Source organism: Zea mays, chromosome 8 (assembly GCF_902167145.1).
Source record: "Zea mays cultivar B73 chromosome 8, Zm-B73-REFERENCE-NAM-5.0, whole genome shotgun sequence".
In the NCBI taxonomy this organism is placed as follows: domain Eukaryota; kingdom Viridiplantae; phylum Streptophyta; class Magnoliopsida; order Poales; family Poaceae; genus Zea; species Zea mays.
The window spans coordinates 178,307,845-178,369,003 of NC_050103.1; the positions used below are offsets into that span (position 1 = coordinate 178,307,845).

At 48.1% G+C, this 61,159-nt stretch overlaps 7 protein-coding genes across 9 annotated transcripts; 2 read left to right on the plus strand and 5 right to left on the minus strand.

Annotated features, from left to right (window-relative positions):
* Positions 1-896: 896 nt before the first annotated feature.
* LOC100216733 (uncharacterized) lies at positions 897-2,996 on the minus strand. Its single transcript, NM_001143138.1, has 3 exons — positions 2,664-2,996; positions 1,810-2,573; positions 897-1,696 (listed from the first exon to the last, which is right to left on the minus strand). The coding sequence occupies exons 1-3, from the start codon at positions 2,947-2,949 to the stop codon at positions 1,361-1,363; spliced, it is 1,386 nt and encodes a 461-aa protein (NP_001136610.1). The 5' UTR covers positions 2,950-2,996; the 3' UTR covers positions 897-1,360.
* Positions 2,997-3,916: 920 nt separating this feature from the next.
* Positions 3,917-6,055, plus strand: LOC100283335 (partner of Nob1). Its single transcript, NM_001156236.1, is given in 3 exon segments — positions 3,917-4,044; positions 4,148-4,413; positions 5,398-6,055. Coding segments are annotated over 2 exon segments (663 nt in total). The 5' UTR covers positions 3,917-4,044; positions 4,148-4,173; the 3' UTR covers positions 5,821-6,055.
* A 2,977-nt stretch (positions 6,056-9,032) lies between these two features.
* On the minus strand, positions 9,033-10,192 carry LOC100284694 (early nodulin-like protein 3). The gene is made up of 2 exons (NM_001397569.1): positions 9,840-10,192; positions 9,033-9,697 (listed from the first exon to the last, which is right to left on the minus strand). The coding sequence occupies exons 1-2, from the start codon at positions 10,039-10,041 to the stop codon at positions 9,273-9,275; spliced, it is 627 nt and encodes a 208-aa protein (NP_001384498.1). The 5' UTR covers positions 10,042-10,192; the 3' UTR covers positions 9,033-9,272.
* A 1,412-nt stretch (positions 10,193-11,604) lies between these two features.
* On the minus strand, positions 11,605-13,569 carry LOC103636584 (salicylic acid-binding protein 2). The gene is made up of 3 exons (XM_008658936.3): positions 13,162-13,569; positions 12,778-12,912; positions 11,605-12,104 (listed from the first exon to the last, which is right to left on the minus strand). The coding sequence occupies exons 1-3, from the start codon at positions 13,483-13,485 to the stop codon at positions 11,826-11,828; spliced, it is 738 nt and encodes a 245-aa protein (XP_008657158.1). The 5' UTR covers positions 13,486-13,569; the 3' UTR covers positions 11,605-11,825.
* A 4,286-nt stretch (positions 13,570-17,855) lies between these two features.
* LOC100278859 (uncharacterized) lies at positions 17,856-27,945 on the minus strand. Of its 3 annotated transcripts, none has more exons than XM_035961407.1 (5): positions 27,820-27,945; positions 27,284-27,666; positions 27,081-27,156; positions 23,182-23,347; positions 17,856-18,247 (listed from the first exon to the last, which is right to left on the minus strand). In XM_035961407.1, exons 2-5 carry the CDS (start codon positions 27,383-27,385, stop codon positions 18,166-18,168), a joined length of 426 nt encoding a protein of 141 aa, XP_035817300.1. In that variant the 5' UTR covers positions 27,386-27,666; positions 27,820-27,945; the 3' UTR covers positions 17,856-18,165. The 3 variants fall into 3 exon arrangements, with proteins under 3 accessions (XP_035817300.1, XP_020397632.1, NP_001145470.1); XM_020542043.2 differs by adding an exon at positions 22,544-22,605 and having other exon boundaries at positions 17,856-22,446; positions 27,284-27,943; NM_001151998.1 differs by having other exon boundaries at positions 17,901-18,247; positions 27,284-27,862.
* A 4,089-nt stretch (positions 27,946-32,034) lies between these two features.
* Positions 32,035-37,580, plus strand: LOC100280447 (uncharacterized). Its single transcript, NM_001153367.1, has 2 exons — positions 32,035-32,868; positions 36,906-37,580. Exons 1-2 carry the CDS (start codon positions 32,037-32,039, stop codon positions 37,577-37,579), a joined length of 1,506 nt encoding a protein of 501 aa, NP_001146839.1. The 5' UTR covers positions 32,035-32,036; the 3' UTR covers position 37,580.
* A 3,497-nt stretch (positions 37,581-41,077) lies between these two features.
* On the minus strand, positions 41,078-42,789 carry LOC103636586 (pentatricopeptide repeat-containing protein At1g55890, mitochondrial). The gene has a single exon (XM_008658938.4). It carries the CDS (start codon positions 42,736-42,738, stop codon positions 41,377-41,379), a length of 1,362 nt encoding a protein of 453 aa, XP_008657160.1. The 5' UTR covers positions 42,739-42,789; the 3' UTR covers positions 41,078-41,376.
* Between the last annotated feature and the right edge of the window lie 18,370 nt (positions 42,790-61,159).

Genomic DNA, 61,159 nt, shown 5'->3' on the forward strand with positions numbered 1-61,159 from the left:
TAATTCCAGGGAAATATAATTTATATTGTAGATTATATATATTAAAAAATAGTTTGATCATAATTCTTCTATATAACCTAATCCGAGGGCAATTTAGTTTATCTAAGTATATTTAATTATTATTAGGTTTTTTTGAGAATATATTCATTTTGGGAGCAGTACTTCCAAGTTATGAATATCTTTAAGGAAAGGTGTTTTGATTTAAAACCTTTGGAGCATTTTTTTGTTTTCCTTTTTTTTACAAAATTGAATTTTAGGGTGTTACAGTGCAGCCCTAATTCCAGGGCACCTCGACACATCACAATATGAGGAGTGGGGCCAATTCCTGACGGGTAATCGGTATGTAGTTCAAATCCAATTTTGCACTCCTAACCAACCGAAAAACTTGCACTTTGGGTTGCCCTATTCTTCGAGATGATGAGTCCTAAGGTTTTATTTAGTGCTAAAATTTAGCATCTAATAAAATGTTGCTAAACTTTAGCACTTGAGGGTTGTGTTGGATATATGTACTAAATTTTAGCACATTAATTACAACCACATTACTATTGGCCAAGCATGGGTAGGGGGGAGAGAAAAAGTGACGGTTGTGAGTGGGGGAGAGAGAGAAAGGGGTTGGAGACCAATTTTAGCTCATTTTAGCTTCTTTGGTGGAGCTAATGTACTAATGGATGCTAAACTTTAGCACAACAATTTTAGCCATCCCGTTTGTTTCTTTAGTACCTAAACTTAAGCAAAAGGTTGTACGTCTCCCATGACTTTTAGCCTAGCCGAAGTCCACTTTTAGCATGAAAGTCGGGAAGCTTGTTCGTCTAGTCGGAAGACACTTAAGAATGCCATTTAGCGGTAGTCCCTGACAGTGGATTGGAACAAGCATGGACTTTCGAAAGTTGGTCATCGGAACAAAAGCCTCTCCAATTGAAGTTAGCAATCTAACAATTCTCTCAATTTCTTCTTTTTTCGGCTTAACAAACAAGGTCGCATCATGTGTATACATCGAGATCCTTATAGTGGGCGAACAGCTCCCCGATTTGCTCAGTACTCCGGTCTCTGTAGCAATCTTTAGATTTTTTTTGTAGTGGGTCAATCGCCAGAACAAAAAGGAGGGGAGGAGGAGGAGGAGGGTCACCCTGCTTGAGACCTCTCCCATGACCTTTTGCTGAGTAGTTTGTGTGGAACAGTTAGCTCGACTTCATGCTGCATTGCTGCTGAAAATCTGCATCTCAGTCAAGATAACTCCTTGAATGTTGTTGTTACATCCTGCCTACGTGGTGTACGCTTTACAAAAAGAAGATTCAAGAGAGCAGACAGACAGCTCTGCAGTGTTCCTCCCTTTCCCGTGGTTAGCTTCCCCCTACGGTCATCATCTATGCTTCGTTTCGTCGTCTGCCCTGATCATTTCGGCCTTATGAGGACTGCTATCCTTGTCTGTAGTATCCTCCTTGGGTTTACTCTCTCGACCTGTGGCTGTGGCCTTCTGCTCGGCTCCCGTGCCTTGGGGAGGGTAGTATTGCGGATCGGCGAGGAACGAGAGCGCCGAGACGACGTCGCTGATCCCCGGCCGGCTGGCAGCGTCCTCCTGCAAGCACATGGACGCGACGGCGAGCGCCTGGAACAGCCCCTTCACGGGGTACCTCTTGCCCAGCAACGGGTCGGCCAGCTTCATGAACCTCCGCCTGTCTCTCAGCAGAGGCGTTGCCTGCACGAACGTGCGTTGCGTGCGCATGCAATCCCTTCAATCTGGCGCTGCCTCTGCGTTTCCTGCTGTGGAAAACGAAACGAAACGAAACGGAAACGAAAAGCTCAGCTCACCCAGTGAACGAGGACCTGCTCCTCGGACGGCCTCGTGACGTCGATGGCGCGGCGGCCGGTGATGAGCTCGAGCAGCACGACGCCGAAGCTGTAGATGTCCGACATCTTGGTGAGCTTGCCGGTCATGGCGTACTCGGGGGCGCAGTAGCCGTACGTGCCCATGACCCTGGTGCTGACGTGGCTCTGGTCGCCCATGGGGCCCAGCTTGGCGAGCCCGAAGTCGGAGAGCTTGGCGTTGAATTCCCTGTCAAGGAGGATGTTGGACGCCTTGAGGTCGCGGTAGATCACCGGCGGGTTGGCCACCTCGTGCAGGTACTCGATGCCCTTCGCCGCGCCCACCGCGACCCGCATCCGCGTGTGCCACGGCAGGGGCTTCCAGCTCGGGGGCAGGTCCAGGAGGTGGTCCTCCAGCGAGCCCCTGGGCATGTACTCGTACACCAGGATCCGCTGGTTGGAGTCGGTGCTGTAGCCCAGCAGCTTGACGAGGTTCGGGTGGTGCAGGAGGCTGAGCATCAGCACCTCCACCAGGAACTCGCGGTTGCCCTGGAACCCGTTCCTGTCCAGCTGCTTCACGGCGATGACCTCTCTGGTGTCCTGGAGGAGCCCCTTGTACACCCGCCCGAAGCCGCCTTCTCCCAGCAGGTTCTGCTCGCTGAACCCGTCGGTCGCGGCGCCCAGCTGGCTGAACGTCAGCGCCCTGCTGGGCATGTTCTGGTTGCAGCCCCGTAGGATCTCCTCGGCCGCATTCACGTTCTTGCACACGTCTGCAGCGCAGAGCACGTGTAGCGTTTAGCTAGCCATGCATATGATATGACCAGTGGCTGGAGGGATGGATCGTCATCGGCCGCTCTTACCGGACTTGGCCGAGAAGCTGTTGACGAGATCCACGAGCTCGCCGCTGCCATCGTCGCTCTCCTTCTTGGCCTTCTTCTTCTTTCTCCAGAACTTTCTCTTCCTCCACCTCTTCTTTTTCTTGCCATCTGGCGCGGAAGCCAGCGCCGACGTCGACGCCTCTTCGTTGCCGCGCACACCACCAGCAGGGGCGGAGGAGGCCGACGGCGAGCAGCAGCACGCGCCCGCGCTGCGGAGGAACTTCTTGCACTTTCTACATCTCTTAGCGGCCGATGAGAACAGGCCCATCGCGGGACCGACGCGAGAGTGGGAGGGGCACCCTCGGGTCGATCCGCGCGAGGAGGGTGGCCGCATTTCTGGGGATACTTCTACATTGACGAGAGGAGAGTTTGTGGACACGAATTGCCTTCTTTTTCTGGGTGCGTAGGTTGGAAGGCACGAGCTAAATTTGGCCAAGTGTTCAGTGCTCTTCGTTGTCCGTTCCGGTGAGAACTGTCGCCTAAATTCTGCATAATGTTAACAGTTATTTTTTTTGTTGCACTCAAAATCTGACCACTTAACTCACGTGTTAACGGTTTTCCTCAACTCAAATGGAGAATCTGACCGTTGATCTTAGGTACCGTTTAGTTCACATATTAGTAACTAACGTAATGGGTAACTCATAACGGTAAATTATGTTTGTTTAAATCTAATCGTAATCGATATCATATATACTAGAAATGGATACTGGCTTATTCAAACTTGTTATCACCGGTATTGAAGTGGAGCGTGAATCATTATCATTGCTATTTATGTTACATTTCGTGAACCAAACGACATCTTAATGACTACATGTTTCGGAAGACATTTGATGAACCAACCGACATCTTAATGACTGCGTGTTCCGGAAGAGCGTAAATATGTTGTGTGTTCCACCGTATGGATTGAACGGCTATGTACTGAGGTCCAACCACGTGTCGAACGAATATGCTTTGACTCTACATACACCTACTTTCAGCAGGAGGCCGGGAGGGAGAGAACTCACCCGGAGTTCAATTTCCCATCTTTTCCTAATCACTTTATCCTAGCGGGCTTAGATGCAACGCTATAATCCTTTTCTATCTCTCTTCTCTTTATACGTCTAACAAACGGCAACGACTGTTATTTTAGGATTCCATGACCCTTTTCATGCAACTGCCGAAACGCACCGTAGAAGGAGAAGGCCCATTAAGGCCCAATTACGATATATATCTGAAGAAAAAACCTAACTGCCTCAAGCCTCCGCCTCGTCTCGACGCCTTACACCCAGTGCCAACCGCCGTGCCCTCACCCTCTCTATCTGCGCCGTCTCTCACTCTCTACCGCCGCCGCCGCCGCCCTACGCCACGCAAAAAGCGCCACAAGGTATTACCACAATTTTTCTTCCCTGTATGATGTGCGATACCGAGTTCCCAAACTCTAACCTCAAATTTGATGCCTGTATCATGTCCGGATGTCCCTTTACTAGATTCGCCCCTGCTGAAAACGCACTCGATGGCGTCCGCGACGGGGGTTTCCTCCTCGGAGATGGCGGTGGACCACGCGACGGGGCCGGGCGCCGTGGACAAGCCGCGGTTCGATGCTCTGACGCCGAATGAGATGAGCGGCGGGAGGCCCCAGTTCCGGAAAGTGCCCGTCCCGCAGCACCGGTTCGCGCCGCTCAAGCGATGCTGGATGGAAATCTACACACCCGTATACGAGCATATGAAGATCGATATACGCATGAATCTCAAGGTAAGGGGATAGCTCAGTCTCAAATTTATTCTCGTCAAAGCTGCGCGCTTTATTCTGTTTCAGCTTGGTTGCCGTTGCTTGGGCGTTCTCGCTTCTGTAGTGCATAGTTGGATTTAAACTGACTTAATACATAGACATTTATATATCTGAAGTTCTGAACTATTAAATAGACATTTTATATGTTCCTTTCCATTGTCGTGGCTGCATTTGAATATCAAGAGCTTCCATGTATGCAAGTTATTGAAAACACGGATTTGATGCAGAATTTTCCTGTTGTTTGATCTGTTGGATTAAGGTCTATGAATATTTTGTTGAAGCCAGCTACCTAGGAATTCTACAAGCATTCTGATTATAGTATCGTAGCGGCTAAGCAAGTAATGCACAATCAAATATGTTGATCCCTCGCCTAGTTAAGTTCATACTTGTGGCTAAAATACTTGACGTGATAAATGTTCTCTACTTGCATATGTTGCCCAAGCCATTGCAAACCGAACCACACTATTATAGTCCAGCTTCTGTTCTGATGGTTGCTTATGACTCAACTGGTTTGTCCTTGTTTGTTTAGGTCATGTTTGTTTCTCTCCTAGATTATATAAGTTGGATTATGGAGAAAGGGTACAAGGGTAAAATATTATTTTGGGACCACAAATAAGCTGAAATAAGCTAGCATTGAGTAGCTTATTTCAACTTATTTAAGATTCCAAAGTGTTATTTTACCATCCTACCCTTCCACCATAATCCAACTTATATAATCTAAAAGTGAAACAAACACACCCTTAGGCTGTTGGCTCTGAGCTTAAATATCTGGCTGTCTGCTCTTGCTTTCTACTTAAATACCCCTCCATTTCAAAATAGATGACGCACTGTCCAGATTCATAGCCAAAGTATCATCAATTTGGGACATATGGAGTATATTGTAAACCTATTACTTAAATATTGAATGCTCAAGGTGTAGGCTGCATCATATCTGTTCCTTTGTTGCAGGCAAGGAGGGTGGAGCTAAAGACAAGGCAAGACACACCGGACGTGAGCAACCTTCAGAAATGTGCGGACTTTGTGCATGCTTTTATGCTTGGGTTCGACATTGCTGATGCCGTCGCCTTGCTGCGTCTTGATGACCTGTATGTGGACTCCTTCGAAATCAAGGACGTGAAGACCCTGCGAGGGGAGCATCTGTCGCGTGCTATTGGCCGCCTATCAGGGAAAGGAGGCAAGACCAAGTACGCCATTGAGAACTCTACCAGGACCCGCATCGTTATCGCTGATACAAAGATCCATATACTTGGATCCTTTGTTAACATCAAGGTCGCGCGGGATTCGCTTTGCAGTCTCATCTTGGGTTCACCTGCTGGCAAAGTGTATTCTAAGCTAAGGGCTGTATCAGCTAGGTTGGCGGAAAGGTATTAAATTAGATTGGTTTTGCTTGTACCATGTAACGGTTGCAGTTTTGCTGACAGTATGTTTTACTAGCGGATTTGTGTGCTCGGGGATGCTGGGAGATTTAAATTGGTGTGTACATGTGCTCTTGTGCCACCACAATCTATGTGGTGGGGTTGATTTTGATGAAAATTAGTTATTTTCTTATCCTAACCCACTATAAATCGATAATATATGTATTGAGGTGGGTATGAGTGTAGCCAAACAAGGCTTGAGATGTGTTTCTACTTGTTTCATAGAGTGCATGTTCCTTTGCGAGTAGATTGCTTTTCACTTCGGCGTCTCTAAGCATATATCTTTTGTTATACAAGACTGGAAATTCAGTAATACTACATCTGTTCTTGAATATTTATTGCCTGTCAGAATAGTTCTCGAATATTTGTGATACGCTAGTTCATTTTAAACTAAACTGCGACAAATAAAAAATAATGTAAGGACTACATGCTTTCTACAAGGTCGATAGGTTAGAGGATGCTAGAAGGACATATAGAAGGATGGTATTCCTTAGATTTGAACCAAATAATCAGACATACCCTTCACTCATCAATGGTTATGTCTCATCTGAGAAATACTTTAGTGTGCTCATACTGTGGAGTGTGGACAGAAGTGAGGAGGAAGGGAACTGAATTCAACCATGAGTTAGTTGATGCTTCTCTTTATGCTTTGGTGAAAGGAGGGTTCTTTGGTATGGCTATGCAGGTGACTGAAAAGGCACAAGAATTCAAAATATTTGTTGATAAATAGAGGTATAAGCAAGCATTCATGGAGACACAAGAAAATGAAAGTGGCATAGCTAAGAAAGCGAAACTTCAGGAAAATGGAAGCCCTGGTAGCTTCCAAAAATTGGGCTGGTATCGATACATGACATGGCTGAATACATCATCATCTCCAGAAAGCTGTAGCAAGCACTATGGATCTTTAGAGACGGTTATAGTAAAGCAGCTGTTTGGCTGTGAGAAATTTGTAACAAGGTTAGATAAATTGGCTCACTTGTGTTCTCTATGTTGTTTATAGGACTGGATGTTTACATTTTACTATGTAGCTATACTGACTTGTCTAGGCACTAGTTTTCAGTAGGACCCGGTTCGAACTCCAGACCATGTATAATACTGAAATGATCAATGACAAGTTTCTTTTGAAATACCTTGCATGGAGTGTATTTTCTAATTCGGTGGTAAACAAAATGAGATACCTTGGGGCCCGTTTGTTTCTTACGGATTGGTTGGCTGAAATGATTACTAGTCGGATTATTTTTCTAATTTATATAAACTTTGATGAGCTGAAACGATTCTGGGTGTAATCCCCTACAAAGGAATAAGGCTTTGGGATGTTTTTTTTCCACATGTCCCTTCACATTGTTCAATCCTTTCACTCCCCACTAACATTCGAAAGCTAGTTTGACTTCCTAAACCAAAGCATCATGCATGTCTTATGGCTGTGCTAAATTCTTCCACCGCAGTGGTCAACTGGTCATCCAGCTCCATGTGTTTCTAGTATGACAACATTGCTCTGTTGCTATCGACCTCTTGTATATGAACCAATGGCTCCAGATTGGTAAATTGCCATTCTGGTGTTCTGGAAGATGATCAGTAAACCTATCACGCATAACCAAATCAACAAGCAAATTAATGTTCTAACATGGCATAACAGTATTAGATGACCGGTCCGCCTATGTAACACAAGTTTGGTTCCACTGACATTATTACAGGCTCAAGAGCAGTTCGACATAGCAGACAGAACGAGGACTAAATTTACTATACATTGCCGGGAGACGATCGACCAAAGCTGATGAATTACGTTTCAGTATTCTTGATTTTAATAGCACACTCCACAAGCATTGGACCTCTCTTTCTCCCTATGGAAGACAACAAGGAGAGTTAGTATCCTCTACATAGAAAAGGGTGGCTCCGCCATTAGTCAAATGTTGAAAAAAAATGAAAAAAAGATATCTTGAGTAAAGTTGTTGGTATGCTCTATTTATCTCATATAGTCATATAATATCTGCCTCCTAAGCTATTAAAGCAGTACAATAAATAGATGGAAACTTAAATGTGTGAAAGTCGAGGGGAAAATGAAGAACAGAATAAACAAAAAATCTTTTAAATCTTACTTGATATCACAAGATGGTAATGTAAATACAAAATCTCACTTAATGATAGAGATATAAAATATTATATTTAGTGCCTCAAATGCCTCACCTGTATTAACAATTGCAATAGATAACATGGAGTGTTTTTGGTGAGTCTAGAATTTCCAGGATGCAGACAAAACTAACTTTATTAAATTCACTATAGAAATTATGGCACAATTTGCAGAAAATTATGTAGAACAGGGATATATTGGATGTGAAAAAATATAAAAGATGTATGGATGTTCTCTACATATATTGTTTCCATTTTTTTTACTTTCTTAATAACATTAGAAATGAATAAAAGAAAATTCACAACTGAGAGACTTGTATACACTTTCATCAACAAAGGTAAATTTTCATATGCATATAAGTTCCTACTAATATATCAGGGTGGTATGAAAAGACCGGGTTAATAACCTAACCTATATATTAGCCCAATATCTACAATTGGATAATGATTTTTTGTAACAAAAGAGACCGGACCTCTTGCATATCTTTCAAAAATTCTATAACTTATCAAGATCTATAAAGTTTATTTTGATTGTTTGGTTATTTGTTCATCTCACATGATGGTTCTAAAATTATTCACAAATATTGTACATCTCTTTTGTAGTTTCATAAACTACGAGAGAAATATATATATTTTATGAACAAATTACTTTTATTTTGTCATACGAAGAAATAATCAAAATATAAATTGTACATCTTGATGAGTTATTCAAATTTGTAGTTGAATTTTTTTTCCATTTGAATTAATTTACTATTTTAAAATATGATTTTTAAATTGTCTTTGTCTATTGTTAAAAAAATTACTCGGCAAATAAGCTCTTTGCCTAGTGTCCAAAATAAAATACTCATCAAAAAAGCTATTTACCAAATGTTAAAAAACACTCGGCAAAGAAACTTTATGTCGAGTGTCAAAAATAAAACACTCGACAAATAATTTTTTGACGATTGCTTTTTTTTAACGAGTTTTTTTTGCTTGGCACTCGACAAAGACCTGAATTCCGGTAATGAATAACATATAAATTTGTCACCATGCTAACATAAGTTTGGACTAAAATCACATTTTTCATCCGCAGTTCCGCACTGAATTAACGAAACAATGCATACAATATTACATCAACCATATTTGATACATTATTATACGTTAAAAACACATTCATTCGCCTCAGTCGGATATACATGTATATAATTTGAGCAAGCTAGTAAAGCACAGCCGCGTGATCATCTCCCTCCACTTTGCGCGCATGCACACCAGAACATTTCGAATAAACAAAACAGACGTATCTCAAACAAGCGCGTAGAACAAGGCTCCGATGGCAAACGTGGCGGCGCCGGCAACTCCTGCTGCCACCTTGGGCGGCGCGGCGGCGTTTGGCGGCGGATACGGCGCCGTCGGCGAGATGTCGATGCCGAAGGGTGGCGGCGGAGAGAAGGACGAGAACGGGCCGCTGGGGGACGGCGCCAGCCCCGCGCCCGGCTCGGTGGCGTTGCCGACGGCCGCGCGCTCGGCCATGACGACGACGATCAGCTTCTCGCCGCGGTCGCAGTTGTCCTTGTTGCCGCTGATGAAGTAGAAGGGGCCGGAGCGGGTGAAGGTGAACACGGTGCTGCCGTCGGCGAAGGTGTCGGTCGGCGAGCCCGTGTCGCAGGCGTCGTAGGACCTCTTGTCGACCAGGAGCACCGAGTCGTTGCCGGGCTGGTACGTGAAAGCTGCATTCAAATTAATGTATTTAAAGTTAGAGATATATAGAACGAAAAATTCAGATTTTAATGCTGAGCGTATCCTAGTGGAACTGAATGCCACGCGGCGAATACAAAACACAGCAGCACGAGAGAGATCGAGTTCACTCACCGATGGCGTCGCCCACGCGGAAGCGGTTGCGCTGCGCCCACGCGTTGTACGAGCTGCCGTTGCCGCTACCGGCCGCGGCGGGCACGCGCCACTCGCCCGTGCCGCCGGCCTTGAACACGAACGCGGACGCGGTGGACGCCGACACCGACGCCACCGCCACCAGGCACGCCAGGAACACGCAGCTCATCCGCCCCTGCGCCATCGAGCTTGCCGACCGCCGGGGTACCTGCCTGCCTGTGTTCCCGACAAAAACCCGTGTGCGCGCGCGCGGCCAAAAAGGCTAGCTAGCTATAGCGTACGTGCGAATGCGATCGAGCGTTAGAACTGGCCAGTGCTGCGTGGCTGCGGGCGTCGATCGATCAGGTGCTTCGGGGTCGGCGTGGTTATAGGAAGCGCTGGCGGTCGTAGCGAGCGCGTACGGTTCTTTCCGTAAAAGTCAGGGAACGTGAACGCTGGGAAGAGGTATATTTCTCCGTCCCGCATGGCGTGGAGGTAGGTTCTGTCGTTGTATGTTCTTTGCTGCCTTGAGAACTTTTTGGAAGATATGCTTTACTTGGTACTAGCACGATGACGAATATCCATGCCTTGCTTTGGGTGGTACTCACCTCATGTGAACAGCTATCAACTTATATTAGGCTGGTTTAATTTGAGTGCAATCAGTTTTTACTGACCCTTACATTAGCTATCGACCATCTTCGGTTATATTATATCTACGGTAATGTTTTAGTATACAACTTTTACCGCCACAATGACCTTTTTTTTACATATTTTTATTTAAAATAAAGCACAACGTCTTAAGGAAATAAAAATTCATAATTAAAAAAATGCGTACTCATAAAAACAAAACAAAATGTATTTCTTTTAAAAATACATAGATCGTAAAAAAAAACAGCACTACTTCTCACCGTCATCTTTGTCTCCTACATTATTCAGTATCTTCTTCCTCGTCTAATATTAACTGCTTGATCAACTTTTCTAAGGCTATCTTGTAGGACCTTTACATATTATCGTCCATGTCCACAATGGAGCAATCCAACGTTAACAACTCGGTGGATTACTTAAATAATTTTGATTGAGCCATCTTATGGCTGGCCTTTCAAAGCTTGTTCAACATGCTCTTTTGCATGACAGGGGATTTGTTGCTACAGGTTGCTAGCCCCCCTCCATTTTGCGTTGACCTTGTGCCCTATTAATTGTGGTGTGGCCAATCTAGTGTGTTGCACCAACACTATCTATAGTGATGTGGAGTTATGATCCTCGTCCAAGATAAGACGAGATATTTTGCTCCTATAACCGAAGTCTCGTCGTCACCATGCCGCGCACACTACTTGGGCTAATGGCGAAGAGCATGTCACATGTGCTCGAGCTTAAAATCGGTTTCATCGGGCTTGTTGTGGAGGCTTTCCTTTGCTGCTTCTAGAAACATAGCATCATATGTTCCACTTGGTCGAGCCACATGCAAATGGTTGTAGGTGGCCATTGAAGAGGATCACTTTGTGATTGCTTGTTGACTACCGATCCCTTGCTTGTTTTTTTCACCCAACTTAAATGAATCTATAAGAACTAGTTCGTGGAGCGACCATCCACCACGGGCCAAGTATGACGTGACCTGACATAGTAAATAGTAAAATCCTAATTTATGGACAAAGATAAAGTCTAAGCTTACGATCTTCTCGTTCGATGACTATGGAGGCCCCCAGATTTGCTTAATGCCGGAAGTCCAAGTATGCTTTATGTACGTATGAGTAAGCATTTTGAGCACACGTACTAATGGATTCAGTTTTATCCTTAAAACCAAGTGTTACAAAATACCTGCTATATATTAGAAAACATCAATAGCATTATTATTATTATTATACACGATTTCACACCGTGCGTCGAGAATTCTGGCCAATCTCGATTCGGAAACAGCGGGGAAATATTAAACTGAAATGCGGCAAAATGAGAACAGCACGCGGGCGAATTGCGCTGAAGAGCGTAGCGTCGTCAAGCGTACTTGTCGGCGATGTCAGCGAGGCAGCGCACCAGGTCGCTGGGCCTGGAGAGCATCACGAGGTGGTCCGCCACGATCTCCCTGACCTCGTCCACGGGGCTGTTCTCCACCATCCAGCGCTGGAACCCCTCCGCGATGGCGTGGTCCTCCGTGCACACGACGTAGACCTTGCGCGCCGAGCCGTACCTTTCCTTGGTGTAGGGTTGCTGGAGCACCAGGTCCTCCACGAACATGGAACTCGGCCGAAGCAGAGATGTCATGAGGGTCACGTCCTGCCGATAAAACGACACACCACAACGTCGTCAGCGAGGCTTCTGGGTTGTTTAAACAGTGGAAGATCTTAGCGAGGAAGGAGAAGATACTACAACATAACATAATAGGCCTTTTTTGTTATTTGACATGTCGTTTTTATCTGTTTTCTGTCAGGTTCTGTCTATATATGCGGCACGGCAACACCTGATGATGGGCGATGATGTGCTGAGCTGTTGATAGATTCGGGTGGTCCTTCTAGAGAGAGAAAAAAAATATGGCTGTCCACAACGTGGAAAGGTACTGCTCGGCACTCGGCAGTTGGCATGCACACGGCACACCCTAGCAAACATTAATTTCAAAAAGATAAGCTAGAATCCTTTTAATAAGATTACGACTCATCCAAAACAGCTCCTATATCTCTCTCAAGCAACCATCCAAAACATACACTAACTTCATTCACTGTGTGCACGTCCAGACAGCGACGCCGACGACCGCTGACGCGCGACGGCGACCGCGGGTGGTGTGGCGGACGGACATGTTTGCCCTCTTTGATGCAGACAAGCTACAGATCGATTGAGTGACCGACTAACGTTTTCCCTTTCAGCTCGACTCGCACGAGCGGCGGAAAAAAAACGCAACTTTGACTCGCAGCGCACGAAAGGTACGGTAAACAGATGAGGATAGACGACGTACCTCGGGCGAGCAGAGCTGGGTGAACTTCTCTCGGATGATCCGGGGCCCGAACAGCATAGAGGTGGGGAGCTTGCCTTCGCCGTCCTGGGGTTTCAACTCTGTGTCCATCCACTCCAGCCACTTCCCCTCCACGAACTTCCCATCCGTTTCACAAACCAACCAAGAGGCCAGAGATAGACAAAACAATGATCAGGTCCTCTCTTTTCTCTGAACGAATCGATCGAGTATTAATATTGAAAGAAAACGCTGCTCGATACGGACAAGAAGCTAGCAGGCATCGGTACGTCATCGACCCATCGGCCGCACATCAAGAAAATGACACACACGCCAAGGATCGGAGGGGAGCCTTTCGAATCTAGGGAGAAAGCAGCTTGTGTGCCTCACCTTCTCCAGCACGTGCGACGGCCGCGCCGCGCAGTCGGGCATGAAGGCGCAGAGGAACACCACGGCGGCGACCTTGTCCGGGAACGTCTCGGCGGCCAGCGCGACGCTCAAGCCGCCGAGGCTGTGGCCCACGAGCACCACGCGATCCCCGTCCGGCAGCGACGCCAGGAGCTCCAGCAGCGGCCCCGTGTAGTCCCGGAACGTGGGCACCTCCCGCAGCGCCGGGGCCACCTTGAACCAGGACCAGCCGCCCAGGCACGCGCCGTGGACGAGCACGATGTGCTTGCCGCCGCAACCCTGGGCCGCCGCCGCAGGAGCGTCCATTTGTGTTTCTTTTTTTTTTTCCGGAAGAACACTTGACAAGTCACAAACCACTTGTGCTTGTGTGCGCGCGGCGAGACGTGGCGCGGTCTAGCTAGGAGCTGACGGGTTTATATAGACTACGTAGTGCATTCTTCCTATCCGTCATAAAATATTAATCGTAGCTCTTATTTTTTATATCTACATTCAAATAAATAATAATCAATCTATTTGAACATAAAAATGCAGAGAGTATGCACATACATCAATTATTGTATAAATTAACTATAAATGTAAAACGAATTATAGTTTAGAACAGACGAGGTATTAAATTTGATTAGCTTATTTCTACAGAAACTGAGGCCTTTAACCTAATGTGTAGACCCAAGTATCTCATTTCAAAAATCAGGCACAACACATGCATGTTTCTTTTTCTCCTCTCCTCATTGCGCAGGATCCACAATATGTACAAAACAAACTAGATTAATCGATTTAACATGGTTTGCAGGATTTTCTAGGGAGGAAAAAATGTCTCGCCATTGTCTTCACATTCAAGCCACCATCCTACAGTACAGGCGAGGGATGAAAACGGTCGAAAACGGTATTTATTCGGTAATCAGTTTTTTAGTCGTTTTTCTTTGATTGCGAATAAACAGGATATATAATTTACAATACAAATTTGTATTCTTGTTTTTAACGTCTAACTTGTAAAGATTCATAAAAGGTAAACCTCAAATTCATCCTATATTTTCTCAAATAATAGATATAAACTTCGGTATGGATTCGGAAATAAATTCGGTAATTTTTTCAACGTTTCGTGTTGTAGGGAGCAAATAATACATAAAACAATTTGTGTAATATTTTATTCATATGTGTACTAATGTGCTTGATAACATAAGAAAAGATCAACATTAAATTTTATGCATATCTATTTTAAAATATTAAATTTGTTCTAACAGTTCGGATTACCATTTTTATCCCGAGGCGACGACGTCGAGCTTCGGGGCTGCGGCGGCAAGTGATCGAGGCTACAGCTACGACAGTGGTTGGTGGCGCGCTTCCTCGAGATCTCTTCTTCTCTTGGCCAGCCATCAGTATTGTCCTCTGCTACTAGCTTTTGCGAGTGGTCGGTCGTTCCAGACGAGCTCTCCTTCGCCGTTGGCGTATGCGACTGACCGAATGCTCCTATATTATAAGCCTACCGCCTACGCTAGGGATTTGGTGGGGAACAAGCGAGATTTGGCGCGATATGGCAAGGGCGGTCGAGAATTGGTAGGGCAGTGTGGGGGAGACGTTGCCGCGCGAGATCCTAAAGATAGGTGTGGGTGAAACTATTTTATTATCTGGTAATGTGACAACTTTTCTAATGGAAAAGAAGCCGACTAGCCTTAAAACGACGTGTAAAACATCATTTAATAGAGGGTCTCTAAGGGCCTTAACTAAAAAAGTACAAGAGACGAACTCTCTACATGATCCTACATATATATTATCTCTTAACTACATTTATGACTTAGGAGCTCAAAGTTATACCATGTAGTTTTTTTTATTGTCTCTTATATATATATATATATATATATATATATATATATATATATATATATATATATATATATATATATATATATATATATATATATATATATAGAAAATCGTTCCACCGTTTCAACGTTTAGAGCATTTACAAATCTAAGGCTCTGGTTTGGTTTTCAAAATACAAGAGACAAGTAAAAGACTGTATGATACAGACCTAAGACTTTGTATCATAAATGTAACTAAGAGACAACATGTATAGAGAGTCGTTAAGAGACGGACTCTTCGCGAAGAACTCGTCTCTTCTATTTTTTTCACATAGCTTTTTAGAGAGCCCTTAAAAGACTCTATATTAAATAAATTTATAGATGCCCTTATATGCCCTTATATGTCTAATGAGCTAGCGCGTGTTTTTCCGCGTAGTATAGAAAACTAAGTACAAAGTAGCTGTCAACCGCGGAAAGGATTTCGTCTGGCCAAATGCATTGAACACTGAACAGCGCAGTGCGCGTGACGTGTGGATTTGACAAAAATCTATCTCCAAACTGGTAAACATCGCTGTTTGCTACAGAAAATGATTGCTTGCTTCCAAACTTGCGGACTCGGCGGTACAAACATGGAATGCCGGGCATCTAGAAACATGAATAATTCTGGTTCTAAAGTAGTAGGGATGTAAACGAGACCGAAATTTTTTTATAATGTTCTGTTTCAAATACTGTTTTTTTCAATCGTTTTTAATTGTCGGGAATCAATTAGAAACGGTACAAAAAAAAACGATTTAGCTACTTTTTATCGTTTTCATATTTTTCGTTTTTGAGTTGTGATGATACCGTTTTTATATAATATGAGATACATCTAACGTATAATTTATTCAAGTTACAAACTTTTGTTGTTTTCAAGTGAACGAGATTAAGAGAAAAACAAAAGTTGTAATTATTCTAAATAATATGAATGATAAAAAAAGTTGTTTGTATATTTTAAACATCTTAAAAATTAGAAAATACAACACTGTATTATGTATTTGTGGAAACTATAAAATACTTATCTTTCCAACCAGAGTTTATCGTTTTCGACCGTTTTCGAATAACCGATAATTTCGATCCCATATTTCGGTCGTTAGTTTTTCGTTTTCGTCTCGATCAAAAAATATGAAAACAAAAACAATTTAGCTATTTTTTATCGTTTTCGACCGTTTTCATCACTAGTCCCAGGTGGGCAATGCAAGTGGCTAGGCCATCAAATGGGAGTTCTGTGATAGGTCAATTCCAGTGAACATTTTATGAGTTTTCATTTTTATTTAACGAGGTGTTCTATTTTTTATGGTTTTGCGAAAAGATCTCTAGCTAGATTCGTTAGATGTTCTGATTCCGACCTCGGTAAAGGTCATTGTCACATAGGCTATGGTACCGCTGTGCTTGGATCAGGTAAGAGTTCAGATGTTTTCTCCAGGTGTGTGAGAAAGTATTATACTCGGGTTGCCCTGTCCCCACGGGTCAAGTTATATATCTTTTAAAGTTTTTGTATATGATAACATTTGTAAGAAATAAGTTTCATCAGATATGGAACTCTCTTATCATGATCATCAACTCTGTATATTTTATAAAATCAAATGTTTATAGAATTATGTTGTATTAAGTGTAGATGTTCCATTCATATGTTATTTTATTTTTTTATATGAAATATGTCGGTTTTTAAAAACAAGGATATAAAACTCATCACTGAGACTGATCATATGGAGTTTTTTTATCTAATGTCTACGCGCTGACAGATAAGCACAGACAATTAGGCATCAGCGGCGTGCCCTGCAGTGAAGTTGTCAATCATCATACAATAAAAATAGGGCGCCACTCACGTTGAGCGTGCATCCGCGTAAGCAACTTGACCCTCCGCCAGCTGTTGTAAAAAAAAAAAAAAAAAACTCGATCCTCCAGTTATGACTATAAGGTTCAGAGATGAGGCATGTTGGATGTTGCTCACTAGTCACTACAGAAGGATAAGATAAAGATAAGATGTTAGGCTATTCCCAGTGAACAGTAGTACAGTGCGTATTTCAAAATTCAGAACCGCCACATAAGATAGATAATATCACACTACTCTTGATAATATCAAACTACTAGTGCACAGTATCATACTGCGGCATTCAAGGCACAATGCGTTTATTAAATTAGTGCACGAGCTTTGATCAAATATAGTATCGTACAAACTGCGGCATTCAAGGCACAATGTGTTTCTTAAATTAGTGCACGAGCTTTGATCAAATATATCACGCTTCACGTGAATCCTATGGCCGCCATATGTGACTTTGAGAGCCTCCTTCCCTTCGGCAGCGCCCCAGTCGACGAAGACGGCGGTTGTACTGGAGTTGGAGCAGTGGCTGCGTGCCTATGGCACAACTACAAGCCTTCTTCTTTCCCTTGGAAGTTCGAACTGGAGGCCATAGGCACGATAGGTTGAAAATTGGATTCATTGGACACCACCCTCCAATTTGATCCGTAGAAAAATGGATCGGAGGAGCAAGGAAAATCAGCCCGTGAAGCAGCATGTGGGAACCAACTCGGCCGTGCGGTAAGTAGGACAATTCTTTTTTTTTTCAGCTCCCGTGCCACTCCAGCAGACTTTGTTTTACTTTTAAAACACCACAGCAATTACACAAACATTATCCGAGGATTGACGAGTTTACAATTCAGATTAATCAAAACATATTTTCACCATAAGTTTGTCCAGAAGTGGTCCCCATTTTTTTTTAAAAAAAATGTGACTAGCACCGGCACCGCCACAGCAAAAAAAAAAAAAAAAGTGTCTGTAACTTTTCGAAACAAAAAAAATAAAAAATCGAACCAAGGTGTCTGGAACTTTGGATAGTATCTCTGAAATTTCTCAAACAACAGCCACTTATACAGACTTCGATATTGGAAATAAGAAACATTGTTTCAGCCGGTAACTAGCATCTCAAAATGGACTGTTCAACGCTCCTCATGAGAAGAAGCTTTTCACTTAAAACTGTATCTGTAATACAACTTTCCTGTGCCTATGTACAAACATCTAAAATCAGGAAATCATGAAGATATACGCAGGGATGTGGTGGCTACTACATTAGAAAGCAGCCAGTTATTCAGTTTCTTCTGTACAAATAAATATTAGTAATGCTATTGCAAGCAAGACAGAGCAAGGCTATCACTGGCCATCAGCTTGACCTCCTGTCATCTTCCCCATAGAGAGTGTAAAGTAGAGCAGAATCAAAGTGCCCACGCTGGACCTACAAATAGAAGTATATGTAAATGATGTAAATGTTGCACACAGGAAACAGCGTACCGCATCATCAGCATCTCGTTGATACTTCACATGTCTACAACATGATTACTATACTCAGACAAGAAAAATGGTACGGAGTACGTTCTCTAAGTGTTTTCTTATGTAGAGTGCATATGTCCTCAATAAACTGATGCAAAACAATATATACAGAGACATGGTTCATGGTTGTACGATTTTTTTAACTTCCAATGTTCAGTCGTTCACATCGTTGACTTTTCTCGAATGCACTATGATTAATCATTGTGAAATCCTTTAGGCCTTGTTCGGTTAAATCCCGTTACCTATGGATTAGACGGGATTAGAAAAAATTGTGAAAATTTTTACTTGCTTGGAATTTAAACCCACCCAATCTCAATGGATTGAGAGCTAACCGAACAAGCCCTTAGTTGTCATAGTACCGAGTACGTATATCCCATCCAGCGTAACAGCAATGAGAATGCCAATGTTAGGGCCTAAGGAGGCCCACGGAGGACCTGTGGCAGCAGCAGTAGCAATGGGCCTTTCAAGCGGGATTAGATAAAGATAGTTATAGATAAGATTATAAGATTAGTTGAGATTATCTAGAAAGTTTATCAGTTAGTAGTTGTTGAAAATTTTTAGGAGAGTTTTAAGGAGATAAGGATCTCTAGCTAGATAGGGACGGTCAACTGACCTATTTATGTAATCAATTGATGAAAAATAAAGTATATAAGAATTAAAAGGGAGAAATCCTCCTCTTGCTCGACCGTGGGCAGAGGCCTCCGGCCAACATTCCTGTCCATCGATACCCCTCTCCAATCCCTCACCGATCTAGCGACCATAACACCTAGTATTCGGAGCCAATTTTTTTCCCATCGCCCTTTCATCGCGTCTGTTCCTGCGTTATTCACCCGCAACACCCAGCCGCCACCGCATCTACGTCGTCGCTCACCACCACACCTCAACCAGCGGGCGTACAGCTGACACCTCAACTAGCGCAAGCACAGTCGACACCTCAACCAGTGCGAGTACAACCTCCGCACCACATTGTGGGCGCCAAAGCGGGTTGCCTAGACCCAACCGGACCCGATGTCGAGCGGTAGTGGCTCGTCCGGGCGCGCAACCCCGTTGTACGCGCCGGAAGACCAAACGTTGCCCAAGCCGTGGTGCGGCCTCGTCGACGGCATCACCGGCTACCTCTACTACTGGAACCCCTACACCAACGTCACGCAGTATGAGCGGCCCACGGCTGCGCCTCTGCCTCTCATGAGTCCTTGGGTTCCCGACCAAGCGTACTTCGACGATATGTTTGCGAAGCTCAATGCAATCAACATGGCGCTCTCCAGCAGCATGCCAGCACCAGCGGCCTGGCCGTCGTCGCCCGCTCCGGCACCTACATCTTCGTGGGTGGCGATGCCTACCATTTGCGCTGCGCCCTCAGGGCCGTCTTCATCACCAGTTGAAAGGGAAATGGGCTTAATCATTTCCTATAATCGATTTTGTTGTTTGACGTCCATCACAAACCACGTGATCTAACTAGTTTGCCAGTTGTCATTTATCTCAGGTGCATAAAGTTCAACATAAACCAACAAAGAAAATAAGTTGGGCAACTCTAAAAAGTTTGGAGCAAAGACAAAGCATTGTTGCTGCATGTCCAGGCCAAGCACCTCGCGAACTGGCCGCTCTCGGGTTTCTCTAGAAGTCGCTCCGCTATAATTCACCGGACTGTCCAGTGTGCAATGGACATGTCCGGTGAGCCACCAGAGCAACGGTCAACTGCGCCCAACGGTCGACTGAGATGTCAGATGAACAGTGAACAGCGCGCAAGTTCAGAAGTCAGGACTGCAAAGTTAGAGTGCATCAGACTGTCCGGTGTCACAAGAGGACAAAGGACCTCAACGTCAACCGCTCCAAACCCAACGGTCTGCTGACGTGGCAAGCACCGGACGATGAACAGTGCCATTTCGGGTGCACCACCGGACTGTCCGGTGTGCCATCGACAGCAAGTCAGCAACGGCTAGAATAGTGGTTGGGGCTATAAATACCCCCCAACCACCACCATTCAAGCTATCCAAGTTTTCTAAACTCCACATTCAATACAAGAGCAATAGCATACACTCCAAGACACGATCAAAAGATCAAATACTCTCCAAGCCTCAAAATCAACTCAATTGCTTAGTGACTTGAGAGATGGTGTTTTGTGTTTCTTTTGTTGCTCTTATTGCTTGGATTGCTTTCTCCTTCTCATTCTAATTCTTCTAAGTGCTTTGTAAAGCTAGCAAGAGACACCTAAGTGTGTGGTGATCCTTGCGGGGTCTTAGTAACCCAAGTAATTAAGGAGAAGCACTCGACCGGTTCGTGTGACCGATTGAGAGAGGGAAAGAGTTGGAATAGACCCGACTTTTGTGGCCTCCTCAACGGGGACTAGGTTCTTTGAAACCGAACCTCGGTAAACAAATCATTTGTGTTAATCTCCACTTGATTTGTTTCCTCCTCTTTCCTCTCTCTAAAAGTTCCCTTGCTAATATTGATTTGAGTTTGCTCCCAAGGTTATCCGTATTGATTGAGCAACTCATAGCAAAGAGAACTATCTTCTGCACTGAATTATTTCTAAAGCTAACCCTGGGCATAGTGCGTGCTCAAAGTTTATAATTTTCAGGTTTCGCCTATTCACCCCCTCTCTAGGCGACTTTCACAATTGCATGGCTGACGAAGCCAAGGGCAACCATACTAGGACAGGTGTACCAGCCCCTGCGCCGACCCTCGCTGCTGCTACCATGTCGACGACTGCAGCACCCCCTCCTTCCCATCTACGACGGCAGCGGTGACCCTCTGGGGTGGTTCAACGGTTGCGAGCAATTCTTCTAGAGCCAGCGCGCTCTGGAGTCAGACAAGGCCTGGCTGGCATCGTATCACCTCACCGGCCATGCACATACGTGGTTCAGGCGGCTAGAATGCGATGAGCGTCAGGTCACGTGACCACAGTTCAAGATCATGTGCCAACAGCGCTTTGGTTCCCTCGCAGCAGTGGCAACTTCTACTGCCACATTTGTCGTGCCCTCATCACCGACACCGCCCTCGTCATCAGGAGCACCAATCACCGCTACCCTTGAACCCAAGAGCGATGTCCAGGAGAGGGTGCTTGCCCCGCGACAGATGGCGGCTGTTGTCCACCTATAGGCTGCAGCATGCGGTTTCTTAGCGCGTTGGCGGGTGAAGCAGATGATAGGGTGCTCCATTGCGTGGGAGTCGTAGCTGCACCAGCGCGCCCGAGCAACATGATGGTTGTTCACCTCCGCGCACAAGAGGCTGCAAGGCATGGCGCCCCTTTGCAACGCTCCATCCGGCGGTGGCCCTCATCTACGGCGACCGGGCAACTACCACGACTACTCTCCTTCGTACAAGGAGGTCTGCTGGTCTCGCCGCCATCTGCTCCAGCCACACCACCCTTTACGCACTGGTGGCCGCATGACCATGAGGGGCTGCACTGCACGAGATTCACTTGTTGCAAGCAACACCAACGTTGGCCTCCACATGCCCGCCTCCAAAGGCTGTTGTGTCTTTACCTCCGTGGTTCCAGCTCGCGCCCTCCTCTTCGTTGTGCAACGTTTCCTTGGGACACATGATGATGCTTGTAGTTGCAGTATATCTAGAATAATTAAAAGATGAGTCGAGATGTAAAAGATTCATTTTTTGGTGATAAGTTTGGTCATTACAGGTCGTTTGTTGGATGCTGCAGCTCGAGGACGAGCTGCTTGTCCAGGGGGGTGTAGTGTCGGGGCCTAAGGAGGCCCACGGAGGGCCTGCGGCAGCAGCAGCCATGGGCCCTCCAAGGGGGATTAGATAAAGATAGTTAGAGATAAGATTAAAAGATTAGTTGAGATTATCTAGGAGATTAGTTGAGATTAACTAGTAAGATTATCAGTTAGTAGTTGTTGAGAGTTTTTAGGAAAGTTTTAAGGAGATAAGGATCTCTAGCTAGATAGGGGCCACCAGCTGGCCTATTTATGTAATCAATGGATGAAAAATAAAGTAGGCAAGAATTAAAAGAAAGAAACCCTCCTCTTGCTCGGCCGTGGGCAGAGGCACCCGGCCGACATTCCTGTCCATTGATATCCCTCTCCAATCCCTCACCGATCTAGCGACCATAACAGCCAAGCTGAGATGAGTTATGTTTGCACAACTCTGCAGCCCAAAAAAGAAAAACAAAAGGACAAATTCAGACCCTGAAACGGTCCTTGTCTTGCTAGGATTAGAAACCAAACCGCGGTTAGGGCCCTACATTGGCAGAGCGTTCCGGTTTCATCCAACAAGACTTGAGGCTGAACATTCGCAGCTATACTTCTGTTGACAAAGTAGCAGTACATTAACCTGCTCTAACATGAACTGGGACATACCGAATTCATAAAACAGCAGGCAACAATTCTGGTACCTATTTCCTCGTTTTTAATATTGCATCAGTGTTTTTTTTTGGGTGGGGGGGGGGCTGAATTTATGTAAACAATTTTATATTCGTGTACTAGTACTATATACTAAAGACTAGTAGTGTCCAGATCAGTACAAAATCAACAGCAGAAGCATAAAATTTCGAAAAAGTTCCTTACACCATGTACAATTTACCGTAAATTCCGGCAATCTATCGCACATGGAACGGAAATGTTCTGCCTGAATCTTGATGCTCTTAAGATAACTATTGAGCTTTTATCAAAAGAAAAGGAAGAAAGCAACAAGGTTTCTAACAGCTGGTCGTGACACATACAAGGCAACACACATGATTGACGTGCAACGGGCCCTTTTGCTACTTTAATCATGTAGGTTGAAGATGACAGGAAAACTAAACCTGGAATTTGAAAAGAAAAAATGTCTTGTATGATGCACAGGGCACACCGCATGGTCAGAGTATGGCTGCTGGTTACTTACAATGCTGCAAAGGCGAAGAGTATTTTCCTGGGATCACGCCATCCCAGAACACGACGGCTGGAACGACGACGCTTTGCACCACCACCTGCAGTTGGCGTGGAGGGCTGTAAGTGTTCCCTCGGGCAGTCATCAACATGCACAGGCACTGTCTGCTTCTCATACGCACCTATGCATACACAAGGAAGGGCAATCAGACGATACAGACAGTGACCACCAATCCACTATAGCGAAAACTCTGATGAACTATTCAAAAACCGAAGTTAAGAAAGGCACGCAAAACGTGCAGAAAATCTTGGAGGTTGGGTTTTCTTAGACCTCAACAAACTCTCAAGAGGGCCACGACTATGATGGCTATGGCACACTTGGAAAACAGAAAAAAAAACAATGGATTGAGATGTAGTGTAGATACCGTGCAACAAGACTAACTACCGGTTATGCAATGCAGCCACATCCGTCACCATAGACAATGGTGCAAAGGCTTTGTTTCGACAGTCGGCTTGATGTTATATTCTAAGTACCTTGCACCAACTATTTTTGTTCTGAGCAAGAAAGGGAACTCAACTATGCAGAAACCTCTCACAGATAATTCTTGAGTCCAAGATATAAACATTCAGATGGTTGGATCATCCCAACGGATATCTCAGTTTCTGGACCTCTGGCAGAGAATACAAGAGGACCAGCTCAATCCAAATGAGATGGACCAGAGAACTAGGAAACTTAGCATGGAGGGGAATATTCAGCGCACTCGGCATACATAGCCCAATGCCTTGGATCGGTGGACGGGGAATATTTCTAGACCTCTGTTACTATTTGGTACAATCATCAATCAATTGCCGAATGGTGGCATGCTGCGGACGAGCACCTTTGGTCCATTCATAGCTCCACCTAGTGATGAACTTAGTTTTTAATTTTCGAATTGATGTCTTTGAATTCGTGGATTTGAATATTGGTCGTTTGTATAAACGCACTATTGAACAGCAAAAATGACATGCGGACTGTCCGCCCCTGGGGCCGAACGGTCCGCGCGTACGCAGAATCAGTAGATTCTAGATTTCTAGTGGGATTTGTTAGCAAAACCTGCGCGATTAACTCGAGAACCGACTTGTAACGGGTCCAGACCTCCAACCTTTATATAGATGAAGAGATACGGTTGTCGATCCAATCAAATCTACTTATCAATTTTTACCTTATTTGCATCGTCCTTTCAATTCCTATGAGTAGGAGTAATCTAGTCTTAGGTTTAGATCTAGTTTAGTCTTCCACAAACAATCTCTTCGACTCTACGTCGATTAGATACGCACCAGACGGTCTGCTGACCCAGAGCAACGCCTTGGAAGTCTCCCCCTCGACGGGATCTCTCCCGGGGGCGAGTTCTAAGGTTCTTCGCGGAGAAGAAGACCCTCTGCGTCACCACGGACAGTCCGGCCCCAGGCGCGGTCTGTCCGGAAACGTGCAGAGGAGGATCCGCTCCTGCGCCCAGGTCGCGGACCGTCCAGCCCGATGCAGCGGATCGTCCGCGCCTCCGCAGAGAGCACCGCCAGGTGGTTCGTTCTAGTGTTTGGAGCCCAGATCAGCGCCAACGCACACACCATTTTTGTCTAAATTTATGCAGGTCCAATACATATAATGCATAAAGTAAATGAAAACATAGAAAATAGAGGTCCTGATTAGGCTCTGCTGAAGTTGAGCCCAAAAAATAGGACACCCAAAAGTAGGAGAAATCACCAAATCAAAAAATAGGATCCTCATTTAAGGTCTTCTGCTGGATACGCAGAAGCAATGCAATCTTTCTGACTCTACTATCTACATGTACATTGGGGTGGAGGTAGGAGCAACGCCGCAAGGGGGACAAGCACCCTGCCCTAGTGGACCCTCCTGTTGGGGTGAAGGCGTAACGCCCCCTCGCTCGAGAGGCCCGTGCCAGAGGATTCAAGATTAGAGACCTCGAAGGCCTGAAGATTGAGCTACATTACAAAGTGCACGGGGAGAACACGCAGGCGAAGACTCAGGTGCTACCTTCGCCCGCGGCAGGCCAGGGCGAAGACCATCAAAGACTTCGGAGACTGAACAATCAGGACTGTGAAGACCATGCATTGTAACCTGCCACTAATTGTAATAGGGGGTCGTGTATAGTCGGCCCATGCTACAGGATCCTGACCGTAGACCGCCACGCAGGCAGGGCTGGTAGTGGGTCAGCCCATATTTGTAATTGATTACGCTGTAATGACCCGCCACAACCCCCCAAGGGGGAATATTCCGGGGATAACGTAGGTGACTGAGGGTGTAATCGTCTTTGGCGGGGTCGGGCCGACCCTCGGTTACCTATAAATACTCCCGTACTGTACCATTGCGGGGACGGAGAAAAACACTGTTGACCTAATACTATGTGTTTATCGGCATCAAACTGTTTCCCATTCTCCCCCTGTTTGAGCTTGGCTGACCACGAGTTAGCTAGTTCCAACACCTCCTATGTACACACAAATTTGCCATTAATTCAATGAAATTTTTTTATCTTAGCACCCCTTGTCATGTTTTCTAGGTTAGACCCTCTAGACACGTCCCGAGAGCAAGTACAATAAAATTATCTACAAGGGTTGTCCCTAAAGCACCCCCTAAACCTTTAGGGACATCCTAAAGTCACAACAGTTGCCCCTTAAAGAACATAGAGCAAGTCCTCATACCCTTAAATATAGGGTGTTCTCTCTTTCCTCCTAAATTTTTTATACTCTAAACTACGAATTAAACACATTTACGTACTATTTTAGACTATGACAAATATATGTATGTACAAAATCTAATTTAATAAATATTAGAAATATGGGGTATTGTGTATATGTGGATGGATTTTGAGGAAACCGATGCGGGAACTGGGATTTAGGGGGGATTTAGGGGGTGTAATATTTTAGAGGGTGGTGAAAAAATGAAAATTAGGGAATACTACAGAAGGAACCGCTGCGGATAGTCTAAGGTGATGTAAACAGACTTTAAGAGATCACACATCAGGATTTATGTACACATAGAAGAAAAGAAAATAGAGAGGGAAAGAAAGTGAACTGCTGACTAATAACTAGCCAAAAATGGACTGCTCGTGGACTCTTAACACTTTATGAGTGGAAGAGAATGACCAAACATTAAAGATACAACTTATATCATGATTTAGTTATTATATGACTCGACTTTAGTTAGATATACGTGACATAATAACATGAGGACATATCCTGTGCAATCACTCATTTTGGTGCAAGCGTGCAATCAAGCGTGCAATCACTCATAATAACATGAGCATTCAATCTAGATCCAACGGTTTCATATGGAAGGGGTTAAAAGTAAAATAGGTACTATGTTTTAGGTGGAAGGGGTTAAATATAAAATAACAGTCATCATTAGATCTAGATCGGATGCACCAGATCGCTTGATTGCATGCTTGCACCAGGATAAGTGATTGCATAGGATATTTTCCCTAATAACATCATGTAAAGTCTACTGTAAGCTATATTATTTATTATTATTGCTCTAATAAAAGGATACGGCAGGTTGGCCCGCCGGACCTGACACGTTCGGTGATGCAATGAGTAGATGGCCGGTTACACTCGCGTCTATTCCCCAGGAAGGATCGATGATGCAGCTATCCCACGCAAAGCATCTGACATGACCCACAAGGTTGGGCCTGCATTTTGATGAGAAGTCTTGCCAAACTCGTGCATGGACTCCTTACCTACACTCCAGTAGTATGAGACTGATGCTAAAGTATCCATTCCAACCAGGCAACCATACCAAACAGCAAGGAGATGGGTATTTCCCCTTCAGGAAACAAAATGAGCGGGGAGTGGCGGCGTGGAGTGATCATCGCTGTTCTAAATAGTTCAGAGTTGGGGAACAGGGAGAATGGCCGCACTGACCGGAGGAGGAAGAAATGACGTCTCCTCTCCGATCCCGCTCGAACTCCTTAGCGGCGACAAATGAGGATTCCATCAGCTTCTCAGGCCCAACCGATTATCGCAACGGCAGAATCAGAAGTGGCGAGAAAACAAAGCGATTAGATGATGAGAAGTATTCCCTGAAGTCGGAGTAAAAAAAAAATCAGTCGAACAACCAGGCTTACCAATTCCGGGTCGTTCGCAGGCGACTCCCCCTCGCCCCGGATGTCGAGAGCCACGAACTCCGCTGCGGCGGCCCTGTCCGCCTCCCGCCGGGCGAGGTCCATGGATGGAGTTGGTTGGAAGCCGCGCGACCAGCAACCTCCCTGCCGCTCTGCAACTCTGCTCGTGTCCCGATAGACTCAGGTCTCAGCGGCCAAGTAAAACGCGGCAAGGGACTTGAATGTCACGGATGGCGTCCGCGTGGTCGAGTGGAATCCGAGTCGCCGCCGAGACTTGAACCGGTCGGCCCTTGACCCGTGCTGTTTGGTCTATCGCGCGCGGTCGCGGTCGCGGACGCGGAGGAAGAGGCGAAGTCGAAACAGTGTAAAACCGCTGTGCGGCGAGCCTGACGGCGGAGGAGGGGAGGAGGAGCCAGAAAGCGTGAGGGCTGCGTGATTTTTGGCAGCGTGCAAATTAATGGCCACCGAACAACCGAGCAGTGCACAGCAGGGCAGGGAGGGAGAGGAGGGAAAGCGGAAAGCCGAGGGCGGCCGCTCACCGGAAAGGGGCGCGCGGGAGCGGGAGACACGTCGCGGCGGGCTGGCGGAGAAAGGGGGGAAGAAAATTTGGTCTCTTCTTATTTTTGATTTCTCGGAGTCGGAGGGAAACACAACTCATGCGTGCTGGGAAATGAAAGAAGGGATAAACATGTGACCTGTCGCCTTTGGTTTAAGCAAAGCTTCGGTCAGGAAAGCCTTGTTTCACTCTTCCCATCAAATCTGGATTGCCAACTCAAAACAAAACAAAACAAAAAAAGACCAACAGAACACGATTGCAAACCGTATTGTTTGTAAGTCTCCAGCAAAAGTGCTCCACGTATGATCTAATCGTACGACTGTTGCACGATCAAACGATTGTTGTCGTCTCTTGTTCTGAGTTAATAAATTATAAACCATTAGAATGTCCTAATTATACCTCGTTCTGCACTTCTGCTAGTGGATTCGTACTAGCAGCGTGTGTGGCCTTGGTTATCTCCAGCAGAAACTATATCTTATCATATATTTAAATTTTCACTTTAAAAATTATATCAAACAGTATCGTCTATAGTTATATGTTCTCTATTTCACAGTCGTACAGCTTACATCGAGTAGGTGGCATGCGGTGACCAGGCCACAAACGACCAGCACGAGGGACAGTGGCTTTTAGGCTCTATCCTGCAGATGGTACGAAACATTGTTTCACGCTATTTACAACATTATTTACATAGTTAAGTTTAATAAAATAAAGTATATGACAGTAGATGGGATAGGAGAGTTGTTGAAAAGTCTGGAACGTGAATTATCACTGTTTCCATTTGGCAAAGTGAATCTGAAGCAAAGTTGGCCTCCCTGCCTCTGCCTACAATTTATGTGTAGAGCTCAAGATTATCAGCAGTGGTTGATATGGATTGGAATTTGGTTTGTCACTGTTCACGAATCAGGGCTTGCTTGTCTTCAAATTTGATGGTCGAATAAAACACGTGTGAAAAACTGCATCCTGCAAAAAAAAAAAACGTTGTCCCATCTTTTCCTGAAGTGCAACTTCGCCAAGAGGTGTTGACAAGCAATCCGGATAGCCCCTCAGAACTACCAACCCCACACGTGGCTACTCAAAGAATAGAGAGGCAATTTACAAACCCTTATTAAGCCATTGAAGTTGTTGTAATAATGGCGTGGTGTATCTGGAAATGCTGGCTGGGTTTTTGAAAATATCCTCCCTCGATTATTATAGAATGAAACACACACTAGTAGAATCTGTTAGGCTGTGCAACTTTGATATATATAATGGAACATGAGTTGTTGCTTAATAGAAATTGGAGAACCCAAAAATACCAAGATGGAAATTGCTAGCTGATATCTCTGACTTAGAATTTTTCAAAGTATGTATCTACGAACGTTATGCTTTAAATTGAGATGCTTTTTGAAATATTTTTTCACCGAAGCTCAGCACCGTGTTATAGCATGACTTACCACTTTATTTCATCGATTGATATTTTTGGAAGTGTATAGTAAATTAAACATTTAATTTACATTTTATTTTATATAGTTTTTGCTAACGCTGTGATCGATCGAAAAAGAAAAAGGTGACATCTAGATTGTAGCGAAGCACAGCGCGCGGCCACATCTCATCACTGCCGTGGTTGGGGAAGAGGAGCGGAAGGGGCATCGTCCCCAATGGCCCTTGCCCCTTGCCCATGGTCGTGACGTACAGCGTCGGGTCGTCCGTGCTCTGGGCGGATCCGAGGGCGAGCGGCGCGCGGTGGATGTGAAGGGAGCGTGGCGTTGGGATGGCGTTGGGCATCGTAAGGAAAAGACACGGAGAAACCGCTGGTGGCTGGCGAGAGTGAAGTGAAAAAAGGTGACGGCTGCCTTGTGGCGTTTCGAGATGCACGTGGCGGGACCGTAGGACCTGTGCCCTGCCGCCGAACAGCAGTACTCCGTGGCGCTAGCAGGCCAGTACCCGTATCCCAAACATGCATGCAACATATTCTGGCATGCATTAGAAAGAGAGAGAGAGGAAAAGCTGTAGTTTCACCACGATTCTGTTTACGAAAACCGGCCGGCAAGTGCCAGCCAAGTGCCGGCCTGGCTTGTGCAGTTGTGCGTATGGTACTATGGTGTGCCCCCATTCTTCGTTTTTCGCGTCGCCGTGCACACACACACATGTACGCTATGCTCTTCCTGGTAACAGTAGCAGCCGGCTTTCTACGCGTACGACAGGTGCGTGCCTACTCTCCACCTGTGCAATGCAATGCCTGATGCGAATCATTATTGTGCGGGGACGAAAGGCTGCCCTAGCAGCGACCGTGTCTTGAATACTTGCACAGGACCGTCAGCAGCTAGCGAGTACTACGACCGCCTGTCCACCACTCTAGTGCTACTACATCAGACATCATTAGCAGTACGTCGATTAGTCCTAACCCGACGCTGACACACACGCACACACACCCTGCTGGACTGTGACGCCGTGACATTCCGTGGTTCCATTCGACGGCTCCAAAAACTTTCTGCAGCAGTCTGTCGCGCGTCGCGTGCACAATGATGCTGCGTCCTCCAAGCGACGTCCCTCGAAAAAAGGGAACATCTTTGAAGCACTGATTCAGGAGATTTTGGATGCCCTTTTTTACAGCGCCGGCCAACTTTATATATACTCCAGCGAACCTGCCTGTCTACCACTCGATCCTGGCCTGGAAATGATGGCACAGGTTAGGCACTCGAACGGCGGCCATGATTAGTCGGGGACTGGACTGACACGTACTGCCCATCGATTTTTATCCCGAAACCTGGCCGGCGACGACCGACGAGCGCGCACAGTAGCAAGAAGTCTACGACTACGGGGCACTCTGCACTGCAGTCTCTTCTCTCTTGCATGCATGATTAACCTGCAAACAACAGTGCCAAGTGTCTGCGGAAGCCATGCATGGGCCACAAGGGTTTAACAGATCGACCTCCGTCTCCGTGCGCTGCCAAGCCACCAGTACCAGCAGTGGTGGTGTGTAGTACTACTGCCTGGTACCAGCCATGAGAAAGGCAGAGCACATTGAACTCGCCATAAATGGCCTAGCTAACTACAACACCTTGGCACCTTTGTTACTTTATGTTCGGTCATGAGAAAACTTGACCCACCACAGCTCAAGTCACTATCCAGCGGCGGTTTGGCATGCACCTCTCATCATCGCTGTCATCCATCACCCATTGCCATTGCCATTGCCATGCATGCACGCCATTTCGACGAGCTCCAGTATTATTATCTATCGGAGTATCGGGAGAAGGGTTGGACGTACTTTGCCGTATACTCGGTGCGTACGAGGTTGGACGTGCGCACACGGAGATGACGCTTTCAGCAATCAGCAGGACGCGTGGTGGTAGTAGACTGTACAGATCGCTGGTTTGACACATGGCACTATGTATTGCTCGGTAGGATCACGGTCACGTCTCGTCTGCGCCAGAGTTTAGGTAATACGGAAATAAAATTATATTTTAGTTTCCGTATTTAGTAATTTAGAGAACCAAATAAAATAAAACGGAGATACTAAACCTACTGTACGAACGAAACACCCCCTTTAGTTTAGGGCAGGCCGATTTTTCTGGACAATCTGGGCAGGTAAACGCTGCAGCGGGAATCGCAGGAGCAACAAATGCGGTGACCACTGACCAGGCAGGGCAGTGACAGCGCATTTATGGACGCGGTCGAGGCTTGGGAGTGGCTTTCGATCGTTAATTGGCTACGGTGGAACGGTCTGTCCTTTTTTTTATAGTATCCCGTGTCTTTGAGCGCATCGCAGTCGCAGCCGGTCGTGGTCCCGCTTCGTCTCTGCCTCATTACATTTCGAGATTTGTTCTTACGTGTCGAGCCTGGTCCCCGTCGCGGCACGCCTCACGTTTCGTTTCGTATGGTTGGCCCAACCATCCCCGCCCCGGGGAAGGGAGAACTAGCCTGGCTGTGGAGCTGTGAGCGTGAGCCCCGCCGAGTCACAGGTCGCGCGCAAACACGGACCGCCCTCGTCTCGTCAGGGCTCGGCGGGCAACACGCCAGGGCCAGGCAAACAGCAGCGTAGAGCTGGGCCTGGGCAGAGCCCCCGAGCCGAGCAGTTGGTTTGGTGGCGCGCCTTTACTGCCGCTGCCGCTCACTTTCCCAGGGAGGGGTTAATTGCCTCCGCCGGCCTCGCTCTCGCGTCGCGTCCTTCGGATGCCGCACTGACCGCGACCAAGTCACGCAGCTCAGCCGCGCGCCGCGATGGGCGAGAGGAGGAGGCGTGCGAGCACTGCTTCCCTCGGGGGTGGAGGTGGAGCTGGAGGTAGCGGTGCTGTGCCCGCGCGGAACGAGGAGGACAAGGCCGCGGAGCCGCCTCCACCGACGTTGTGGTTCGCGCTCAAGCGGTCGCTGCACTGCCGCTCCGAGCTGTCGGAGGTCCACGTGCCGCGCGCCAACAAGGCCTCCGGTCCAGTCGTCGCGAGCGGTGGCCACCTGTCGTCGATCGTCACCAAGCGCGCCTCCGCGCGGTCGGGGTGCTCGCGCTCCATCGCCAACCTGCGGGACGTCATCCACGGGAGCAAGCGCCACCCGGGGCAGCCGCCCAGCTGCAGCCCGCGGTCCATCGGCAGCAGCGAGTTCCTCAACCCCATCGCGCACGAGGTCGTGCTCAGCACCAACTCCCGCTGCGAGCTCAAGATCACCGGCTTCGGGGGCTGCGGCGGGCTGGCGGCCGTGGGGACCGGCGCCGCGGCCGCGCACGACGCCTGCGGCGGGGGCGACGGCGGCGTGGTGTCGTCGTTCGTCGGCACGCTCCGCCCCGGCACGCCGGGCCCCGCGTGGGCCGGAGCCGGGCACGGCCTGCCGTGCAGCGGCTCCGTGCGGGGCGGGGTGCGCTGCACGCCGCCGCGGTCCCCGTGCGTGCTGCTCGAGAGGAACGGTTCCGTGGTCAGCGGCCACCGCGCGTCCTCCTGCGAGGAGACCGCAAAGGACGGCGGCGCCGGCAAGGGTTCCGGCGGGCTCAGCTGCCACAGGTGCGGCGAGCAGTTCAGCAAGTGGGAGGCGCTGGAGGAGCACCACCTCTCCAGGCATGCAGGTGAGGAGGCTGCTGCTTGCATTTGCATCTACCACCGTCCAGACTCCAGACCAGCGAGCTTTTCCTGGTAGTACAGAGTACAGACATACAGACACAGTCCTCCCCTCCTCCCCCGTGGATCTTCACGCCGCCTGGGCGGTGGACGGTGGTGGCACTTTAGTTTTAGCGCCGGTCGCATCTTTAGCGCAAACGTTTGCAACTACTGACCTGGTACAGCGCCCCGGCTTCACCGCCATGTTTCATCCGGACACCTGCTTTTTTTCCGAATCAATAACCGCGAGCCTGCAGCATCAAATTCTGGCGGATTCTGCGTTCCGCAGGCTGTTTAGCGATTACATGCGGCTCAATGTTAGCGTCGGTAGTGGGAAGCTTCTAGAAGAGAGCAGGAAGGAGTGAGGATTGGGGAAGAAGACTTGGAAACGAGGAAAGCAGGGAGGAAGGCGAGGCTCAGAACTAGTGTCTTTGTCTGTTCATTAATTGTTCGATACCTTCTTACAATACTAGAGAGAGCTTATAAACTACCACCCAGTCCGGCCAAATACACGACCCATTCGGACCCAAATACTCATGTGTTGTCTCGCCTCTACCGCTCCGTCGTTGTGGCAACGTCAGTATCGTTGGTCAGCTTTTTCATCTTCAGTGCTCCATCTTCAGTGCTGGTGAGCTTCTGACGTCTTTCTTGTATTGTTGCTGACATTCCCCACTCCTTGAAATACAGCTTGTCCCCAAGCTGTTCTTTGCATGACCCCCAGGATCCCAAATAAAGACCGAGAAATTGCCTTGGCTCACTAGCAACAGAATTGACCTGACACAAACTTGTGCCCATTGCATAAGAACTGATGATGCTTTTGCTCTACTGCCATGAATGGACACTAGTTCAGCTCTTGCTTTTGAAGCACTCATCCCTTCTCTGCTTATTTCAACCGAACCAGGTCCTTGTTTCTTCGTGCTGCTCCTGTTGATCTCGTTTACCGGTCGCTTCCTGCTTGTAGGAGAAGAGACAATCTTGATTTCCTTCCATGTTGCCGCCTCATTTGCCATAGCCTCAAAAGGAGTCCGTAACACATAAGCAAACTGTAATAGCAACGACTGAGTCTGTGGAGGATAAGATGGCTGGGAAGACTGCTGGGCCTCCGAGTCCAACGACCATAACTCCACAACTGTGCCACTCGGTATTGTATGGGACTGACCATATAAGACTATGCTTGAGCCTTTGTAGGGAATAGCCAACCATTTCTGAACCCAATCCACACGCATAGAACTAAATGTGGCCAGCCAATCTATGTCTACAACCATATCTAAACTGGGAAGTGGTAAAAAGAGCAGATCAGACACAAACTCGTATTCCTGAATCTGCCAGTGGGCCTGCAACCACTGATATCGACCTGAAACAATGAGGCCATTGACCACTTGAACTTTCGTAGGATAAGAGATGGACTGAACCCTAGAGAGCAATGGAATTAATTTGTCATTGACAAATGTGTGTTTACTGCCACCGTCCAGTAAGATATTCAGAGGCTGCTCCTGTATGCTCCCTTTAAGTTTCAGAGTCTGATGACTAGTTGTCCCTGACCAGGCCGAGCAGTATACAGACATGAATAGTTGCTTTAGTCCAGAATTAATGAGAAAAGTGTGAGAGGATCCGGAATCAATGAGCACCATAATATCTTGATGCTGAATTTGATCTTGTAAACGCAATGTGGTAGCTATCTCAGTGCCAGACCATGCTGAAGATAACAACACCAACAGGAGATGATCAGTGGTTTTAGAAACGACCTTCACTTCTTCCGGGGTTAACAACAGTACTGACCTCACGACAATCCATCCGTGTTTAACCAACATTGCATGGGTGCACAAGCCAATCAAACGTGCAGCTAAACTCCCTAGATCAGCATCTTCAGAACAAAGACTTTGCTCAACCTTATGTGGGACAGCTCCCTGAAATGCTTCTGAATGTTCCATAGAAGGGAACATTGAACTCCCTTCACCCACTGATCTGACCATTCGACTACAATCTGCTTCCTCCACAGATATGCCCAGATGATTGTAGCCTACTCCATCCACTAGTATGTCTAACTTTCGGCCATCTGCTACATTACTCCAGACAATGAAACAAGACTCCACCATGTGACCCTTACAATCCATCATCACCCTAAGAATCTTCTCAAACTGACCGTATTGTGTAGGTGGAGGCCATGGTGGTCTATGCAGTACTGCATCATCAAATTTTCCCAACACGATCTTGATGTTCGCTGCATCGATCTCAGCTTGCAGGAGGTCCAAGCCAGCCGCACCCCAGCCCTTGGTCCCCTTCGATGAGATCTCATTCTGCTCCAGCGCCTGCTCATGCTGCTCTAGCCCAGTGTATGTCACTCCGAGCAGATGCCTGTCGTGCGTCACCTCCACAGAGTCCTTGCAACTCGCGATGATCGTGTCCTCCGTGAGGTCCCTGACGCTCTTCTTCGACATGGTGGCCATGGCCCGCGTGTCGCGCGAGGACGCCTGTTGGCACTGCGAAGCGACGTGGACTGCAAGCTGCTCGTTGCCCACCGCGAACGCCAGCGACCGTGCCTGCTGCCACGTCGCGGCAAGGACTCCCCTCTCACAGGGCAGTTGCCAGTCATAGTGCGCATGCTTCAGCTTCCCGATGTACCGCATCTGTTCGCGGGCCTCGAGTCCCATGACCTTGGGGTCGTACGGGTCGGGGTTGGAGAGGCCGCCGCCGACAACATGGATGTCCGGGAGCATGGAGCGGTTGGAGCCGTAGGCGTCGGAGTTGGGCCCACCCAGGATGCAGACCACGGGGAGGTTGGGGACAGAGTAGGTGCCGCGGTTGAGGCCCATTCTCGAACAGTGGTGAGAACCCCGTCCTCCTCTGCGTCAGTGTTGGGGACGAGCGCGGGGTTCATCGTCTGGTCTGGTGACGGCAAGGAGAAACAGAGGTGTCGGACTTCGCCGGACAACTCAGTTCCGCCGATGAGCCCGTCGTGGACCTTCTCGTCCAGGTCCCAACGGAACAGCGTCGCGCCCTCGGGGAGGCACGGGTAGCGCGGTGATCCGCTGCGGTCGACATTCGAGTCGAGCATCGCATCGGGATCGAGCGGCGCATGGACGGGGATAGCGCCTGAATCATCGTCAACCGCGTTGGCGCTCGCGGCGTCCTCGTCCAACACGTCGAACTCCTGGAGGAGGTCGTCGTCGTAGAGTGGTGGGATGTAGCGGTCGAATACCGAGCCGGCGAGGAGCGTGGTCGACGAAGGCAACTCGTCGGATCCCAGGAACGCAAGCACCGTGGCGATCTGCTGCAGGCCAACGTCGTTTCCCGAATCCAAGGACGCCACCTTCGCAGCGTTGTCGTGGATGAGAGGTGGAAGGCTTGCCTCGTCGCGGTACTGAGGCACGGATCCGTCGAAGGAGGAAGCGCGCTCGCGTGCGGACTGCTCGCCGCAGCGACCAGCCAGCGCATCGGTCAAGCGTGCCTCCGTGCGCGCTAGTGCGTCCAGAATACTCTGCATCGTGGCCTCCATCGAGTCCTAGTCTGATACCAAATGTTAGCGTCGGTAGTGGGAAGCTTCTAGAAGAGAGCAGGAAGGAGTGAGGATTGGGGAAGAAGACTTGGAAACGAGGAAAGCAGGGAGGAAGGCGAGGCTGAGAACTAGTGTCTTTGTCTGTTCATTAATTGTTCGATACCTTCTTACAATACTAGAGAGAGCTTATAAACTACCACCCAGTCCGGCCAAATACACGACCCATTCGGACCCAAATACTCATGTGTTGTCTCGCCTCTACCGCTCCGTCGTTGTGGCAACGTCAGTATCGTTGGTCAGCTTTTTCATCTTCAGTGCTCCATCTTCAGTGCTGGTGAGCTTCTGACGTCTTTCTTGTATTGTTGCTGACACTCAATAACTCCATGCTTTTTTATTGTGATGTACATGTACTGCGTCTGCGTGCTCAATAACTCCATGCTTTGCAGAGCAGCAACCAGGAGTCTAGATTTTCAGAACAATTTCAATAACTGTATGCGTGCGTGCGTGCAGTGACGGAGCTGGTGGAAGGGGACTCGTCGCGGAAGATCGTGGAGATCATCTGCCGGACGAGCCTGCTAAAGTCGGAGAGCAGCTGCGTCCGGATCGAGCGGGTGTTCAAGGTGCACAACACGCAGCGGACGCTGTCCCGCTTCGAGGAGTACCGCGAGGCCGTGAAGCTGAGGGCGAGCAAGCTGCCCAAGAAGCACCCGCGCTGCCTCGCCGACGGCAACGAGCTGCTGCGCTTCCACGGCACCACGCTCTCGTGCGCGCTCGGCGGCGGCGGCGGCGGCGGCGGCGGTTCGTCCCGCCTCTGCGCCTCCGACAAGTGCGCCGTGTGCCGCATCATCCGGCACGGCTTCTCCGGCAGGAAGGAGGGCAAGACCGGCGTGGGCGTGTTCACCACGTCCACCAGCGGCCGCGCTTTCGAGTCCATCGAGGCTGCCGGCGCCGACGGGGCTGGCGCTGGCAGTGTCAGTGGCACCACGCGCAGGGCGCTGCTGGTGTGCAGGGTGATCGCCGGCCGCGTGCACAAGCCGCTGGACAACCTCAAGGAGTTCGCGGGGCAGACGATGGGCTTCGACTCGCTCGCCGGCAAGGTCGGCCCCTACTCCAACATCGAGGAGCTGTACCTGCTGAACCCGAGGGCGCTGCTCCCGTGCTTCGTGGTCATCTGCAAACCCTAGCCTACTAGTACTTGCTTAATTAAACACACCGTCTCATTGTTAGTGCTGGTAAATTAACCAACCAACCATTCTTCTCTCCTTTCGACTGCTGCTGCTCTGTTTGTGTGAGTGAGCTACACGTTGGGTCGGATGTATTTGTCCGTCCATGTTTCTGTGCAGAGATGCGTGCGTGCCTTGGGTGGGTGTCTCATTCACCGTCGGGCTTCGGACCAGCTGAGCAGACGACATCGGAGAAAGATGTGTCGATGTAGGTAGCACACAAAGAGTAGCTAGCTCATCACTCTCTAGTATGTACAGTCGTCTCGTCTGGTGTTTAAACTCTACCACGAAGTTACCAGTCAGGCATCCACTGGTCCCTTGAATGCTGACTTGCTGCGTATAGCTATAGCCCCGTCGTCCAGCTCCCGTTTCAGATTTTGTCCTGCCTTGACAGACTTGTGTCAAATAAACACCGCGGAAGAAGGCAAGAAGCATCGAAAGTATCTTGGATGCTATAAATTGGGAAGAAAAAACACACATTGGATATAACACAACAGAGAACTCAACAAGAAACTGGATGGAACATAGAAAAAATTCAGCAAGTGACACGAAGGAAACTTTCTATGACATCCAACGTCGTGACAAATAAGATTTGAATGAACCTAATTCCTTGTTCGGGAGAGGCTTATCCGTTTACAGAACATTGTTCCGTATATGATTTTAGTACTCTGTTTTCTTCCCCCTTTGATTCAAATGAACCTTGTCGTGGCGGAGGCAGACGCAAGCCACAAGTGCTGGTCCTCCTCCCTGCGCTGCGCCCACCGGGTCCGGGCAAGCGATGCGCCGACGCCATGTCCTTGTCACATCGGCCTGAACCGTACATTCATTGCGCTTTTTCTCTTGTCTCGGCGTCTGCGACAACGGTGGCGACGCCGACGCCACGCCAAATGAACCTGACCCCGCGTTGCGTTTTCCTACGCCCGCAGGCTGCAGCGCCATTCATCAATCAATGGTTCGATTCGTCACCCCGCTCAAAAATCCTGGCCGTTCTGCTGATGCGGCTTCAAAAGCACATACAGTACTATGCAATTGGAGTGGGTGGGGGGCTAAGCTTATTACCGACTCATCGAACGACGAAGCTGTCTGACCAGACAACGTATTAACGCACCTCATAGCGCTAAGCGCCCGGGGTTAATGGCTGTGTTTTGTATCAAGGGTTCTGCGCAGGCACCAGCTGCACAGCCGCGTGCAGCATTAATCTCCGTTCCATTGACCAGCGCCCCGCACTCGCATGCATTTGACCGCACGCACGCTACAATACAATCCCGTGTTCAAATCCGGTGGTGCGTATCCATGTTGCTCCGCGCAGCGCGCTCGCTAATCGCGAGACGCCGATTACGGTTACGGATGCCGCTCCCCCCCCCCCCCCCCCCCCCCCCCCCCAAAAAGTTTCCGCACCTGCCAAACCTATATTGTACAACGTTTGACAGCAATATTGTAAGTTCTGCTCTGCTACAATTCTTTGCTCCAGCAGCTGGTGTTTTTTTAGCATAGCCATCTTTGTTTAGCTGCGTGCCCCTGCTCTGCCTAACTGCTCGTGGACTGCCGAACTCTTTGGCTGATCACACACGCTGCTGCCGATGCCAACGAGAGACCCATGCCAATAAAATGATTAATTGACCAAATGCTAAGGTAGTAGCTTTGGCTGTTCAGTTGTTGCGTGTTGTGGTTGTGGCCCTTGTGATGCCTGTGCACCTGTTTTCTCTAGCAAATTTCTCTATATTCACTATATATCCGTTTTTTTTACAGTTTTTTCTAAAAGACTATATCTTATTTTTCTCTAGCAACATCTTTTATAAGACTGTTACTTTCGTATTAAGGGCCTGTTTGGTTCACTGCCTCAGTTGCCACACTTTGCCTAACTTTTCTGCCTAAGGTTAGTTATTCAATTCGAACGACTAACCTTAGGCAAAGTGTGGCACATTTAGCCACAAACCAAACAGGCCCTAAAGCCCGTTGTTTAGACTGCTGCACCAAAACAGCTTGCAGAAGGCTATACCAAACGTTGTTGGAGAGAGCCTGACTCTACTCCCACCCTCGGTCCTAAAAAAAAGTATCCAGGAGTTTAAAATTTGTGTTACCAAATTACAGTAGATTTTAGGTGAACTAACCCTACAACTCAGTTTACAATGACATCATTCATACGCACATCTACTATTGATTTCTGTTAATAATCCAGTTCCGGTAATGCATACTAGAAAATTTCTAGGACTGCTGAAAGAGTATGAGCTATTCAGACATCCAGCGCGACTGGTGAGTCTACGGCACAACCACCGAATCCTTACAAATCTGGGGATCGCACCAGAACTTGAACTGAATCCTTACTGTTTTAGGTAGAAGTAGCCTGTATACAGAACAGGTTTCTCCAAAAGGGAATCCTTACTGTTTTAGTTTTCTGTGCCTCTCTTCGAGACCATCCATAGTCGTAGGCTCGTAGCAACTTCGAAAATGAAGTGACCAGATCCGTAGTTATGTACTCAAACTATGCATAAACTTACATGCGGCTACAGCAAAGCTTCCTATACAAAAGTCATGGATCTGAAGCGACAAATGGAGCAAGCGACACAATGATTATATCTCCGCCACTGGCATCGCCAAAGAAGTCTCCAAAAGCCCGAGTCAAACTTAGAGAGATTTGACTTTTGATGCAAAACACGTTTCGTTTGGAATGGAAGGAGTAACTTCTTTATGTGTTTTTTTTTCGTTTTTGGTAGATAAGCTAGATCCGAGTTTTTCCCCCCCTATTGCAAGAAACACATGACTTGGCAGAAAACTGTGAAGGCATCCAACAAAGAAAAACTTTGAAAGTTGCGCAAGAAAAAAAATGGCATGTAAAACTATACATGTTCCATGGTGACCTTGATCCCCCTTTTAATATGTTTGTCTCGCAACTTAGTGGATCAAATAGCTCATTTTCCTCCATTCTTAATTCCATTACCTTAGCTGTAGAAACAAACCCGAAAAGACCATCTCAACGTTTAACCAGCAATAGCAAATTACAGTCAACCTGCTACTGCTAAATTCTAAGTCCATGTATTTTAAATCAAAACAAGACTCCATGTACATGAAAACCAGCAGTACAAAGTGTGACAAATTGGTATGCATCAACCTGCATTTTTTTTTGTTAGGTCGCTTCTAATAGTAAGTTACTATTTGACAAGTAAGATGTGTTAGAGAGAGAGAAAAAACAAATAAGATGATCTATTCAAAGAAAGAAAAATCAATTAAACAACAATGACTATAAAGTGAAAATAAGTCGGTTATGCAAATATAAATATTCATCTCTAGTTTGACACACTACTGACGCTAGTTACTACGGAAAATGGAAGTCGCTCTAGAGTGACATCAAGCCCAAGTCCCAAACTTGGAATCTCCATATTCCAAACTTGAAGCCAACCAGCCCAATGATTAAACACCAGCACATGAAAACAACTATAAAGCTCACACATCATTTACGAATAGATACATAGGGAAAACACATTGAAACAAACATATTTAACAATATTGAAGACGTGTGACAAAAAATGCCAAAACAAGCCATTCTAGGGAAGAGGGGTTGATTCTAATATCATGTATATAATGAGTGGAGGAGTTTTTACCAATCAACCTAGAGAAGCAAAATAAACCATCATATTACTAAAGTACGAGAGAATTCCAATTGCACAGGCAATTCTGTTGTATCAGGCCATCAAAGAAGTAGAGCAAATTCAGCTTGCATCGCCATGCCACATCAATGCTTAAATTACAAAGGTACATCCTCACTGACCATTTTTCGACTCCTCTTCTTGCTCGCACCCATCTTCATATGATACAGAATCTTCTGAATCAGTTCCAGCTTCTACATCATTGCCTTCTCCACCAGGTTGCGGCATCTTCAAACCCTCGTCTTTTCTAGTACGTGGTGGCATCCTCAAACCCTTTCGAGGATAGTAGTTCTCCCTTCCAAGATGAACGATCCTCTTAGCCTCCTCCACCCTTGATGCAGCAAACAACGCAGTCACTACCCCCTGCAGCAACGAGCACTGCACTCTGCACTTCCTAGTGAAGATCTCATGGCAGCAGCTTAGAGCATGATCAAGCTCTCCAGCCTCCACAAAATGTGGCACAAGGGTATGAAATGTGCCCCTATTTGGTGCATATCCATTCTTTATCATATTATCATATACCTTCTTGGCTTCATTCAACCTCCCTTCATTGCAATACCCTCGAATCAGTTCGTTGTAGGACACTGAATCAGGCTTTGGTCCCTCCTTTTGCATCCTCTCAATCAATGCAGCTGCATCCTCAACCCTCCCTTGGGAAACCAAACCCCGCAGTTTTGCATTATAGCTCCTCGCATCCGGCTCAACATTCCTCTCCTTCATCATCTCCCAAACTTTCTCGACGTCATCAAAGCGATCATTGCTGTAAAACCCATTGAGCAGAATGTTGAAAGAGATGATATCAGGGGTAATACCGCGCTTCTCCATGAGCGTGATGACATCCACGGCGGCCGAGAGGTCCGGCTTCTTGCACAGCGCACTGATGAGTATATTGTGAGAGTATATGGTGGGAGCAATAGTGGGGTGTGTGGCCGGGATTTCCTGCAACGCGGTGGCGAGTGCGTCGAAGTCGCTGGCGTCGAGGTAGGCGGCGAGGAGGGCATTGAAAGTCATGGAGGACTTGTGCTTCGGTGGGAGGTCATGGAAGATCGCGGCGGCGTGGGACGGCATGGAGGCGCGGCCGCAGAGGCGGATGAGGCGTGCGGCGAAGCCCACGCTGGAGGCCGCGATGAACGGCTTCTGTGAGTCGATGATGGCAGCAATGCCATCGTGTCGGCCGAAGGAGGCGAGGCGGGCCACGGCCACGTCGTACACGCGGTGCTTGTTGCGGAAGCGTTCAGACGCGGTCGATTCGGCGATGAACTGGGAAACCAGCTTGTCCGGATCGCGCTCCCGGAAGATGACCTGCAGGATTTTCGTGAGATTCCGGGACTCGCAGCGCTCGTCAGGTTTCGCAACCGCCTGGCCGGCCGGCGCTTTCGGAGCCGGCGCCGGTTTGGGTGGTCGGGCGCGTGGCTTGGTCGAGGAGAAAATGACGGAAAGGCGGCGCGCGGGGGAGGCGGCGGCGGGGGAGGCCATGGCGGCGGGGTGAGATTTGCGACTAGGCGACTGGACAGTGGACACTGTGGTGAGACAGGCGAGGCGAAGGGTTTTGCATTTGCTGAACAACCTATTTGGGCCGCGAACTTTTACAGCCCAGCCCACATGGGTCATCCCAAGTTAGGCCCTGTTTGTTTTAAATTATAGATTATATAATCTAAATTATAATATAGATTATATAATCTGGATTATATGCTCTGGATTAAATAAGCTAGGTGTTATTGTTTGTTAGCTCAGATTATTTGAACTTGGCTTATTATTCATATGCATACAAATACAACAATACCCTTAGCCGTTTTACTTATCTGGTGGGTGGGAACGCCTATGGACAAGTGGATGACAATTAGAAATAATTTTAATCAACTTGCTATGTGTAGTGGGTCTTACATAAAAAATAAACTGAAATAAACATCCTTTGATGAGCTTATAGAATTATCATAATCTCAAGTGCTAGATTATATAATCTTTTCAGATAAGTTACTTATTTGTTTCCTCACTAGCTTATTTACATTGATTATATAATATACATAGATTATAATCCCATACAAACAAGGCCTTAGTCACTATGTGTCGGCGTCCCGAGACCGGGGGGTCCCTAAGCCGACGAGTGAGTGTGCCGCGTGCCCCAGCCCAGATGGGTCGAGCGCGTGGGCGAGCGCGAAGGGGGGAAGCGAGGTGGCCGGAGACGGGCGTGAGAGAGGTGGAAATCCCGCGGCCTTCGTGTTCGTCCCGCGCCCAGGTCGGGTGCGCTTGCAGTAGGGGGTTACAAGCGTCCACGCGGGTGAGGGAAGCGAGCGGCCCCAAGAGAGCGCCTGTCCCGTCCTCGTCCCCGCGCGGCCAACCTTCTCTAAGAAGGCCCTGGTCCTTCCTTTTATAGGTGTAAGGAGAGGATCCAGGTGTACAATGGGGGTGTAGCAGAGCGCTACGTGTCTAGCGGGGGAGAGCTAGCGCCCTAAGTACATGCCAATGTGGCAGCCGGAGAGATCTTGGCACCCTGTTGGTGTGATGTCGTGGCTGTCGGAGGAGCAACGGAGCCTGGCGGAGGGACAGCTGTCGGAGCGGTTGGGTCCTTGCTGACGTCCCCCTGCTTCCGTAAGGGAGCTGAGAGCCGCCGTCGTCACAGGGCTAGCGGGGCGCCATCATTGCCTATCTGGCGGAGCTAGCCAGATGGGACACCGGTCTTGTTCTCTGCGGCCCGAGTCGGCTCAGGGTAGGGTGATGATGGCGCTTCCTGTTGACGTGGCGGGCCTGTGCCCTAGGTCGGGCGACGTGGAGGCTCCTCCGAAGCCGGGGTCGAGTCTGTCTTCCATGGCCGAGGCCGAGCCCGAGCTCCTGGGTCGGGCGAGGCGGAGGTCGTTCGGCAGAGGCCAGGGCGGAGTCCGAGCCTTGGGGTCGGGCGAAGCGGAGTTCGTCGTCTTCTGGGGCTGAGCCCGAGTCCGAGCCCTGGGTCGGGCGGAGCGGAGTTCGCCGTCTTCCGGGGCCTTAGCCCGAGTCCGAGCCCTGGGTCGGGCGGAGCGGAGTTCGCCGTCTTTCGGGGCCTTAGCCCGAGTCCGAGCCCTGGGTCGGGCGGAGCGGAGTTCGCCGTCTTCCGGGGCCTAGCCCGAGTCCGAGCCCTGGGTCGGGCGGAGCGGAGTTCGCCGTCTTCCGGGGCCTAGCCCGAGTCTGAGCCCTGGGTCGGGCGGAGCGGAGTTCGCCGTCTTCCGGGGCCTAGCCCGAGTCCGAGCCCTGGGTCGGGCGGAGTGGAGTTCGCCGTCTTCCGAGGCCTAGCCCGAGTCCGAGCCCTGGGTCGGGCGGAGCGGAGTTCGCCGTCTTCCGGGGCCTAGCCTGAGTCCGAGCCCTAGGTCGGGCGGAGCGGAGTTTCCTATGGCGCCTTTGGCAAGGCCTGACTGCCTGTCAGTCTCACTCTGTCAAGTGGCACTGCAGTCGGAGTGGCGCAGGCGGCGCTGTCCTTCTGTCAGACCGGTCAGTGGAGCGGCGAAGTGACGGCGGTCACTTCGGCTCTGCCGGGGGGCGCGCGTCAGGATAAAGGTGTCAGGCTACCTTTGCGTTAAATGCTCCTGCGACTCGGTCGATCGGCGCGGCGATTTAGTCAGGGCTGCTTCTTAGCGAAGGCAAGGCCTCGGGCGAGCCGGAGATGTGTCCGCCGTTAAAAGGGGGCTGAAAGTCGCCTAGAGGGGGGTGAATAGGGCGAAACTGAAATTCTCAAAAATAATCACAACTACAAGCCGGGTTAGTGTTAGAAATATAATCAAGTCCGCGAGAGAGGGCGCAAAAACAAATCGCAAGTGAATAATGATGTGAGACACGCGGATTTGTTTTACCGAGGTTCGGTTCTCTCAAACCTACTCCCTGTTGAGGAGGCCACAAAGGCCGGGTCTCTTTCAACCCTTCCCTCTCTCAAACGGTCCCTCGGACCGAGTGAGCTTTCTCTTCTCAAATCAACCGGGAGCAAAACCTCCCCGCAAGGATCACCACACAATTGGTGTCTCTTGCCTCGGTTACAAGTGAGGATTGAACACAAGAAAGAATGAAAGAGAGAAAGCAATCCAAGCGCAAGAGCTCAAATGAACACGGCAAATCACTCTCACTAGTCACTAGGGCTTTATGTGGAATTGGAGAGGATTTGATTACTTTGGGTGTGTCTAGAATTGAATGCCTAGCTCTTGTAAGTGGTTGAGAAGTGGAAAACTTGGATGCAATGAATGTGGGGGTGGTTGGGGGTATTTATAGCCCCAACCACCAAACTTGACCGTTGGTGGAGGCGTCTGTTCGATGGCGCACCGGACAGTCCGGTGCACACCGGACATGTCCGGTGCCCCCGCCACGTCATCACTGCCGTTGGATTCTGACCGTTGGAGCTCCTGACTTGTGGGTCCGCCTGGATGTCCGGTGCACACCGGACATCTCCTGTTCATTGTCCGGTGCGCCAATATGGGCGCGCCTGCCTTCTGCGCGCGCTGCGCGCGCATTAAATGCATCGCAGGTAGCCGTTGGCGCCGAAATAGTCGTTGCTCCGCTGGTACACCGGTCAGTCCGGTGCACACCGGACATGTCCGGTGAATTATAGCGGAGCGGCTGCTGCGCGTTCCCGAGGCTGGCGAGTTCCGGAGGCCGCGCTTCCTTGGAGCACCGGACACTGTCCGGTGTACACCGGACAGTCCGGTGAATTATAGCGCGCCGGCCTGAGAAATTCCCGAAGGAAGCAAGTCCGAGTTGGAGTCCTCTGGTGCACCGGACACTGTCCGGTGGTGCACCGGACACTGTCCGGTGTACACCGGACAGTCCGGTGCCTCCAGACCAGAGGTGCCTTCGGTTGACTCTTTGCTCCTTTGTTGAATCCAAAACTTGATCTTTTTATTGGCTGAGTGTGAACCTTTTACACCTGTATAATCTATATACTTGAGCAAACTAGTTAGTCCAATTATTTGTGTTGGACAATTCAACCACCAAAATTAATTAGGGACTAGGTGTAAGCCTAATTCCCTTTCAATCTCCCCCTTTTTGGTGATTGATGCCAACACAAACCAAAGCAAATATAGAAGTGCATAACTGAACTAGTTTGCATAATGTAAGTGTAAATGTTGCTTGGAATTGAGCCAATCTAAATACTTACAAGATATGCATGGATCGTTTCTTTCTTATTTAACATTTTGGACTACGCTTGCACCACATGTTTTGTTTTTGCAAACTCTTTTGTAAATCCTTTTCAAAGTTCTTTTGCAAATAGTCAAAGGCAAATGAATAAGATTTTGAGAAGCATTTTCAAGATTTGAAATTTTCTCCCCCTGTTTCAAATGCTTTTCCTTTGACTAAACAAAACCCCCTTAAATGAGATCCTCCTCTTAGTGTTCAAGAGGGTTTTGATATATCATTTTTGAAATACTACTTTCTCCTCCTCTTGAACACAATAGGAAACCAATTGATAATATTTTTGGAAAACACGAAGTTTTTGAAATTGGTGGTGGTGCGGTCCTTTTGCTTTGGCCCCTTACTTTCTCCCCCTTTGGCATGAATCGCCAAAAACGGAAGCATTAGAGCCCTCGAAGTGCTATCTTCCCCTTTGGTCATAAATAAATGAGTTAAGATTATACAAAAGACGAAGTCCTTTTGCTCTCTCCCCCAAAGATGGAGAGTCTCTAAGAGCGACGACGAAGGATGAGTTACGGAGTGGAAGCCTTTGTCTTCGCCGAAGACTCCAATTCCCTTTCAATACACCTATGACTTGGTTTGAAATAGACTTGAAAAACACATTAGTCATAGCATATGAAAGAGACATGATCAAAGGTATATAGAAGAGCAATGTGTGCAATTTAACAAAAGAAGTTCCTAGAATCAAGAATATTGAGCTCATGCCTAAGTTTGTTAAAAGATTGTTCATCAAGAGGCTTGGTAAAGATATCGGCTAATTGATCTTTAGTATTAATGTATGAAATCTCGATATCTCCCTTTTGTTGGTGATCCCTAAGAAAATGATACCGAATGGCTATGTGTTTAGTGCGACTATGCTCGACGGGATTATCCGCCATCTTGATTGCACTCTCATTATCACATAGCAAAGGGACTTTGGTTAATTTGTAACCGTAGTCCCGCAGGGTTTGCCTCATCCAAAGCAATTGCGCGCAACAATGTCCTGCGACAATGTACTCAGCTTCGGCGGTGGAAAGAGCGATCGAATTTTGCTTCTTTGAAGCCCAATACACCAAGGATCTTCCCAAGAACTGGCAAGTCCCCGATGTGCTCTTCCTATTGATTTTACACCCCGCCCAATCGGCATCCGAATATCCAATTAAATCAAATGTGGATCCCCTAGGATACCAAAGCCCAAACTTAGGAGTATAAGCCAAATATCTCAAGATTCGTTTTACGGCCGTAAGGTGAGCTTCCTTAGGGTCGGCTTGGAATCTTGCACACATGCATACGAAAAGCATAATGTCCGGTCGAGATGCACATAAATATAGCAAAGAACCTATCATCGACCGGTATACCTTTTGATCCACGGACTTACCTCCCGTGTCGAGGTCGAGATGCCCATTGGTTCCCATGGGTGTCTTGATGGGCTTGGCATCCTTCATCCCAAACTTGTTTAGAATGTCTTGAGTGTACTTCGTTTGGCTAATGAAGGTGCCCTCTTGGAGTTGCTTTACTTGGAATCCTAAGAAATACTTCAACTCCCCCATCATAGACATCTCGAATTTCTGTGTCATAATCCTACTAAACTCTTCACATGTAGACTCGTTAGTAGACCCAAATATAATATCATCAACATAAATTTGACATACAAACAAGTCATTTTCAAGAGTTTTAGTAAAGAGTGTAGGATCGGCCTTTCCGACTTTGAAGCCATTAGCAATAAGAAAATCTCTAAGGCATTCATACCATGCTCTTGGGGCTTGCTTGAGCCCATAAAGCGCCTTAGAGAGCTTATAGACATGGTTAGGATACTCACTGTCTTCAAAGCCGGGAGGTTGCTCAACATAGACCTCTTCCTTGATTGGTCCATTGAGGAAGGCACTTTTCACGTCCATTTGATAAAGCTTAAAGCCATGGTAAGTAGCATAGGCTAATAATATGCGAATTGACTCAAGCCTAGCTACGGGTGCATAGGTTTCACCGAAATCCAAACCTTCGACTTGGGAGTATCCCTTGGCCACAAGTCGAGCTTTGTTCCTTGTCACCACACCATGCTCATCTTGCTTGTTGCGGAAGACCCATTTGGTTCCTACAACATTTTGATTAGGACGTGGAACCAAATGCCATACCTCATTCCTAGTGAAGTTGTTGAGCTCCTCTTGCATTGCAACCACCCAATCCGAATCTTGTAGTGCTTCCTCTACCCTGTGTGGCTCAATAGAGGAAACAAAAGAGTAATGTTCACAAAAATGTGCAATACGAGATCTAGTAGTTACCCCCTTATGAATGTCGCCGAGGATGGTGTCGACGGGGTGATCTCGTTGGATTGTTTGGTGGACTCTTGGGTGTGGCGGCCTTGACTCTTGCTCATCCTCCTTTTCTTGATCATTTGCATATCCCCCTTGATCATTGTCATCATCTTGAGGTGGCTCATCTTCTTGATCTTGCCCTTCATCAACTTGAGCCTCGTCCTCATTTTGGGTTGGTGGAGATGCTTGCGTGGAGGAGGATGGTTGATCTTGTGCATGTGGAGGCTCTTCGGATTCCTTAGGACACACATCCCCAATGGACATGTTCCTTAGCGCTATGCATGGAGCCTGTTCTTCACCTATCTCATCAAGATCAGCTTGCTCTACTTGCGAGCCGTTAGTCTCATCAAACACAACGTCACAAGAAACTTCAACAAGTCCTGAGGACTTGTTAAAGACTCTATAGGCCCTTGTGTTTGAGTCATATCCTAGTAAAAAGCCTTCTACAGTTTTAGGAGCAAATTTAGATTTTCTACCTCTCTTAACAAGAATAAAGCATTTGCTACCAAAAACTATAAAATATGAAATATTGGGCTTTTTACCGGTTAGGAGTTCATAGGATGTCTTCTTGAGGATTCGGTGTAGATATAATCGGTTGATGGCGTAGCAGGCGGTGTTGACCGCCTCGGCCCAAAACCGATCCGGTGTCTTGTACTCATCAAGCATGGTTCTTGCCATGTCCAATAGAGTTCGATTCTTCCTCTCCACTACACCATTTTGTTGTGGGGTGTAGGGAGAAGAGAACTCATGCTTGATGCCCTCCTCCTCAAGGAAGCCTTCAATTTGAGAGTTCTTGAACTCCGTCCCGTTGTCGCTTCTAATTTTCTTGATCCTTAAGCCGAACTCATTTTGAGCCCGTCTCAAGAATCCCTTTAAGGTCTCTTGGGTATGAGATTTTTCCTGCAAAAAGAACACCCAAGTGAAGCGAGAATAATCATCCACAATAACTAGACAGTACTTACTCCCGCCGATGCTTATGTAAGCAATCGGGCCGAATAAATCTATGTGAAAGAGCTCCAGTGGCCTGTCACTTGTCATAATGTTCTTGTGTGGATGATGGGTGCCAACTTGCTTCCCGGCTTGGCATGCGCTACAAATCCTGTCTTTCTCAAAATGAACATTGGTTAGTCCTAAAATGTGTTCCCCCTTTAGAAGCTTATGAAGATTCTTCATTCCAACATGGGCTAGTCGGCGGTGCCAGAGCCAACCCAAGTTAGTCTTAGCAACCAAGCAAGTGTCGAGTTCAGCTCTATCAAAATCTACCAAGTATAGCTGACCCTCTAACACTCCCTTAAATGCTATTGAATCATCATTCTTCTAAAGACAGTAACACCTACATCAGAAAATAGACAGTTGTAGCCCATTTGACATAATTGGGATACGGAAAGCAAATTGTAATCTAAAGAATCTACAAGAAAAACATTGGAAATAGTATGGTCAGGTGATATAGCAATTTTACCCAATCCTTTGACCAAACCTTGATTTCCATCCCCGAATGTGATAGCTCGTTGGGGATCTTGGTTTTTCTCATATGAGGAGAACATCCTTTTCTCCCCTGTCATGTGGTTTGTGCACCCGCTGTCGAGTATCCAACTTGAGCCCTCGGATGCATAAACCTACAAAACAATTTTAGTTCTTGACTTTAGGTACCCAAACGGTTTTGGGTCCTTTGGCATTAGAAAGAAGAACTTTGGGTACCCAAACACAAGTCTTGGAGCCCTTGTGTTTGCCCCCAACAAATTTGGCAACTACCTTGCCGGATTTATTAGTCAGAACATAAGATGCATCAAAAGTTTTAAATGAAATGTCATGATCATTTGATGCATTAGGAGTCTTCTTCTTAGGCAACTTATCACGGGTTGGTTGCCTAGAACTAGATGTCTCACCCTTATACATAAAAGCATGATTAGGGCCAGAGTGAGACTTCCTAGAGTGAATTCTCCTAATTTTGCTCTCGGGATAACCGGCAGGGTACAAAATGTAGCCCTCGTTATCCTGAGGCATGGGAGCCTTGCCCTTAACAAAGTTAGACAAATTTTTAGGAGGGGCATTAAGTTTGACATTGTCTCCCCTTTGGAAGCCAATGCCATCCTTGATGCCCGGGCGTCTCCCATTATAGAGCATACTTCTAGCAAATTTAAACTTTTCATTTTCCAAGTTATGCTCGGCAATTTTAGCATCTAGTTTTGCTATATGATCATTTTGTTGTTTAATTAAAGACATGTGATCATGAATAGCATTAACATCAATATCTCTACATCTAGTGCAAATAGAAGTGTGCTCAACAATAGATGTAGAGGGTTTGCAAGATTTCAATTCTACAACCTTAGCATGTAACAAATCATTTTTAGTTCTAAGGTCGGAAATAGTAGCTTTGCAAACATCAAAATCCTTAGCCTTAGCAAGCAATTTCTCATTCTCAATCTTAAGGCTAGTAATAGAAATGTTTAATTCTTCAATTCTAGCAAGCAAATCATCATCATTATTTCTAGGATTGGGAATTGAAACATCACAAACATGAGAATCAACCTTAGCAATTAAACTAGCATTTTCATTTCTAAGGTTGGCAATAGTGTCATGGCAAGTGCTTAGCTCACTAGATAGTTTTTGACATTTTTCTACTTCTAGAGCATAAGCATTTTTAACCTTAACATGTTTCTTGTTTTCTTTAATTAGAAAATCCTCTTGGGAATCCAAAAGGTCATCCTTTTCATGAATAGCACTAATCAATTCATTTAATTTTTCCTTTTGTTCCATGTTAAGATTGGCAAAAGGGTAAGCAAGTTATCCTCCTCATCACTAGCATTATCATCACTAGAGGATTCATATTTTGTGGAGGATTTAGATTTGACCTTCTTCCTTTTGCCGTCCTTTGCCATGAGGCACTTGTGGCCGACGTTGGGGAAGAGAAGCCCCTTGGTGACGACGATGTTGGTGGCGTCCTCGTCGGAGGAGGACTCAGTGGAGCTCTCGTCGGAGTCCCACTCGCGGCACACGTGGGCATCGCCGCCCCTCTTCTTGTGGTACCTCTTCTTTTCTCTTCTCTTGCCCTTCTTGTCGTTGTCCCTGTCACTGTCACTTGATAATGGACATTTAGCGATAAAGTGACCGGGCTTACCACACTTGTAGCAAACCTTCTTGGAACGGGATTTGTAGTCTTTACCCTTCCGTTGCTTGAGGATTTGGCGAAAGCTTTTGATGATTAAAGCCATCTCCTCATTGTCGAGCTTGGAGGCGTCAATTGGTTGTCTACTTGGTGTAGACTCCTCCTTCTTCTCCTCCGTCGCCTTGAAGGCCACCGGTTGCGCCTCGGACGTGGAGGGTTCGTCAAGCTCGTTGATCTTCTTTGATCCTTTAATCATACATTCAAAGCTCACAAAATTCCCGATAACTTCCTCGGGGGTCATTAGTGGGTATCTAGGATTACCACGAATTAATTGAACTTGAGCGGGGTTAAGGAATATGAGAGCTCTTAGAATAACCTTAACCACTTCGTGGTCGTCCCACTTTTTGCTCCCGAGGTTGCGCACTTGGTTCACCAAAGTCTTGAGCCGGTTGTACATGTCTTGTGGCTCTTCCCCTTGGCGAAGTCGAAAGCGACCGAGCTCCCCCTCGATCGTTTCCCGCTTGGTGATCTTTGTTAGTTCATCACCCTCGTGCGCGGTCTTGAGGAGGTCCCAAATTTCCTTTGCATTCTTCAACCCTTGCACCTTGTTGTATTCCTCTCTATTTAGAGAGGCCAAGAGTATGGTTGTGGCTTGGGAGTTGAAGTGCTCGATTTGGGCCACTTCGTCCTCATCATAATCCTCATCCCCTACGGTGGTACCTGTGCTCCAAACTCAACAACATTCCATATACTTTTGTGGAGTGAGGTTAGATGAAATTTCATTAAATCACTCCACCTAGCATAATCTTCACCGTCAAAGGTTGGCGGTTTGCCTAATGGAACGGAAAGTAATGGAGTATGTCTAGATGTACGAGGATAGTGTAAGGGGATCTTACTAAACTTCTTACGCTCTTGGCGTTTAGAAGTTACGGAGGGCGCATCAGAGTCGGAGGTCGATGTTGATGAAGTGTCTGTCTCATAGTAGACCACTTTCCTCATCCTCTTGTGCTTGTCGCCTTTCTGATGCGACTTGTGGGAAGAAGATTTTTCCTTCTTCTCTTTGTGGTGTGAGGAAGAAGATCTTTTCTCCTTCCGTTTGGAGGAGTCCTTCTTTTTCTCCTTCCTCTTGGTGCGGGACTCTTCCGATGAAGTGCTCCCTTGGCTTGTAGTGGGCTTGTGAGAGCACCTAGAGGGGGGGTGAATAGGTGATTTTGTGAAACTTAAACTTATAGCCACAAAAACTTGTTAAGTGTTAGCGCAATAATCGCCAAGTGGCTAGAGAGAAGGTCTTGCACAATACGATAATCACAAAGAATTCAACACAGAGAAGACACAGTGATTTATCCCGTGGTTCGGCCAAGTACAAAACTTGCCTACTCCACGTTGTGGCGTCCCAATGGACGAGAGTTGCACTCAACTCCTCTCAAGTGATCCAATGATCAACTTGAATACCACAGTGTTATGCTTTTCTTTTCTTATCCCGTTCGCGAGGAATCTCCACAACTTCGAGCCTCTCGCCCTTACACTTTTGATGTTCACAAAGAATCACGGAGTAAGGAAGGGAAGCAACACACACAAATCCACAGCAAAATGCGCACACACACGGCCAAGAATCGAGCTCAAAAGACTATCTCAAAGTTCTCACTAGAACGGAGCTCGAATCACTGAGAATGACAAACGAATGCGCAAAGACTGAGTGTGGATGATCAAGAATGCTCTAAGGTTGCTTGGTTTTCTCCTCCATGCGCCTAGGGGTCCCTTTTATAGCCCCAAGGCAGCTAGGAGCCGTTGAGAGCAATTCTGGAAGGCTGATCTTGCCTTCTGTCTTCGGGCGCACCGGACAGTCCGGTGCACACCGGACACTGTCCGGTGCCCGATTTCTTTCCTTAAACAGCGCAGCCGACCGTTGCAGATCTGAGAGCCGTTGGCGCACCGGACAGTCCGGTGCCCCCTTCCGACCGTTGGCCCGACCACGTGTCGCGCATAGATTCCGCGGCCGACCGTTGGCCCGGCCGACCGTTGGCTCACCGGACAGTCCGGTGCACACCGGACAGTCCGGTGAATTTTAGCCGTACGCCGTCGGCAAATTCCCGAGAGCGGCCACTTTGCTCGAGGCAACCTGGCGCACCGGACACTGTCCGGTGCACCACCAGACAGTCCGGTGCTCCAGACCGAACAGCCTTTTGGCTGTACACAACCAACTTTTCTCTGACTTGATTTCTCCTGTTTCAAGCACTTAGACACAATACATTAGTCTTCAAAACAATGTACTAAGGCTTAGAAACATACCTTTACTCTTGATTTGCACTTTGTCCATCCATGGGTATAGATTCACATTTAAGCACCTGTGTTGGCACTCAATCACCAAAATACTTAGAAATGGCCCAAGGGCACATTTCCCTTTCAGCTTGTCGCCGGTCTCCATCTCCCTCTTGGCGTGATCTCCCGACATCACTTCGAGCGGTTAGGCTCTAATGAAGCACCGGGCTCTGATACCAATTGAAAGTCGCCTAGAGGGGGGGTGAATAGGGCGAAACTGAAATTCTCAAAAATAATCACAACTACAAGCCGGGTTAGCGTTAGAAATATAATCAAGTCCGCGAGAGAGGGCGCAAAAACAAATCGCAAGTGAATAATGATGTGAGACACGCGGATTTGTTTTACCGAGGTTCGGTTCTCTCAAACCTACTCCCCGTTGAGGAGGCCACAAAGGCCGGGTCTCTTTCAACCCTTCCCTCTCTCAAACGGTCCCTCGGACCGAGTGAGCTTTCTCTTCTCAAATCAACCGGGAGCAAAACCTCCCCGCAAGGATCACCACACAATTGGTGTCTCTTGCCTCGGTTACAAGTGAGGATTGAACACAAGAAAGAATGAAAGAGAGAAAGCAATCCAAGCGCAAGAGCTCAAATGAACACGGCAAATCACTCTCACTAGTCACTAGGGCTTTGTGTGGAATTGGAGAGGATTTGATTACTTTGGGTGTGTCTAGAATTGAATGCCTAGCTCTTGTAAGTGGTTGAGAAGTGGAAAACTTGGATGCAATGAATGTGGGGGTGGTTGGAGTATTTATAGCCCCAACCACCAAACTTGACCGTTGGTGGAGGCGTCTGTTCGATGGCGCACCGGACAGTCCGGTGCACACCGGACATGTCCGGTGCCCCCGCCACGTCATCACTGCCGTTGGATTCTGACCGTTGGAGCTCCTGACTTGTGGGCCCGCCTGGATGTCCGGTGCACACCGGACATCTCCTGTTCATTGTCCGGTGCGCCAGTATGGGCGCGCCTGCCTTCTGCGCGCGCTGCGCGCGCATTAAATGCATCGCAGGTAGCCGTTGGCGCCGAAATAGCCGTTGCTTCGCTGGTACACCGGTCAGTCCGGTGCACACCGGACATGTCCGGTGAATTATAGCGGAGCGGCTGCTGCGCGTTCCCGAGGCTGGCGAGTTCCGGAGGCCGCGCTTCCTTGGAGCACCGGACACTGTCCGGTGTACACCGGACAGTCCGGTGAATTATAGCGCGCCGGCCTGAGAAATTCCCGAAGGAAGCAAGTTCGAGTTGGAGTCCTCTGGTGCATCGGACACTGTCCGGTGGTGCACCGGACACTGTCCGGTGTACACCGGACAGTCCGGTGCCTCCAGACCAGAGGTGCCTTCGGTTGACTCTTTGCTCCTTTGTTGAATCCAAAACTTGATCTTTTTATTGGCTGAGTGTGAACCTTTTACACCTGTATAATCTATATACTTGAGCAAACTAGTTAGTCCAATTATTTGTGTTGGACAATTCAACCACCAAAATTAATTAGGGACTAGGTGTAAGCCTAATTCCCTTTCAGGGGCCTCGGGCGAGACGGAAACCCCTCGGGGTCGGCTGCCCTTGCCCGAGGCTAAGCTTGGGCGAGGCGTGATCGAGTCGCTCGTATGGACTGATCCCTGACTTAATCGCACCCATCAGGCCTCTGCAGCTTTATGCTGATGGGGGTTACCAGCTGAGAATTAGGCGTCTTGAGGGTACCCCTAATTATGGTCCCCGACAGTAGCCCCCGAGCCTCGAAGGGAGTGTTAGCACTCGCTTGGAGGCTTTCGTCGCACTTTTTTGCAAGGGGACCAGCCTTTCTCGGTTGCATTTTGTTCCGGTGGGTGCGCGCGAGCGCACCCACCGGGTGTAGCCCCCGAGGCCTCGGAGGAGTGGTTTCACTCCTTCGAGGTCTTAATGCCTTGCGTAATGCTTCGGCTGGTCTGGTGGTTCCCTCATGCGAACTGGTCGTAGCCCGGGAGCACGGTCGGGGCCCAATTCTCGGGCTGGTATGTTGACGCTGTCAACGGTTCGGCCGGAGCCGGGTTTGCGAGAGCAGCCCTCGAGTCTCCGCACAGGGCGAGAGGGCGATCAGGGACAGACTCGGCTTTTTTACATACGCCCCTACGTCGCCTTTCCGCAAGGAGGAGGGGGGAGAGCGCCATGTTACCCTCGATGGGCACCGAACATGGTGTCTTCGGTGAGCTGCAAGCGGGTAATCCGAGTGGACGTCCGTGCCCCGTTCGTTGGGGGTCGGCTAGGGGCCCAGAGGCACGCCCAAAAGTACCTGCGGGTGATCTGCCGGACCCGGTCCCCTGGCGACGGGGTCCGAGGGCTCGATGCCTCCCTCCGATGGGATTTCGTTACAAGATTGCTCCCGCTGGTCTCAGAAATGTCCTAGGGTACCTCGGGAGCGCAGCCCGAGCCTTGGTTATGTATCGAACGTACCCCTGGTCATCCCTCGCTCGGCGTCTGAGGCGACTGTGAACCCTTCGGGGGCCAGCCTTCGAACCCCTGATCAGTAATGGGCGCGGAGCCCGAGTAGCCTGAGGCGGCCGTGGAACCCTTCGGGGGGGCGGCCTTCGAACCTCTGACCAGTAGTGGGTGTAGGGCCCACGCGATCTGAGGCGACTGTTGAACCCTTCGGGGGGCCAGCCTTCGAACCCCTGATCAGTAAGGAGGCTCGGAGCCTGGTTCCTTCACGGGGAAGGATCCCTTTCGGGGTATCCCCCTTTCCCGGTCCCTGTCGCAAGAGATAGAGAAAGAGGAAAAAAAGGAAAAAAGGATACGAAACCGAACGACACAGCGTACCTTTTTTTGGCGCGGTTGTTTCGGCGAAGGCGAAGCGTCGCCCGCTGCTCCTGCCAGAAGCGCCGCCTGTCCAGCCGCGGAGTTAATGCGACGGGGCGAGTAGTTGGCAGGGCGGCCGTTGCGCGTGCGCGAGCCGTTCGAGGAACGGATCACGGGCGCGTTGTCTTCACGCCGGGAGAGGGGGTTCTCTTGCTACCCCCGGATGGGACGTGAGCTTGGCTGACGACGTGACCGCTGCTCCCGCGCGCCTGCCACCGTCATTACTGCCGGCCCACTTTTGGCCGCGTTGGCCGCCGCGTCAGGCTGGCACTGCTGGGTCGCGCGCTGGGTCGTCTCGAGTCGCGGTATTAGTTCCGCAATCGAGGAGGCGCCGTGGTGGCACAGGCGGTACAGTTGCTTGCATGCAGCATCCGGCGCGCCGGTTGCGCGACGTGTGGGCCTGGGCCTCCATGCTGGCGTGTCGGGAGTCGGAGAAGCGCGTCCACTTGGCGCGGTTGCATGCCGCCTGCATGGCTGCCTGCCCCTTTCGCCCGTTGGTCTGGGCAAAAGTGGAGGGTCACTTGTAACCGCTGGGCGGTTGCGTGCACCACGCGCGGCGGTTTGGCTTCTTCTGCTCGGAGCCGGTCTGCATGACATGCGGGACCCAGCCCCCGCGCCGCAGGGGAGGGCTTTGGAGCGTGTTGGAGAAGACTCAGCCCGTGACGGTTGGGGGCGCACGTAGGGAGAGTTGCCTTTAAAAGGAGGGCGACCCCTTTCGTAAGGCGACCATGTCTTCTCGCTCCCTTATGCGCCGCGCCTTTCCACCTTCCAAGCCCCCGGATGGGGGAACCCGCCGTCTTTTCGCCTCATCGTTGGAGGAACGCAACTCCGTGGGAGTTGGTACCTTTCAGCCATCGTTCGGCTTCAAGGATTTTCATCAGCCAGCCCGGCTGCACCCCCCCCGCCGGTGGTCACCCAAGATGGTGACCACCAGTTCTTGGGTGGGGAGGAGCAAGCCGGGCTGCGATCTTGGTCCCACTGATAGTCGCCTAGAGGGGGGGTGAATAGGGTGAAACTGAAATTTACAAATATAAACACAACTACAAGCCGGGTTAGCGTTAGAAATATAAACGAGTCCGCGAGAGAGGGCGCAAAACAAATCGCAAGCAAATAATGAAGTGAGACACACGGATTTGTTTTACCGAGGTTCGGTTCTTGCAAACCTACTCCCCGTTGAGGAGGCCACAAAGGCCGGGTCTCTTTCAACCCTTCCCTCTCTCAAACGGTCCCTCGGACCGAGTGAGCTTCTCTTCTCAAATCACTTGGGAATCAAACTTCCCGCAAGGGCCACCACACAATTGGTGCCTCTTGCCTCAATTACAATGTGAGTGTTTGATCACAAGAAAGAATCAAGAAAGAAGAAAGCAATCCAAGCGCAAGAGCTCGAAAGAACACAAGCAAATCACTCTCTCTAGTCACTAGGGTTTTGTGTGTGGAATTGGAGAGGATTTGATCTCTTTGGTGTGTCTAGAATTGAATGCTAGAGCTCTTGTAGTAGTTGGGAAGTGGAAAACTTGGATGCAATGAATGGTGGGGTGGTTGGGGTATTTATAGCCCCAACCACCAAAAGTGGCCGTTGGGAGGTTGTCTGCTCGATGGCGCACCGGACAGTCCGGTGCACACCGGACAGTCCGGTGCCCCCTGCCACGTCATCACTGCCGTTGGATTCTGACCGTTGGAGCTTCTGACTTGTGGGCCCGCCTGGGTGTCCGGTGCACACCGGACAGGTACTGTTTGTTGTCCGGTGTGCCAGTATGGGCGCGCCTGTGTTCTGCGCGCAGAGCGCGCATTGAATGCGCGGCAGAGAGCCGTTGGCGCGGAGATAGTCGTTGCTCCGGAGTCGCACCGGACAGTCCGGTGCACACCGGACAGTCCGGTGAATTATAGTGGACTAGCCGTTGGAGTTTCCCGAAGCAGACGAGTTCCTGAGGCCGACCTCCTTTGGCGCACCGGACACTGTCCGGTGTATTATAGCCGAGTCGCCTCTGGGAATTCCCGAAGGTGGCGAGTTTGAGTCTGAGTCCCCCTGGTGCACCGGACATGTCCGGTGGCACACCGGACAGTCCGGTGCGCCAGACCAGGGGTGCCTTCGGTTGCCCCTTTGCTCCTTTGTTGAATCCAAAACTTGGTCTTTTTATTGGCTGAGTGTGAACCTTTTACACCTGTATAATCTATACACTTGGGCAAACTAGTTAGTCCAAAGATTTGTGTTGGGCAATTCAACCACCAAAATTATTTAGGAACTAGGTGTAAGCCTAATTCCCTTTCAATCTCCCCCTTTTTGGTGATTGATGCCAACACAAACCAAAGCAAATATAGAAGTGCATAATTGAACTAGTTTGCATAATGTAAGTGTAAAGGTTGCTTGGAATTGAGCCAATATAACTACTTACAAGATATGCATGGAATGTTTCTTTCTTATATAACATTTTGGACCACGCTTGCACCACATGTTTTGTTTTTGCAAACTCTTTTGTAAATCCTTTTCAAAGTTCTTTTGCAAATAGTCAAAGGTAAATGAATAAGATTTTGCAAAGCATTTTCAATGATTTTGAAATTTTCTCCCCCTGTTTCAAATGCTTTTCCTTTGACTAAACAAGAACTCCCCCTTTTCCTTTGACTAAACAAGAACTCCCCCTAAATGAGATGCTCCTCTTATTGTTCAAGAGGGTTTTGATATACCATTTTTGAAATACTACTTTCTCCCCCTTTTGAACACAATAGGATACCAATTGATAAATACATTTGGAAAGCACTAAGTTTTTTGAAATTGGTGGTGGTGCGGTCCTTTTGCTTTGGGCTCATACTTTCTCCCCCTTTGGCATGAATCGCCAAAAACGGAATCATTAGAGCCCTTAATGTACTATCTTCCCCTTTGGTCATAAGTAAATGAGTTAAGATTATACCAAAGACGAAGTCCGGTCCTTTTGCTTTGGGCTTTTACTCTCTCCCCCAAAGACAAGGTCCGTTTATTGGAGCGATGGCGAAGGATGAGTTACGGAGTGGAAGCCTTTGTCTTTCGCCGAAGACTCCAATTCCCTTTCAATATACCTATGACTTGGTTTGAAATAGACTTGAAAACACATTAGTCATAGCATATATGATCAAAAGTGTAAATGAGCTATGTGTGCAATCTAGCAGAAGAAGTTGCGAGAATCAAGAATATTGAGCTCATGCCTAAGTTTGGTAAAGGTTTGTTCATCAAGAGGCTTGGTAAAGATATCGGCTAATTGATCTTTAGTGTTAACGTAAGAAATCTCGATATCCCCCTTTTGTTGGTGATCCCTAAGAAAATGATACCGAATGGCTATGTGCTTAGTGCGGCTATGCTCGACGGGATTGTCGGCCATTTTGATTGCACTCTCATTATCACATAGCAAAGGGACTTTGGTTAATTTGTAACCGTAGTCCCGCAGGGTTTGCCTCATCCAAAGCAATTGCGCGCAACAATGCCCTGCGGCAATGTACTCGGCTTCGGCGGTGGAAAGAGCGACCGAATTTTGCTTCTTTGAAGCCCAAGACACCAAGGATCTTCCCAAGAACTGGCAAGTCCCCGATGTGCTCTTCCTATTAATTTTGCACCCCGCCCAATCGGCATCCGAATAACCAATCAAATCAAATGTGGATCCCCGAGGGTACCAAAGCCCAAACTTAGGAGTATAAGCCAAATATCTCAAGATTCGTTTTACGGCCGTAAGGTGGGATTCCTTAGGGTCGGATTGGAATCTTGCACACATGCACACGGAAAGCATAATGTCCGGTCGAGAGGCACATAAATAGAGTAAGGAACCTATCATCGACCGGTATACCTTTTGATCCACGGACTTACCTCCCGTGTCGAGGTCGAGATGCCCATTAGTTCCCATGGGTGTCTTGATGGGTTTGGCATCCTTCATCCCAAACTTAGCAAGAATGTCTTGAGTGTACTTCGTTTGGCTAATGAAGGTGCCTTCTTGGAGTTGCTTCACTTGAAATCCTAAGAAATACTTCAACTCCCCCATCATAGACATCTCGAATTTCTGTGTCATGATCCTACTAAATTCTTCACATGTAGACTCGTTAGTAGACCCAAATATAATATCATCGACATAGATTTGGCATACAAACAAGTCATTTTCAAGAGTTTTAGTAAAGAGTGTAGGATCGGCCTTTCCGACTTTGAAGCCATTTGCAATAAGGAAATCTCTAAGGCATTCATACCATGCTCTTGGGG

What these genes read in the sequence shown, in the direction of transcription:
- LOC100216733 (NM_001143138.1), bottom strand. Translation starts at nt 2,949, where the DNA reads ATGGGCCTGTTCTCATCGGCCGCTAAGAGATGTAGAAAGTGCAAGAAG. An exon ending in CAGCTTCTCGGCCAAGTCCG is followed by an intron (nt 2,574 to 2,663) that starts GTAAGAGCGGCC and finishes TCTGCGCTGCAG; the next exon opens with ACGTGTGCAAGAACGTGAAT. An exon ending in AGCAGGTCCTCGTTCACTGG is followed by an intron (nt 1,697 to 1,809) that starts GTGAGCTGAGCT and finishes ACGTTCGTGCAG; the next exon opens with GCAACGCCTCTGCTGAGAGA.
- LOC100284694 (NM_001397569.1), bottom strand. Translation starts at nt 10,041, where the DNA reads ATGGCGCAGGGGCGGATGAGCTGCGTGTTCCTGGCGTGCCTGGTGGCG. An exon ending in CCGCGTGGGCGACGCCATCG is followed by an intron (nt 9,698 to 9,839) that starts GTGAGTGAACTC and finishes ATTTGAATGCAG; the next exon opens with CTTTCACGTACCAGCCCGGC.
- LOC103636584 (XM_008658936.3), bottom strand. Translation starts at nt 13,485, where the DNA reads ATGGACGCTCCTGCGGCGGCGGCCCAGGGTTGCGGCGGCAAGCACATC. An exon ending in CGTCGCACGTGCTGGAGAAG is followed by an intron (nt 12,913 to 13,161) that starts GTGAGGCACACA and finishes ACGGATGGGAAG; the next exon opens with TTCGTGGAGGGGAAGTGGCT. An exon ending in CCCAGCTCTGCTCGCCCGAG is followed by an intron (nt 12,105 to 12,777) that starts GTACGTCGTCTA and finishes TTTTATCGGCAG; the next exon opens with GACGTGACCCTCATGACATC.
- LOC100278859 (XM_035961407.1), bottom strand. Translation starts at nt 27,385, where the DNA reads ATGGACCTCGCCCGGCGGGAGGCGGACAGGGCCGCCGCAGCGGAGTTC. An exon ending in CGTCATTTCTTCCTCCTCCG is followed by an intron (nt 23,348 to 27,080) that starts GTCAGTGCGGCC and finishes GTGTATGCATAG; the next exon opens with GTGCGTATGAGAAGCAGACA. An exon ending in CTCTTCGCCTTTGCAGCATT is followed by an intron (nt 18,248 to 23,181) that starts GTAAGTAACCAG and finishes TTCTATTTGTAG; the next exon opens with GTCCAGCGTGGGCACTTTGA.
- LOC100280447 (NM_001153367.1), top strand. Translation starts at nt 32,037, where the DNA reads ATGGGCGAGAGGAGGAGGCGTGCGAGCACTGCTTCCCTCGGGGGTGGA. An exon ending in CCACCTCTCCAGGCATGCAG is followed by an intron (nt 32,869 to 36,905) that starts GTGAGGAGGCTG and finishes GCGTGCGTGCAG; the next exon opens with TGACGGAGCTGGTGGAAGGG.
- LOC103636586 (XM_008658938.4), bottom strand. Translation starts at nt 42,738, where the DNA reads ATGGCCTCCCCCGCCGCCGCCTCCCCCGCGCGCCGCCTTTCCGTCATT.